At 37.2% G+C, this 72089-nt stretch overlaps 1 protein-coding gene and 1 long non-coding RNA gene across 3 annotated transcripts; one reads left to right on the forward strand and one right to left on the reverse strand.

Moving 5' to 3' along the window:
* The first annotated feature begins 16420 nt into the window (after positions 1-16420).
* CXXC4 (CXXC finger protein 4) lies at positions 16421-45357 on the forward strand. 2 transcript variants are annotated; one of them, XM_051820140.3, is made up of 4 exons: positions 16421-16772; positions 16891-16966; positions 19489-20825; positions 41359-45357. In XM_051820140.3, the coding sequence occupies exons 3-4, from the start codon at positions 19746-19748 to the stop codon at positions 41401-41403; spliced, it is 1125 nt and encodes a 374-aa protein (XP_051676100.2). In that variant the 5' UTR covers positions 16421-16772; positions 16891-16966; positions 19489-19745; the 3' UTR covers positions 41404-45357. The 2 variants fall into 2 exon arrangements, with proteins under 2 accessions (XP_051676100.2, XP_002717249.4); XM_002717203.6 differs by lacking the exon at positions 16891-16966.
* Positions 16776-20648, reverse strand: LOC138843385 (uncharacterized). Its single transcript, XR_011378047.2, has 2 exons — positions 20509-20648; positions 16776-17062 (listed from the first exon to the last, which is right to left on the reverse strand). It is a non-coding gene; the product is annotated as an uncharacterized LOC138843385 (long non-coding RNA).
* Positions 45358-72089: the final 26732 nt, after the last annotated feature.

Genomic DNA, 72089 nt, shown 5'->3' on the forward strand with positions numbered 1-72089 from the left:
CAAAGCTTGGAAGAGCTTCATCCAGATATCCACAACCCGATTTTCAAAATTCTACTCCTTCCCAATCTGGGATCTGATCTTGGCATGGCAACCTCCTGAGCTGAAAATTCCACTTCCTGAAAGCTCTTACTCTTTTTAAATGCTGCCTCTTCAGTTGTTGCTCTCCACAGGCCATGGGAGACCCTCTTTATATCAGTTATTAATCATTCTCAGACTTTCTTTGGCATTATCCAATGAAATACCACCCACACACAGCCATCCAATTTAAAAAGCCTCAAAATTATTATTATTCCTGAAATTCTCAAACTCTTGAGATAGTATCCCTGCCAATGAATTAGTTTTCATGTCTATCTGTTCTCAGTTCCATGCCATTGAAACTTTTAATAGTTTCATGGTGACCAAATACCTGAATACAATTTTCCATCTGCTACCACTGAAGGAGTTGTTTTAATTAGCATATACATAAAACTTGTACATAGTTATGCAGTACCATGTTATGTCTTGACACATGCATAATATCTGTAATGTCCAATCAGCTTAAATATATCTGTTTACTCAAACATTTAACATTTCGCATGGTGAAAATTTTCAAAATTCTATTTTCTAGGTTTTTGAAACAGAGAGATATACCAAAGTCACCCTACTGTGGAGTAGCACCTCAGAACTTATTACTTTCTAACTGTAACTTAGCATCCATTATCAAGTTTTCACAGTCCCTCCTTCCCTAATCCCTTCTCTCCTCAACTTCAACTTCTGTGAGATCAACTTTTTCTTTATGCCACTTATGATGAAATTTTTATTGCTGTTTGGTTGGCAGAAAACCCAGCTTCAAACATTCCATTTTAGATTCTTTTCTAGGATCAATTCCAGTACAATGGCATTGGTCAAGATTCATGAGATTCTGACATTGAGGAATTTGTGCACTGAGCAAATTTTAGGAAGAGGTTTTATTAGTAACTGAAGTATGAGAAGAGATGAGTTGGGCAGAAGGAGGAGATCAAAAAACTTTGCTGGCCCTATAGGAAGTTCTAATGTTTGACCCTTTGCAGTTGTTCCAACATGAGAGAGCAGGCCAGACAGAAGGAACTACACTGAAAAAGTTGTGAGACAGAGGAAACCTGAGCTGCTCTGGTGGACTGCAGGGGTAAGCATGGCAGGGATGAAGAGGAAAGGTTAAAAGAGACTGGGTTGTGATGTTTATGGAAGTAAGGCACCCCTGGTTTTCACACAGGAGAATAAAAAACGCGGCTTTTGCCATAACAGGTCACTGCAGGTCCAGTGTTGATAAGAGACTGTTAGGAAGAAGGCGAGGAAGACAAATCATAAGGTTTTTAAGTAAGAGATGCCAGCATTATGAACCAGGTGTTAGCAATTGAGGTGGCAAGATGGTGGTCTGATACTTGATACATGAGCGCAATTCAAAGAGTTCATAAAAAATGAAATTAAAAGATAAGTCCATTTTTAGCAAAAAAAAAAAAGAAATAAGTTCATTTCCATGCATTTTTTTCATGATATGCATTCTTTATGTACTTTTTGAAGACCTCTTATATACATGGATTTCAAAAATTTTACAGCAAAATACACTTTAAAAATTCTATTTTCCGTGAGCTTTTTGAAGTACACTTGTTTTTTAAATGGGACAAATAGGGTTTTATGATTAATTAGATGTGGAGATTCAGAAATTTATATCAGGGTTCTCCAGAAAGAAATAGAACCAACAGGACACGCACACATACACACACACACACACACACACACCTAGTTATCATCGCTCTATCTAGAGAAGGAAAAGGAAAGAAGGAGGGAAGGAGGGAAGGAGGGAAGGAGGGAAGGAGGGAAGGAGGGAAGGAGGGAAGGAGGGAAGGAAGGAAGGAAGGAAGGAAGGAAGGAAGGAAGGAAGGAAGGAAGGAAGGAAAGAAAGATTGATTATGAGTAGATGGTGGCCAAGGGCATCTGGTAGTATAATTCTCATGCAAGCCAAAAACATCTGAGAACCACGGGTGATAATGGAGTGTGTACCAGTCAGAGTACAACCAACCGAAACCTGTGCAGTCAATACCTAAGGGTAGGAGAAAATGGGAGTGCCAGCTCAAGAAGACACACACACACACACACACACACAAATTTCTATTTAGAACTTCAGTGGATTGGAGGATGTCCATTTGCATTGGTGATAGTGATCTTTACTCAGTTACCTATTAAAATGCTAATCGCTTCCAGAAACAATGTTTTACTAACCCTTCATCACTCAGTATGGACATTCCTTAGCCATGTCAAATTGAAACATCAGACTAATCATAGAAATAAAAAAGAGTTGAGAATAGCACCAATATCTCTGTTCTAAGAAACAGGAATAATGGAGTTTCCATTAATTAAAGGTCAGTTTCGGGGGCATTGGAAGAGACAGGTGTTCAATTTTGATCAATTAAATGAAATTTTGGAGTAGTTTTCTATAAATGTCCAGACAAAGGATTTACATTTTGCATTATTCAAGATGTAAATGAGATTCAAAAACCTGATATTGGATAAGATGAGAGACTAAGTATAGACAGATAAGAAAATGTGATCTAAAGTCTAAACTCCTGGTCACTTCATTGTCATGAGGTTGGAAAGGTAGAAGATATGTCAAGAGAGTATTTTCCTAAAAGTCATAATAAGAAAACATCAAATTCTGCTGATGGACCAAATAAGAGGAAGACTAAAGTTGATCTTTTTTGGTATATAACAAGGGATAGTCATCAAAATCCAAAGGAAGAGGGAAATTATAACATTGCATATATAACATTGTCCCAAGAAATTCTGTTGTCAAAGGAGTGAATTAAGCTTTAGGTAGAGGGAAGGAATGGAGTTAATATAAAAAAAATGTATTTGAATATTGATAGTAATGACACAGTTGAGAGTAATAATTTGATGATGGAGAGGGAAATGATGTTCTTCAGTGAGGCCAGAGTAAGAATAAGTGAAAATATGGAGAGTTTGACTTTAAAAAGAAATATTTTGGGTTTATTCTAATGGGGGGAAAGGAAGAGTGCATGAGTACAGATTCCAAAAGGTGAGTAGATGTGATAATGGGAGCTCTTGGAATTCTTTGTCTAGGAGCATCTATAAACTCAGCAAAGTAGAAACTGGAATGAAGAGCAGGGATATGATACTAGAGGACTGAAGGAGAGAAGATATGAAACAGAAAGTGAAAAAGGGAAAAGAACAACACTAAAATTGCTCTGCAACACCAAAAGCTTACTTGAGTAAATTTCATGATGTTAAAACAAGACAGATTTGTGATTTGTTTTCCAGCCATGTTTGGCTATTCTGCTACAAGAATGAAAGATATATAAACTTGTGTTAATCCAGGGTAAGAGTTGTGCCTGGCAAGTTTAGCCAAGAGAAAATCAAATGAATTGAGATCTATGAAAGAGACCACAAAGGATTGATGACAGAAAATAGAATGCTTGACAGACAGGATTTATAACAATTGACCAAGCTGAGTATGCAGGGAAGCAAAGGCATTGAAGGGATGAGGAAAACTGTGGTCAGATCAATGGATTTTAAGTCCAGTAGGAGAGAGAGTTGAAAGCTATTTGAAAGTCAAAGATTCAAGGAAGTGATCCAGAAAAAAGGAAGGTGATGAGGAGGCAGTGTGTGTGGAATGTGACCATGAAGTTTAGTGACTGAAGTAAGATAAAAGAAACATTCACTGGAGAGAGGTGGTCAAGGAGGAAGAATTCTACACTAAATACTAGCAACACTCAATGTCAAGAAAAGAGCTATGGTGGAAGAGTCAGGAGCTACAATTTCCAAAGATTGGTGAGAACCCTGAATATGATGACTTAAAGCAAGCCATGGAAGTAGGTGATATCTGATGACATTAATGTTAAAGAAAAGGAGGAGGCAGTTTAGGAAGCATGAGGTAGCCTGGAAGTGATGATGAAGAACAAAGATGAACCTTCTCCATTGTCACCACTTGAGAGAGCTACAGGGCATATGGTGCTCCCGAAAGAACTATACTTCAACAAGACAAAGAAAACAAAGGGAACTATCAGAGAAGTTGTTGCAGGCATGGAAAACTTTGATGATGATAGAAAACTGGTCCTATGAGTTAAGAGCATATAGCAGATGACTACTGAAAGGTGTTGTTCTTTCAAGACTCACTGGACCTTTCATCAACACTATTTCTGTGGAATACTCATTAATTTAGTAACACCTTTATTTTGAGGACTTCCTGTCACCATCTCCCTTCCTGATGAATCTTTCTGAATCAATTTCCTTTACTTCCAAAGCTCATCTGTCCCTTAAATAAACTGGACATTCTTAAAATTGTCTACATGTTTTATTTACTGTCCAATTATACAGCTGGGCTGTGAATCTAAGATACCCTTAGGGGATAGAATGTCTCACCCTGTTCCAAATAGTGTTCTCCAGAATAAGTCTAAGGAAGCCTTTCTAAACAAAAAGCACAACTGATGATGGACATCCTGAACAAAACAACATTTAATGGCTTATTTCTTCTAAGTGAATCCTTTCCTTTAGCATAACATTAAAGACTACATGCAACTTAACTCTGTTATTTTTTCTAGGTCTCATGTCTAATCATTTTCTCACTTCTTAAGGTCTTATTACTGCAGCCACATTCAATAACATGGCATTTGTGTTCTACACTTGTGCTGTATTCTTGGGTTCCTTCAGCTTTTGCTTACTACTCCCTTTCCACTGAATAGTCTTCCTCCCTTTTCTATTTCTTACTCATTTCAGCTCTCACATAACTTCTATTGTGAGGTTTTCCTAAGTAGCATCCTAGCCCTCCAAATGGTCCAATCTTTCTTGTTTGCTTTTGTCATATTCTATTTGTAGTTTCAACATGGAAGTTTTCAGAGCCTGATTTTTGTTACACTTTATTTGTATTCATTTAAATTCTCATTTTCACCAAAAAGATGAGATAATTGTCCTTGGATTTGCATGTGGGGTGTGTGTGTGTGTGTGTGTGTGTGTGTGATCCCTGTCTGAGTACTCTCTGTTAGATTATTAGTTTTTCAAGGGCAGTTTCTCATTCTTTCAGTACTTGACACTGTCATACACATAACTACTGTTAAAAAATTTTATTCAATGAAAATGTAAGAGGGATTAACCCAGGCTGGGAAGAAAAGCTGAAGTCCTATCAGCTGAATAAAGAGATGACAGTAGAATGTAAGCCCACAATGATAGGGATTTTAATTTGTTTTGTCTTTCAGAAATGCCATAGAAATTTATTGAATGAAAGAGATTAATATAGATCTCACACTTATATTTTAACACTTAACCTTGAGCAACATACAGGTGTTATGTGAATGGTGGCATTTCTCACATCCCAACTCACATTCACTTTTGAGAAAAACAGTGGATATTTTTCTGACAGTCAATCTTTTAAAAACATCTGCACAGACATAAAGGAGAAAAAATGTGTCCTCAAGTATAATATCACAAAAATAGCCATTTTTCCTTTTACTAACTTTTAATTTTGAAGACTGTGTATGCTCTTAAATTTTACTCAATTTTCAAAATCAATCACTCTCATGCTGAATATTTTTAAATGGATATGACACTTTGCATGGATCCCATAAATAAACAAAACGTGCACAGCTTTGTTTATGTTAGGAACCTTCTGCTAAGTGTTGCTTCTATTTATTTACTTTTAAATTATGCCAGATTTCTGCAAATTTGAGTCCGTTTGGGGACCAACTTGAAATTTTAAAGACTAGCTATTTGCTTTGCTTCTGATGCATTACAAATACATTAAGGTAACAGTGCTGGGGTCAGCAGAAGGCATAAGTAGGAAATACTCAAGATGGGTGGAATTAAGGAGATACAAGCACTGTGCCATAAAAATTCGATCATTTCTCTTAGCTTACTTTTTTTTTTTTTTTTTTTGACAGGAGGAGTGGACAGTAAGGGAGAGAGAGAGACAGAGAAAAAGGTCTTCCTTTACCGTTGGTTCACCCTCCAATGGCCGCTGCGGCCGTCGCACTGCGGCAAGCGCACCACGCTGATCCGAAGCCAGGAACCAGGTGCTTCTCCTGGTCTCTCATGTAAGTGCATGGCTCAAGGACTTGGGCCATCCTCCACTGCACTCCCAGGCCACAGCAGAGAGCTGGACTGGAAGAGGGGCAACAGGGACAGAATCCAACACTCCGACCGGGACTAGAACCCGGTGTGCCGGCCTCACAGGCAGAGGATTAGCCTATTGAGCCGTGGCGCCGGCCTCTCTTAGCTTACTTTTATTTATCTTCCTCACTCTCCTTGCTTTCTTTTCACATCTGTAGTTTTTAGCTCCCAACCATTAGATCTCAAACTCAGATTCTTCCTGATTTGTGAAGCATAGTACAATGGATCTACAATGATAAACATGAGGTAGTTTTCCATAAAGAAAGATACATACATAAAAACCTTGCCCAGAAAGCCATATTGCTAAAAATGAACTCTGCTTATAGACATTACCAATGAAAACTATAGTTCATTAATTCACTCATAATAAAGAGCTGGCACCAGTAACCTGACATTCTCATATCATATACATTGTGGCATGGTTTATGAAACTTAGAGATGGATACTTTTTCTAAGAAAGTAAAAATCTAGTGATAAATAATTAGATCAAGCAACAAATGCTGGTACTTGTCTCATCTTGTCTCACCAGCCACTGGCCAAAACCCCTGCTTTCTTCTTCCTTCTTACTTGAACCATGGTTATATTCAGGTATTTTCCATCCTCCACCCTCCCATGTGTTTCAGGATGATCCCTTCTTTAGAGCTAGGGATGGCAGGCACCAGTCATTCTCATTCTTTTTTGAGCATGTTGGTTTATAGATGAACACATGATCTAATTTGACTAATTGGTTGTTAGAGGAAGTTAGCCGTTCCTCACTTTAAAGAGAAAAAAAACACAAAGGAAATACATCCTTTTCTTTCCCTGAATGCTTCTCCATGCCTCAATATGATGCCTGGAATTGCTACAGCAGTAACTGTGACAGAACCCTGCTTGAGGGAAGGGCCAAGATGATGGCACCAATGGAGTAAAGAAATGGGAAGATTTCATACCTCCTATGACATTTGGAAGCAAAAACTTTTTCCTTGCCAGAAGTCTGCCCCCACTCACTCAGGTGAGTTTGCATAATTTTACCATACATGAATTTAGCAGAATTCTGTCAACCTTCACTCTCTTGGTTAAAGTGTAAAATTATTTCGTGTTTCCTATAATGAAAGTATACATGTGTCTGGATTTCTTTTGCTAGTGGATTCGTGGGTAACACTATATCTACAGGCTAGCTTTCATTGGACCCTTTATATTTGGGATTCTTCAAACTGGATAAAGAATGATGTACAAATCAATTAGTGTTGTCATTGGGTTACAGGGTCATTTCTTTTCACCAATCTAAGGTAGCCAAGAATGATAGGAATAGAACACTTTAAAAATAGAAACATGCCAAAGGAAATACCATTGTATCATCATGCATTTTAAAAGAGCCAAGTTACAAAAATGGAAAAACAACTTCTCTTTCAAGTTGTACTACCATTATAAAATGCTGGCAGTTAATAGAAAAAGACACAAGTAAGAACACTTGTCCTGTCTTTCAGAGAGTAATTGGCCCCAAAGAAAGAAATACAACATTATTATGACCATCTGATATACACTACTCCTTTAGTCATTTTGTTAATTTTCAATTAAATGTAGCCCTTGATTCAACTATAATGTATTAGTACAATTGAAATATTTACATTATTCATAAAGTATTTGAAAATTAATCTGTACTAGAATGTGTTTTAAGTGAAATGAGTCTGAAACAAAGGAGTAAAGTTAAAATTGAATATGATTTTAGTCTTAACTAGATGTGATCTGAGGTATAATTTCAAAGGCACAATGCTAAGTTTTTGGTATTAATAAATGTGGCTGTGATGTTCATTGCTCAGTTTAATTGATTTATAGTTGGAATACTAGCCAGACCATTTCTGGCCCCAAGAATACCTTTTTGGAGATTGGACCTACCAGAACATGGCCTAGTAAGCTGAGCAGTGATCTAGATTCTATCCCCTTCTTGTCCATTATGCCAGTCATTGTCATACAGTGAACTTTTGGCGCAAGCATACTCAAAGGACCTGAGTTGAAAATCCTATGGCTTAGCTGGACAAGTGTCGAATAGAAGAAATGCTGAAAATGATGGCAAACTACAGGCTCTCACACTAATAGTAGCTCCAGTTACTATTTCCAGGATGGAATGTAGACACTATGTTTTCAGATGCCCAAAATTTTGAAAGAACTGGAAGTCTATCTAACACCAAGAATTCACACAAAAGGTGTTTCAGCACAAATTCAAATTCTGGGCTAAGCTAAGAGTTTATGAATCTGTCTTAAAGCAAATGTGTAGCTATAGCCAGTTGTTCAGATTCTACTGTTAATCCCAATCTTATTTGATTCAAGGATGTTGAGCACCTAGGAATGATGGTACAATAAGAAAGAAGTGGGGGAGAGACTGAAGTTTTCATCCAAATAGGAAAGACCATAGATATATAGATATGATGGAAAGAGAAAAAAATATGATATTAACCCTAAAGAAAGAAGAAAGTGAGTGTCTAATATTAGGAAGTATGAGGGACAAAGAGAGTTGTGATTTTCAGGTACTTTGCCTGTTTCAAGAACTGTTCTACTAAATCACTCCATCACTTTGCTAACATTAATTAAACTGCATAAACCCTGTGAGATCGATAATTACTATAATTAAACTGATATTTCAGATCAGTAAAATGAGAATTAAAATGCCCAAGGTCATAGTAAGACTGTATGGCCCAGTTTGGAAGATAAACTACATGTTCTTACATCATTTCACTTCCCTAGAAAGGGCTCACTTTCTATCTCTCACCCTCTCTCTTTTTCTCTCTCTATATGTTGAGAATAAGAAGATATCATGCTAGGATAGGTAAACTTGATCATTAAGAAGTTAAACTACAAGTTGATTATTGAAGCATTGAGACAATATGGCAAAATATATAAATGAACATACCATATTCAATAAATAACATATATATATAAATTCCATTTCAATTAATTGCATTTATTTTTTAATTTTTTCCATTGAAATTGCTGGTTTAGCTAAATGCATCAGTGAATTAAGGAATCAACATACATAAAGCATTCTCAATACTGCAGAACAGCACATAAAAGGCTGTCATTAGTTTGGAAAGAGAACACAACAGACAGACAGAAGGAACTCTTCTTGTTGCTATAACTACAGCACAACAAAGGTCAGCAGAAGAGGGGGAAAAAAAAAAACCTTCCTGGATTGAACATTAGCAACACAGGGATATTAGCTTTTTACTCTCAACAAAGAAAAATTGAAATGATTTCTTAAAGTAAGGTTAATTGAAGATAAACTAAACAATGGAAACACAGATTAGAAAAAGCATAAAGAGTGGTTTTATCTGAAATAAATATCCGGAATCTTACACTATTGCAAATGGGGATATCTAGGTTACATTGGTCATCTAAAATCTAAAGTTTAGGAGAACAAATTTAAATATTTTAAATTCACAAACATATTATGAAAAATTTTTTTATTGTATTTTAAAATGGAAAATTCAAAAATGATTTCATTTAACATCTAATGGAAAATGATTTAAATAAATTTAATGTGAAAGTTTCACAGAACTTAACATGATTTTATAAAACTAATTTTATATCCTTAAAATGTAAATTTTAGAAATAATTCTAATGTCTATTATTAAAAATTCTTGGATTTTTTTTTTTTTTTTTTTTTGCTTGTTGTGCCTGGTAACCTGGAGGTTCAGAGACCTGTTTACAAGATGCACAGTGTCTACATGTAAGCTGAAATAAAGGGTCCACCTCTTCCTGGTGAGCTAAGGAGATCAGCAGTTATTTGTGTTACTGAGTCTGGGGTTTTGACTGAGAATGAGAGAGGAATTGATAGCGAACTCTCTCGATTTCCAGTGTCCTGTAAATCCTGTCAGATAGCTGAAAGCAGAAGGAGCTGACGCTGCCACATTCTAGGCTGCTGTCAGGGGAACACTGACTGCTGTCACACTGACAGCGGGAGGACAGAACAACACAATGCATTTCCTGGTCAGTTCCTAGGCACAAATTTCACCATAGGATTTCCAAACTTTCTATTTCTTTCTCATTGCTTACCTATCTGTAAAGCTACACTTTTTAGGAAGCACAAATTTTTCTGGGACAAAAGGCCAATGTAGATGCCTTGCTGTCACCACCAGACAGAGGAAAACAGAGACCCAAAGAACACCTTGGCAATCCAGTTGCAAATTTGTGTTTAGATCTGTTAGTGTCTGATAGCCACTTACCATGTCATGGTGTTTTGTATCAACGTTCATCCTCTATTTCACTCGCAAGTTGGTACTTTGAAAAATATCTATTACTTCCAATAATCCGATGAATAAAGCATTACAAATATTTATGGGAGATTACAAGAAGACCATATTTAAACAAAAGAAAGTTGAGTTAGGAAGCTTGTAGAAGGAGCATTCTTCTGGAGACTTCTTTGTCCAGCCACTGTACAAAATATAAGGATTTCTGTGTTTGTGGATTACCCCTATTATTATGGATTGCTAATGTTGTATTGGAGTTATACTCTTATTAAAAATGAGAACTTTCCTGACAAGAAGGAATGTCATGAAAAATAAGAATGGGAATGAACTAAATGTGAAGAACAGTTCTGCAAATTAATGCCCAGGATAGTAGCTGGTACATTCATATCTGTCTAGCATTCAAGCTGTATGTACAAATATGTGAGTGTGTGGCACTTGAATAACTTAATTGACTTGACTACCACACTAATGAGAATAAAGTAATGGTGTTAACCCTGTGAATCTAAAATTTTCATCCTTAACGGTAGCCAGCCATTTCATAATTGCATTGTTAATAATTAGAAAGACAAAGCTGGGGCCAGCATTGTGGCTTAGTAGGTTAAGCCACAGCCTGTGATGCCTGCATCCCATATGGGTGCCAATTCAAGACCCACCTACTCCATTTCCAATCCAGCTCCCTGCTAATGCTCCTGGGAAAGCAGTGGGAGATGGTCAAAGGTCTTGGGGCCCTGTACCCATATGGGATACCAAGAAGAAGCTCTGGACTTCTAGCTTCTGCCTGGCCCAGCCCTAGTTGTTGTGGCCATTTGGGGAGTAACCAGTTGGTGGAAGAGCTCTCTCTGTTTCTCCCCCTCCCTTTTAAACTCTGCATTGCAAATTAAAAAAAAAAAAAAAAGAAAGAAAAAGAGAAAGACAAAGTAAGAAAGTAAGATAGTTGGAAAAACTGCTGAAAATATGTGGCCAATTGTGTTGGCAGATTAAAAGCATGATTCCAATATGAAGGTCAAATATTGATTTTAGAAATACTCTCACCAAATCCCTATTGTTGAGCTACCAAGGAAACTGAAAATACTCTTAAAATTTTAAAATATTATTTATAATAATTCATCACATATAAAAGTATTTCATATAAATAACAGTATTTCATCTTAGCTTATGGTTCTTAACTAATCAATGATGTTTTTGTTTCTCTGGTCATGGTAAGGTGAACAGTGTTTTCTAGAATAAGTAGATCTGCTGGAGTAGAGAGAAATTGGAGGGGCTATTAGGAGAGGGAATTCAAACACTAGGGCCAAGTAGAGGACTTTGCACTCCATTTTGTGAAATATGCATTTTTATTGTATGGGCGATGGGAAACTTACCTTCCACATATTTTGTGTCTGCTACTTTCTTTCAGTGTGCAAAGTACAGATTGTTATGAACCTTTCACGTGGCAAGTAAGTATTAAGTGGGACTCAAAGCCAATTAAGACATAGTCCCTGATGTCTAGAACCTTAAACTATGGTAAGCAAATCAGAAAAACAAATATCCCATGTAACAATAGTCAAAGAAGAGCTAAAGAAGTTATTCCCTATTTGCTTTGTTAGTATATTCCTTCTATAAATGGTATAGTTGTTTTACTATTATTTACAGTATGAATTACCATGGAAAGAAGATAGTCCTAAGACCACGACCATGAATTGGGATGTGGGTTCTAGGATGTTAGGCAAAAAAGCTCTACACTCCTTTTTTTTTTTTTTTTTTTTTTTTTTTTTTTTTTTGACAGGCAGAGTGGACAGTGAGAAGAGAGAGAGACAGAAAGGTCTTCCTTTTCTGTTGGTTCACCCTGAAATGGCCGCTGCGGCTGGCGCGTTGCGGCCGGCGCACTGCATTGAGCCGAAGCCAGGAGCCAGGAGCCAGGTGTTTCCTCCTGGTCTCCCATGTAGGTGCAGGGCCCAAGGACCTGGGCCATCCTCCACTGCACTCCTGGGCCACAGAGGAGAGCTGGACTGGAAGAAGAGCAACCAGGACAGAATCCAGCACCCCGACCGGGACAGGACTAGAACTCTGAGGTGCAGGAGCCGCGCCGGCCTACACTCCTTTTCTAAACTGGATGATGAACATGTTTTGTGACTAATACAGAGCACCCCATTAGTGTGTTGTTAAACACTATCACTGGGTTGAAAACACCAGCAGAGAAGCTCCTTCCAGTGCCCAAAATTAACTCTAAATCAGTTTATTTTTAATTTATGATACTTCGTCTGATTGTGTTAGTTCTTTCTTTATACTTTAGCAAATTCTTGTTAGAATATTCTAAATTTGGCTTGGTTGTCTTACAGGTATTTAAGAAAGCATAATTTGTTAATAGAAGCCAAACTTTCCCCCCAAGTCATTAAGACTGCTTCTAGCCTTAATGCCTAAGGGTGACAAAGAACTAAAGAGCTCCCAGGGAGAAGAATCTCAAGGTCAGGGTCAGGGCTGTGTGGTCCACTTAATCTCTCTAGCTAGTGACTTTGTTGCTAGTATTACTGTGTGGTGGAGCCTGCCAGCTGTCTACCAACATTTTTTCTCTTCTCTGCAGCAACAGAGGTGCATCTCTGAAGTGGCTACCCAGCAATATTTGCTGCTGGATATGGCATGTGACTTGTTCTTGACAATTGCACGGGAGCTGCAAAGTTGTGTTCCACTTCAAGAAAAAGGTTTTTAAAAGATGATCATGCATTCTCCAGGCCTTTCTGAGAGCTTGATGGGGTTGATGGCAAAGTCCCAAGATGGAAGGACAAGTGGATCTGTGCATCACTCAGAAAGAGCAGTCTTCCAGCCTGCAATTCTCTCCCTGGACTACTAAAGGAGCAAAAAGTATACTTCTACAAAGGTTTTTGCATTGATATATTTTGGGATATATTTGTTACAGTACAATAGGCAAGCTTCCTTTTTAAGGATTCCGAAATAATGATGATGTTGACAAGCATCATGAAAGATGGTGGCAGTCATTCACAGATATTTCATAGTACAACATAACATCCGTGTGGGCAGGGGGCACCTCTTAAAGGATCCTCAAGTTGGGAGTTTAAATTTCTCTTAAGATATCTATGGAACCCTTGCACTCCTATTTCAGATTATAAGATATATAAAACGGGGTAAAGCAAGGCACAAACCATTCCATGTGATTGGAAGCTGCAGCAGGCATTCCTCTGAGAGAACAAACCGAAAGTGTTAGTGCTTCATAGAATTCTGGACCCTGAATTAGAGTTAGCAGAGAACTATGTTCTCAGAAACTGTTATCAGAACCCAGCCCCAGGTCATGACAGGGGCTAAGATGGCTTTTGTTAAGCCTACATCCCAAGGTCAGAGTGCTGAGGTTTGAGTCTTGGATGTACTCTTGATTCTTGCTTCTTGATAATGCAGGCTCTGGGAGGCAGCTGTGATGGTTCAAGTAGTTGGATCCCTGCCGCCCACGTGAGAGACCTGGATTGAGTGCCTCACTCGTGGGCATTTGAGGAGTGAACTAGAAGATGAGAGGTCTCTCTGTCTCTGTCTCCAAAATAAAGTAAATGAACACAATTTTTGAAGAATTCCGACAACAACAAAAGACCTTTACGTATCATTTTGGAGAAAAAGAACACAGGGCATAGGCTAGTGTGGGACATGTGAATATACAAATGTCTAAACTATTGTAAAGAAAAAAAACTAGATGATGTGAGGTAGATATATATATATAATATGTAATCATTATATACATACAATATATGAATATATATACACATAATCAATTTGGCTTAGGGTGAAATGAAATCTTTAGTGGGCAGGCAATGGATGCTATGACAGAGCCATGGAATTCATTTATTCTATATGTTCAATTAATGTCATATTAATGAAGAAGCTTCATTTATAATTAAATCTAAGGTTCTAGTGCCCAGAAAAAGTTTACTAATGGATGAATTATTGATAGTCAAACTAAGGTAGACGTTATAAGCATAAAGCATGGAGACAGAATCAAGTATAAATTTCAGCCTAACTTTATGACCTAATATAGGTTACTTAATTTCTCTAGGCCTCAGTTTCATTATTTCTAAAATGGAAATAATAATAATGCCTCATAGGGTTATTAACAAGGGCAAAATAAAACATCTGCCAGTTACTTAGGACAATGTCTGATACAGGTGAGTCATTTTAGTGGTAGCTTGCATTATTAACATTCAGTGTTCTGTGTTTTATCAGTGAGAAAATAAAATTCTTGGGAATCTAGAGGTTATTTTTCCTCATTTGTTTAAGATTTCATTTTGAAAGTAAGCTGGAAGAATCCTCAAAAGGGAAGCATGAAAAAAAGAATTTCTAATGAGGAAAATTTCCAGAAAGTAAAACTTGGCATGAGAAAGCATGATGGTTATATTTGAGTTTTTAAAAAATTGCTGATTTACACATTTCAAAAAATTCTACCATTGGACTGATATGTTAAATATCTTGAAAAGAATTTTAAGAAACTATCATCTTCCTGGAAGAGTTTCCCTCATTAAAAGGTGACTACATTTCGTGATAAATCTCCTGTGATGCTTAGCTCAAACAACCTCAAAAAGAAAATATAATTCCTTGCTTTCACAAAGCATTAGCACAATATAAAAAAACCTTATAAGCATAAATAACTATTTGTTAACCATCCAGTTATTTTGCCAAATAACAGTTATCACCAAACTTAGTCTGTTTTAAATATGTCAAAACATGCAAATCAATGAGTCACAAACCCCATCTGTCCTGTACTACAATACTTGCCCTTGAAATAGCACCTTCCTATCTGACAGGGTTCCTGACATCTTATCAACAATCTACCCTCCATCATGGGTAGAATCTTGCTATGTTCAAGGACAATCTTTTGGAAATTCAAATACAAAATGATCTAAAATGTCCTTTCAGCATTTTGTTCTTATAAAAGAACCAACTCATCATGATAGTTTTCTTCCCTCTCTGAAATTATTATTAATTACCACATTGCAGGAATACAGTTTTAATTTTAACACAAACTTTTACTCTCCTCTGTAACAATTTAAACAATCTAAATTTTATATTCTATAATGTCATTAACCACTGTTTTCTCGAATAAAAATTATCTGAAAGGACTCATAATTTATATCATTTAATAACTCTAATAGAAACAGTGTAGGTCAATAGGACAGCATGCACCAAAATATCTCATTTTCTTTGAAACAGCAGTGAAGAGGTTAACTCATAGCTGCATTTAGGCGCGTTTTATTTGACCCTTGTTAAAAAGATTTATCTTTCAATTATTAAACTATTTTTTCCCAAGTGACAGGAAGTAAAATGTTAATCACCTACTAGTAAAAAATAGGTTACTTGAGATTAAAAGTAGTTTTTGCTTAAGAAAAGTTTGGAATGTAAAATAGGGCAGTGAGTTAAAAATCTGATTTAATCCTTGAAACTACCAGAAGGGTAGTTTCTAAAGGGGGGGGGGGGGGATTAATTTTGAGATAAACATCACATCACCGATTTCTTACATTCACACGTATTTGTATTTCAAGGGTTCTGAACAACTAAATACCGATCCCTGGCCCCCTACTTTAAAGATATAAATGATGGTGATTTTTTTCCTGTCTTCCTGGGTACTCCAAGAGAAATATTTAAGGTGGGGAGCAAACCAAGAGCATTCTTCCAAAGAACACGACCTTTTCTCTGTTTCTCAGGTTGCTCTTCTCAGTCCAGCCAGAAATCCCAGACAAGTTTATTTACACACACACACCCGCACACCGCACACGCACACACGCACCCCCGCGCGCAGAGGGAGAGCGGCGGAAACGCCCTCTCTCCATCCCTTCCAAACAATTATCTCCCAGAGCAAAAGAAAATAATCAACAGCCCAGTGCGCCGGGCGGGCTGAGGCGGGGAGGGAGGGCGGGCGGCAGGCGAGCAGGGAAACGTGGCTCCTGTGCTGAGCAGAGGATTTGTGAAAAGGAGCGCCGGCCCGCGTGCGCCTCTTGTTCCCCGTGTAATGTGCAGCCAATCATCAGTAGGTGTCCACGTCCCTGCGTCCTCCTCACCTCGGCGCCAGCCGCCCCCCCGCGCCCCCGCCCCCAGCCTCCACACCTCCTCCCTCGCCTTTCTCTCCCGCTCCCCTCCCCCAGCCACCGCACACACGCACACACACAAACAGAGAGGGAAGGGGGGAGGGTGAGAAAGAGAGAGAGAGGAGAGAGAGAGGGGAGAGAGTCCCCGGCTCCCTCCCTCCCTCGCACACAGCGACTGGAGACGGACGGAGAGCAACGCGCTGGGAGAGGAGAGACCACCGACAGCAGCCCCGCGCTCTCACACATACACTCACACTCGGCTCTTTCCTCCCCCCACCTCCTCCTCCTTCCACCCCCACCACTAACACCATCTCCTCCTCCTTCTCTCTGCAACGAGAAAAAAAAAAGCCATTTACAGGTATTTTTTTTTGATCCGCATATTTATTTCTCCCCCTCCCCAACAGTTTGTTTACAAGTATTAAAGTTGTGATTGGGAGCTGCCAAGACACATCTGGATTTGTGTTTCTTTGTGTTAGGGGGTGATGTGCAACTAATTAAAGGCAGACTAGCAGCGTCTGCAAATTCTAAGGCTCCCCAAATAAAAAGAGACTGGTAAGTGATTGTTCTTTCTCTTCCGCTGGCTTTTTTTTCTCTTAAATGTTTGCTGTCCGTTTGGGATTGTGAAAGTAGATTATTCATGCTGGACTCCTGCAATGAAAACCGTGGCTGTATTAATTTATTAATTAATCTGCACCCGCCCCTCCTCCTGAATGTTAAATATGACCTTTGATCTCTATGTCTCTGGTAGACCAGACAGACAATATTAGGCATGTACAGTCACATTGTTGAAAGGGAAAACAGGCGCGTGAACTATGGATGTCTAATTTAGCTTTGCTGTGGAACTATAGTTATTTGTGTGTGTTTCATTTTGTTTTTTAATAAAATCCAAACAATAGCTGTGGCCTAGGTACCCTTTTCATGCTCCAGAGATGCATTGATTAAACAATAATGACCTGGCTACTGGGCACAATCATTTTCTCTAGTTTCTGGTGGCATTGAACCTGGAGGTAGGAAGCTGGGGAGGTGATGGCAGTCAGGAAAGCCAGGAAACCTTCTGTCTGGAAACATCACTCCAAGACTCTGGCAAAAGGGGACATGAAATTATTTCTTTCTTTGGAATAAGGTCAGAAGACTCAGATGTTTGAAATGTTTCCCTCCACTCAGTGTGACGATATCTAATGCATGGTTGGCATAACTAGTTTTTACTGAGTAGCAGTTATTATGGTCTTGCAGTTACAATGTGATTCGCAGAAACTGAAGCTGTATGCATATTCTTGCTGTGTCTTTCCCCACCCCCTTCCTAGCATCAAGAATATTTAGCCAGGAGCATTTTGGGGGCACCCTTTGTATTGCCTTCAGACCTCAGAAGGGAGCAGTTTTCCCTAATGTGAAACCACAGAGGTGGTTCCTGAGTGATTAGGGACTTGCTGTGATTGAAAGATGCCTGCCAGCTTCTAATCCAGCCTGGGGTGAGGTTCCTTATCTTGATTTACTTTGCCTAATAGGGATTTGTTTACATAAACCCCTCTTTTTAGGGCACCTCATCAGTAGGTCTTGAAGTTTTTATACTTGGAGTTGGGGCATAAATGGTTCATTAATCTAATTATAAGTATAATTACTATAATTGATATGCATTTTGAACTCTGAATATTTGAGACTGCGACCACTGGGCCCTCATTTAGAATTCCCTGAACCCTACATTCTAGACCCATCTGTGGGCTTCAAAAAGATGTCATAAAAATATTTTCTGGCAAAAAAAAAATTCTGAAACAAAGAAACTGGGTTTTTTTAGGTGAATATACACGTTGTCTTTGCTTCCCTTCTTAAAAGGTGATATTGTACTTCTCCCTCTGTTATAAACAACTAACATACCTCTTCCTAAAGCATAATAATGGCCTGTAAGCAAAGAGACAAATGCAAATATTCAGTTAACATTAAACTTTCCTCTTAAAAATAGCAAAAGAGAAAAAATTCATTTTAATGGTCTATTTCTCCGAGTTTAACATCACCACGAGGAAAAAAAATCCCCTTTTTACTCAATGTAAAAATCAGTGATTGTGAGAGACCGAGAGAGAGAGAGAGAGAGAGAGAAAGTCCCATGCTTTCTGTTCCTCTTGTCTGAGGAAGGACAGCAATCTCCATTAGGACTGATTGGGAATATTCTCACAGAGGCTGCAGGCACTTGGTTTAAACCCTGTGACACTGTATTTTTTTTTTTTAATTTATCCAGTCTATCTTTCTTTTCTTCCTTTCTTTTAAACAAGTAGAACACCACCGTGTTACCCCCACCACCAAGCCCCACCACCAAATGGCTTGTACAATTGAGACCTGTCCTTGGTCCATTGAATTAAGACCCTAACAGAGCCAGCTGTGCTGGGATTCAAACTAATGACCGCAGACACAGAAGGACACTGTGGCAGCTGGTAGTTCTTTTTTCCCTGCCTCTTTAGTTCAGATTGTATGTGGGCAGTCTCTCAGCTCTCAGTTGTATTGTGTTTGCTTACAGTTTATACTCGGTTGTATTGTAGACTTTCTCAGTACTTCATTTGCTAATTTCCTGTTCATTTTCCTCATAGGGCCATTGCTGCTTTCCACTTTACAGCATTTGCATGCCCAGGCAGCACTTGTTCACACATTTCATAATGTTTAAATGCCCTCTGCTTATAGGTAGTATCGCCCTCCCACCCCTGATTTGCATGTCTTTAGCACTCCAATTGCCCTTTTCCCTCGGCATTTGTCACCCCGGTCTTCCCTCTTTCCCGGGGTACCCTGGCTATTAATACATTTTCTCAGGAGGGTTATAAGAATAGGGGGGAGGAGCTGTGGTTTCTGTGGGGAGGCGGGGAGGGGGGAGGGAGGGAGCAGGGGTTGGGAGCGCTGTGGTGGTGGTGGGGGGGGGGGACGAGATGTGAATGGGGAGGGGGGGTGTCACATCTTGATGATTGTTATGCAAACGACCTGACCGAAGAATGTGGGAGCTGTCGGTGTCTGCGGTGGGCTAGCGAGGGAGGCTGTTTATTTATTTTTAATCTTTTTCCTCGTGCAGCTGGTTGGAATGACTCTCTTTATTTTAGTTGAAACAGTTGGAGGATAATGCAAAGGAAGACGCTGCCTGGGAATTCGCCGTCTGTGGAAATGCGCCCCAGAGAGGAATAAAGCAGCCCTCACCTTGCTGTCCCCACCCGGACCCACTTTCCCCTCCCGCCTCGGCCCCCGCCCCGACTCCACCATCACCCCCTTCCCGCCCCCCCACCTCTCCCCCTTTCCCACCCCGGTGTCGGACCAGGCGGTCCCCACTTCCACCCTGCACCCCTTCTTCCCCCCCTGCACCATGAACACCAATGTCTGCGTGGAGCCCGGGCCGAGCCCGGAGGCCCCGGGCTTGCCCAAGGAGAGCCACCTGCCCGAGGGGGCCCTGAACAGCCTTGTGGATTACAACTCGGAGATGGAGCGCTACCGCTCCTTCGCCACCTCCTTCTACAAGACCAACGGGGGCGCCTTCCCGCAGGCGGCCAAGATCGCGCGCATCACCACCCCCATCTTCCCCAGCAGCGCCGCCGCCGCCGCGGCCGCCGCGCGCATCGGCATGTCCCCCTGGAACTGTGACAACGCGGCCACCGCCGCCGCCGCCACCGCCATGCTCTGGGGCAGCGGCGGGGGCGGGGGCGGCGGCGGCGGGGGCGGGGGTGGGGGCGGCGGGGGCGGCAGGAAATCCTCCTCCGCCGCCGCCTCCTCCTCCGCCTCCTCCTCGGCGATCCTCCCCGCGGCCGCCGGCGGCGGCGGTGGCGGCGGCGGCGGTGGCGGCGGCGGCGGCGGTGGTGGCGGCGGCGGCGGCGGCGGCGGCGGCAGCAGGACCAGCATGCACCACCGAAACGACTCCCAGCGGCTGGGGAAAGCTGGCTGCCCGCCAGAGCCGTCGTTGCAAATGGCAAATACTAATTTCCTCTCCACCTTATCCCCTGAACACTGCAGACCTTTGGCGGGGGAATGCATGAACAAGCTCAAATGCGGCGCTGCTGAAGCAGAGATAATGAATCTCCCCGAGCGCGTGGGGACTTTTTCCGCTATCCCGGCTTTAGGGGGCATCTCATTACCTCCAGGGGTCATCGTCATGACAGCCCTTCACTCCCCCGCAGCAGCCTCAGCAGCCGTCACAGACAGTGCGTTTCAAATTGCCAATCTGGCAGACTGCCCGCAGAATCATTCCTCCTCCTCCTCGTCCTCCTCAGGGGGAGCTGGCGGAGCCAACCCGGCCAAGAAGAAGAGGAAAAGGTGTGGGGTCTGCGTGCCCTGCAAGAGGCTCATCAACTGTGGCGTCTGCAGCAGTTGCAGGAACCGCAAAACGGGACACCAGATCTGCAAATTTAGAAAATGTGAAGAGCTAAAGAAAAAACCTGGCACTTCGCTAGAGGTCAGAGGAGATGATTTCTTGTTTCCCAGTCTCCCCCCTTCCCTCCTCACGCCCCTCTCTTCTCCCCCTCTTCAGGGCCTCTGGTCTGGCTTCAGGATGCAGTGCCCCCTTGCCGAAGCCTCTCTCAGGTGTAAGACCCAGTTGTAGGTGGCTGGTGGCCTCTGCGCGCGCACACACACCCCACCCGCCCCTGCCGCACTTCTTGGGGGAACCGCCCTCCTCACAGGGATGGTGCCCGTCCTGTTCATCTGGGGGGAGAAGTCTTGCAATTGGTTTGCAGAACCAGAAGTTTCACATTCAGTGTGGTCAGTCCTTTCCCTTGACGGTTTGGAATGTCCCCTCCTCCTCATTGAAAAAAAAAAGGGGGGGGCATTCTGCCCTAAGGGCTGGACACATCACATCCTATATACGTTTACTAGCTGAGAGAGGCTGATTGGTGGCCCAATCGTAGCAGCAAGGACACAGTTTGTGGCACATAAGCCTTATTCTCTCATTTAAAAAAAAAAAAAAAGAAAAGAAAGGAAAAGAAAAAAAAAAACAAAACCTCAAACTAAAATACTGAAACCAAAACAAGAGAAAAAAAAGAAAAAACCCAGAGAGCATTAATCATTGAAGCTGCAATACCTGAATTCCAAAGGGGAATTTCCACCCCCTTCGAGAATAGTTTTTCTTTTCGACATGACACAATGTTTCTGTTTCTTATTTCCTGCGGTTTTTTTTTTTTTTTTTTTGAGAAAGCAGAAATCCTGTAGAAAGCTGATGACCACCTGCAGTTTTCAAGATGTGACACAGAATAAAGGGAGGCAATCATTTAATTTTTTGAGGCAAATCATGGTGATTTTGTTTAAAAATTAATTTACCTCGTTTCAAAAATGAATAATTCCTGTAACAGTTACAACAAAATTCCCCCTCCCCCCTTCATTTGACAAAGTAACGATTCTGTGGTTGCAAAATTGTTCATCTCACCAAGCAGTTTTGGTAGATTCCTCATATAGTCACTATTAGTTTCTTTTTTCCCATATGTCCTTAAAATGCATTGTACAGATGATCACTAAAGGAATCGTTAAATTAGGCTTTGGATTATGTTAAATACAGAGGTTGATGTGTTTGAAATTTCATTTGATATCCTTGTCAGAGAAAAGGGGGCAAAAATCACTAGTAAAGGGGTTTGGTGGTATTAAAGTGAAGAAATGTGGACAAGTAATTAGAGTGAGTCCACTGATAAGCTTTTCAGAGTAGATGGATAGATGCTCATATTTACATGGACAGTAGGTGGTGGATTTAGCATTTGGAAAGATTCTGTGGGCTGGATTGCAGGGCCAGAGTGGCTCCCAAAAGTTTTCCTCAGAGAGGTGCCTGGACTTTTTTTTACATTGTGAATGCTTCATAGAAGAATTTTCTCTGTGAAGAACTGCAAAGTTGTCTCTAAAAGGATATAGCAAAAGATTTAAAGAATTTTGTTGTAGGTTTGAACACAAAGAAGATACTTTTTTTTTTTACGTTTATTAGTACAACTCAACGCACTTTGGGATTCCAAAATAATCAGAACTATATTGGTATCATTATTGATTATGACCAGTTCTATCAAACTATTTCTCTTCTTCCTCTTTAGAAGAGAAGGCATCTCTTTGTTGAAAGTTTAACTTTTCTGCAAGGTGGTTGATTCCATTTCCTTTGAGCAAAGATAATAGCAAATCTAAAACAGATCTATGCATCCTCTTAGGTGGAAAATTAGCTTTTGGATTCTCTTTCCTGGATCAATTTAGTGTAGTCTATCCGAACTTCTAAGGTCCATGAAAAATTAAAATTTCACTCATACTGACATTTCCTGTATTAACCCCTTAGGTCCCAAGTTTTCAATTCTGCAAAAATTTCAATTCATCATATTTATTTCAAAGTTATCATACATGGTAGATTTGTTGCTCATTTTTAGTTGTCCTATATATTGGCTGATGGGACAGAACGGGTTAATGCCCATTTGGTAAGGATTTTGTTTTCCCTCTTGAAATGTTGTATCTACAGTTAAAGATTTGGTGTCATTTAGAGGCCTCATCTTTAGCTGGATGCTTCACACTGCCGGCATCACAATTTAGGATATGTCATGGATAAGATCACGGAATAATTCTGGTTATTTAATAAATAATCAATCCAGAACAGCTTAAAATAACTACAAATAGATGCCATGTAGAAGATGCTGCCTTTTTTAATGAGAGAGACAGAAAGAGAGAGAGCGAGAACACACACTCATCTGCTGGATCACTCTCCCAAATGCCCCCAACAGCTGAGGCTGGTCAGGTCTTCTGTGTGGGTGGGTGGTAGGACCCAAGTACTTGAGCCATTACCACTGCCGCTCAGGGTTTGCACTGGCAAAAAACTGGAGTCAGGAGCTAGAGCCAGATACAGAACCCAGACACTGGTGTAGGACACAGGCATCTTAATCGCTAGGCAAACGCCTACCCTATTTTCTTTATATGCTTTTATACTCATGAATGAGTCCAAATAGATTTCATAAATTTCCAATTTCCCCCCTTATTTGTTTTCCACTGCTGTTGTGATGTTTAAATTCCATAGGCATTTCAATTACAAAATTCATTTGAATTTTTTTTTTTTTGTTCTTCGTAAAAATTTCTGTGTGCAAGTTTTGTTGATCTTCTGAGGTGGGGTGTGAATAGGAAAGGAAGCAAATTTTCTCCTTTTGTGGAACTGTCAAGATGTTCTCAATACAGATCTCTCCCTATCAGAGCATGGGTTGTGTTTCAAGGCTAAGTTTATTAGCGGAATGCTGTTTGGCAGAGTTTTTCAAAATTGCTTAAGATTATATTCAGGTCATTAAAAAAGACAATGGCAGCTTGACTCCTTGAAACCTATGTGAAAACACCAGTTGTGGCTGTAGGAAGCCAGCTGGACGTGTGTCAGACTGATAAGTAGTACATGCCTGAACCAAAGCTGGACTCCTTGGGTGTGGGTCAGTGAAAAGCACCCCTGCTGACCTGGCTTCCATCCTGATTGGGCCCATCATCATTTGAGGGAGTGTTTTATAGAGTGGATGTACTCCTGGCAGAGGGCAGTGATTTGGGGACTCATTATGGGCTTGTGGGTTTCAGGTGTAAACTCAGTAGATCATATTTGTTGGCTTTAAATTATGGACATCAATTAACATCTGGATGACAATTACAACTTACATTCTAATTTATCACTTTAAACCTTCCGTGCCCTTTATCTTCCTCACTTGTTCTCCTCCCTCTAGGCTGGAGGCATAATCAGATATTTTCAGGGTGAATAAATTGAATTTAAGACAGACTCACATGAATATGTTGGGATTCTTGCCTGCATTTTTTAAAAGTTTCCCCTCTAGCATTCCTTTTAAAACCACTTTAGTTATCTCTATGATTGTTTCTGCTTAGTCTCACTTTAAGAGCATCTTCATACTCTAGAAATATGTTTATAAAATCACCCCTTGATGATAAGCAATGTGATAATGCACACAAATTATTTAGGCTTTTTTTTTCTGTAATATTGTGCACCATATACTTGCATATGCCACTGTTCATTTAGTCAATTATTGTATTTAAAATAACTACTAAATATTCCAAGCAGTATTTATCAATGCTTTATGACAGAATTTATTCTAAAAACTTGTATTGTCAATGATCAATAATAATTTCCTTGATACTTTGATAAATATAATAGAGGAGATCCTTTTGATAAGTTATGTAATAACACTGTGTCTCTCGCAAAGGTAATTCTTTGGCTCTTATATTCACAGAAGTTATGTTTCTGATTCTAAGACCTAACTTTTAAAAACATCCCCATCTGATATGGCTCAAGGGATGAAGTTGTCTCGTGGGCAACCCTGGCCTCTTAGTTCCTGAACATTGTTCAGGTGACATGATTGATCTCTGAGGGACCGCATTAGAGACCACACAGATCTGGTTTCTCTCCCATTAGTTGATTTATGGAATTGCATTAGTAAGCAGTGCCTCAGGGGGATTCCCAGCCCCCCACTCAGCCCTCTGCTGCAGGTTTCACACTGCCACCACCCAGGCTTCGCAGAAGTTGGTGGAGGCACTAGGATGAGGCATGTTACAGGGAAGAAACTGAGAAAATGGAAAAATGAGAGGAAAAGATGATTCCAGTTTTTCCTTGTTTTGCTCTTCTCTTTGAAAAATTTATCTGCTGAATGTTCAGATCAACACTCATTTTTCTACAACTCAGGTTGAGCTTCTAACAGATTGGGTGGAAAACATCCAGATACTGCCCCAAACTAGATAACTTGATTTAGAAGACTGTATTAGGGCAGGAGGGCCATGTTTCACACATACATGGTTAAGTTCTAAGAGCCCCAGCCAAACAAATGTCGTTGTAAAATTCTGGGCTCAGCACCGTCTTCAACTTGCATAGAAATGAGTAAGTTCACTGGTACCCTACACATAAAATAAGTATGTTATTCAAACCCACAGACTGTACAATTAAATCATGAAATCAGTCAATAACCGAACATGATGAAGTTTGGCAATTTTTTTAAAAAGCATTTACAAATAAAATATAAGTGGATCATATCTTACAATGAAGCAGTCATCAGCTTCTCACTTTATATCACAGTTTGAAAATAGATATAGAATTTTCAGAATTAAATTATTGTAGAAAATATAAATTTCGAGTTTAATCCAAGAATGCTAATAAAAAATTAGCTATAAAAGGGGAAGGAGAACATTTTCAATCAAATAAAAAAAGCTATATTAACGTTAGACTAAAACATAGAAGTAATGTGAGAAAGAGACTTTGAAATTTATAAATGATAAGAAAAAAGCTCAGAAAGTTTAACTTTGAAACCAAGGCATTAATCTGTAACACAAGTGCAGTGAGGTTCTATTTCTATCACTAAATTAAATACAAAGGAGTTAACTGTTTTTATAGATTTCAAAACATTATACAAGTTTACCTGTTAAATAATAATACAATGCTGTTATTACTGTATTTTATTACTATTAATAATTATTTTTAATGATTCCTAAATGAAAATATCTTCATCTATCCAAACATCATGTAAATTTTCAGAAATCTTTTAAATGTTAATTAGGGATAATAAAATGAGACAATTAAATTCCATTTGTAAATAAGATTTATAGTTTGTTTGAAAGTCAACAATCATCAATCAAAAATCAAGTAAATAATCCTGAAAGCTCATATGAACAAACTTTAGACGTCAGCTCAGATAAAAATATTTGTATAGTTTAAGAAACGAAATAGTATCTAGTGATTAAGGTAATAAACGTTCATTGATTTTTAATTTTTTTCATTAGTTTATTACTGGAACATTGTTGGAATGTTCTTTATTAATACAAAACTAAACACTGAACGATTTGAATGCTTGCTTGGAATGGGTTGAAAGTGTGTTTTTAAGTCACCTAAAGCTGATGCTCCTAGAATTTGTTACTCAACCCTCATTGGTCAGGTTGCCTGACTGTGTAGTTCCCTTTTACCAGAAAACAGGGCACTTTAATTTTGCTTTGGAAAGCTTAACAAAATATGCTAAAAAATAAATTATTGCACTTGCCATACAGACATATTTGTTAAAATAACAGGCTAAATTCAAGATTTATTCAAAGGTGCGTGTGAATACACAAATCAGAGAAATGACTGCTACTCTTTTAGTCTGCCTTATGTTCCTAGATGAGTTTTATAAGAGCAAAAAATAAAACAAAAATACACGTGAAAGTCTGCAATATTTATTAGTGTGATTTTGAGTCACTGATTACAATGTCAGGTGCTTTTGACTAGGAAACTATAACACCGTATAGGTTTATAAAAACTTGTTTCCAAGAAAGTATTTTTGTCATCACTATGAATTTTGATAATTTTGTACATTCATAATTTTGTTCCTTCATTTGTACTTCACCGTTTCTGGCCATTATACTTTTCCATCCGACATATGCTGCTATCCTTCGGAGGTTCAAAATACTGGGGGAGGGGCACAGGAGTGCCTTTATCCTTGAGTCATATCTTGTTCCATCACATGCAAACACCTGTCCTAAAATTGAATTATTCTGCTGGGTAATCAAAAAAACCTCCCTCCATTCAGCATCATGTGTTTTCTGTTGTTTATTGAGTTATGTTGCACCATACTTCAGATGCGACAGCCATTTAATAATGTTGAAGACTTAGCTCTGCAGGGGCTAAAAGTATCCCAGCAGGCTTGTTAACTTCTACTTGAAAACATTATGAGAAATATTTTTTCCTTTGAAACTTGTGAGCTTTCTCTTAATTTGTTTTAACAGCATCAGAATCCATAGCTAGGTATGTGATCAAGCCTGCTGAAATTTTGTTTTTCTATTTCTTAATACTTAAGCTATTTAATGTCACATTATGTTTCTTGCTAAATAGTGACAAAGCAATTACTTTAAAAAAAACTTATGTTCATGATGTATTGCATTAACTGATGTAAGATTGAATACAAATTTACATTCAGGAAATAAGCTACTCAGTCTCCTGGATTATCATTTTTTAAATTAAAAATTATAGTTGGACCATGGGACCACATAGTTAGATAAGAGATTGTTGAAACTGTCAATAGTATGAAGTGACTTATCAGTTGAAACATAATTTCTCTGGGCTTTATTTCTTCATAAATAAGATGGAAATGCCATCAGTATGCTTCACAACACTTTAATATTAGATGTAGATTAATTTTTTTGAAAATTGAAAGATGCTGTGTAATTTCTCATTTCTGTTTTAAATTTATCAATGAAAAGTAGACAACTATGTATAGATAATTCAACATACCAATGGGATATTTATAGTTTTCAGAAATTAAAAGCCGAGTGGACTATTTTGTGTAGTGTGATTTCTGAATACTTATTTTGGTCATAGTTTGGCAGAGATCTGGCTTAAGTTCACTTGACAAAGAGATAAACCTGATAAACAAGTTTCCTTGTTCCTATCCCTGTGTTGTCAAATGCCTGAGGAAACTGAGCAAATTACCCGGTGGAGTGAGTCAATGGAGTGAGCCAATTTAGATCATTTAGTTCTTTTCTTCCTTCCTGACCACAGGCCTACCACTGCCATTAATTTCTATGTCTTTTAATAGGTGTCGAAGTGTGTGCGTTTGTTTCACATTACTAACTTTCATATGGCTGCCATTTTCTTTTTTTTAACAGACAGAGAAAGTTAGTCTAAATATGAGTTCGTTCAAGAGAACCTTTGTAAGAAGTGGTTAAATGTTTTTCATGAATTCTAGTTGGAGAATATATTTTTAAAATATTGTAAATTGAACACATTTAATAAGTGTTGGGACATTGGATAAAGATATATTTGCGTAGATAGGAAAGAAAAGACACAAATACCCATTTTGAGATAATAAGTAAAGTGATGATGCCAAGACTCCTTTTACCATATCAATAAAAAGAGAGTATTGGTGAAATGAAGATAGTTATCAATCAGTGCTAGTAAAACTGGTGTTTTTCTTAGAAAAAATAGTGATAACCCCTAAAAGATGTTGAGTAATAACAAGAAAGATAAAAAAAGAAAAAAAAATATTAAAACAAAGGAAAAATGAATATTCAAGCCAGGAGGCAGTACACATCTAGAGTGTAGGATATGGATGGCTGGTTTCCTTCAGCTGCTATAGAAATTTTACAGTGCATGGAGAAATGTAAAGAGAAGGAAGATAATTTTGTCATGACTTGACCCAGTACATTTTGTTTGAGAGTCAGACCTGAGGCTTATGTGGAGTGGAGTGGCAAATAAATTAGAGCTAAGGAAAGCAGATAGTGACATAGCTGATGTTGTTATTTTTACTCATGCCTTTGAAAGATTTAGTAGAATAATCCCAAAGTGTGACTGAAAGAGAATACTTCTAAGATGGTTGGAAAATGGGATACCATTTGTGTCTCTTCTGCATTTAAATTCCATATTTTAGGGGACATTCCTGAATAAAATATAGTGTTGAAAAATGGGAAAACTGTACTGAAAGTACTGCTTCTTGCTCAGAAATTGAAAAAAAAATTTAAAAACCCACCAAACCACAACTGGATGATTAATGATATCATCCAAAGGGAAAGATCAAGTTGGATGAGAAGAAAAAGGGAATTATGTTTACAGAGCAGGAAGAGTCATGGGCATTTCTGTGTATTTCAGCAAAACCAGCAAATTCCAGAGGAGATATATTTTCTCAAAAACTTTACAGAGGGAAGAGAGATGAAATAAATTTTTCAAAAGTGAGAAGACCATACAAGTTTGATTGTGTGGAAATGGTGTTGATTAGTGATAGTCAATCTGTGCTAGAAAAAGTGAATGTTGGGAGATGACTTCTCTATTGGAAATGGCCTTTTCAATAGTTTATATGAGATAAGTGGTACTTTTATTGTAGCTAATAATAAGGAAAAAAAGATAAAATCTCAGTTTTACGTAGATGGCTGAGAAATGAAGATGAGGACTCTTCTCTTAAATAGTAAATAATTTATGTGCTCCATTTTCAGCCCATGAAAAAAAATGATGATCTTGGCTTGTTTACTACTCTCCCTCCCCCAATTTATTGGCTTTTCTCTGTAAAGCTACTGTATGTAAGTTAAATTCATTATGAAGTGAAGTGGTTTTGGGTTTTCCTCATATGATTCTCTTTACATAATGTGATTTTTCATTTCGTGGAGCTGTGTTAAATTTGTGAGGTGTTAAATGTATTTTTCCAAGCTGCAGGTGATAGGATGGACTTCAGTAGTCCATGAAACAAATGTGTTGGTTTACCACCAGGATTTTTAGAAAGTAGAATAGAATAGAAGGGAAGAGAAAATATGAGTGCATCTCATGTAGTAGCAGTTAGTGCTGTTAATCTTCTGTTCAGTATTTGTGTTTACTTAATTACATATCTATCCACATACAGGGCTGCTCTGTGAAATATAGCTCTTGGTTGCAAATCCAAAAATTTTGAAAACCACTGCTGTAGCAACAGCAATGACAATATTGGACAAGTCTGTAGTGAGGAAAGAATGATTTTTGAACATTGTTATGATAAAGAGTAAAATTTAAATGTGTTTCTGTAAGGTCTGTCTTTACTTCGTCTAGACAGGTGTGCATGTGGACACACACACACACACACAACACAAACATCAGTGCTGTATATTAATGAATACATGGTATATTGGTTAAAAAATGGTAAACTCTTGATATATTCAATTCAGTTTAGTAAACCTTTAGGTAGGAACTGTTACCTTCTAAGACTTGTTGTAAGTTCTATGGACACCTACATATACATGCATACACGTACACACATATATGCACACACTCATACAGGCATCCTGGCTTAAGCAGTTTTCTTTCTACTTAACTATCTTTTTTTGAACGCCCATGTCATTTTCTAACTCCAGGTCTTAGTCTTTTGTTCAAGCTACTTGTTTTCCCTATTTCTATTTTTCATTCTCAGTCCAGAAAAGAGACACATTTAAAATGACATGATTGAAACTTTAGAAACTCTGGAAACAATCCCACACCTGTTAAAAAGCCTTCCTTGATTCATCCTTGGTGAAATTCTCCAGAGCTACATAAGCAACACAGACCCGTGATCTGCACCTTGCCACTTCATGTCGCTTAGTAGTGCATATTAAGTTTTCTGTTTTATTTCAATACCTATTGTGCAGACTACTGGAAACATTTTTTTCACTTGAATAAAAGAAAATGTTATATTGGAAATGTCAAGGGAGATAAGAAAAGAAAGAAGGAAAAAGGAACGAAGAAGGAGAACAGGAATCTTGGGCAGGCTCCTCTCTTTTTACAGACTTGGGGAAAATCAGAAAGGAGCACCTTGGCAAAAGGACTTGTCATGCTCAAGATCATCAAGTGTGGCTTGAAGTTTGTAGTAATAGTTGGGAGCTCAGAATTTAATGGAGAGAGGTCCTGGATCTGGGTATAGGCCCACTAGAAACACTCAGTGTTATTTATTTTCATTTACCATGATGGAAAAACTAGCTTCAAGAACATATCCTTTTTATTAAATTTCTCCTTAAGTAAAATTCTCAGGTCTGCAGTTAGAAACATAGAAAGGCCAAGATGTAAATACGAATACTAAAAATTAATGATGGTGTTTAGGAAGAGAGAGGCCTTCCAGTATTTATAGATAACTTTGGAAATATTACTGTAAATTTTAAGTGATTATAAGGAGAATTTTCCAGAAAATGCAAAGTTACACAAATACATTAGACTCCAGAACAATAGTGATCAAAAGAATATTCATTACTATATCTTTGAAACCCATTTGTCTGGAAAAAAATTAGGCTGATAACTTACTTTGCAAGTGTTAACTATCTGCATGAGACTAGTATCAAGTGCACAAAGATGAAGCAGTTGATACTGACAGAAGATGAGAAAGTCCATGAAAATGTCCTGAAGAGAAATTAGACACTCAGTGAGGATATAGTCTAGCATGAGAAACGCTGGTGTCATGACAGTGGAGAATGTTGTTTAGTTGATGTCTTCTCAGTGAGAGTAGCTGAGGCAAAATGTAACTGTCAAGAGCTAAGAAGCGCTTAAATACATGCCAAAAATTAATGTAACTATATATTTTGATTTTATTACTTAAAAATAAAGAATGTAAAATTTGACAGTAAGTCCAAGTCAGAATGATTGTGAATTTGAGCTTTTGGTGTGATGGAATTGTAGTTTTTAAGAGAGAAAGGAGGACTCTAAAAGCTACATATTACTCTTGGAAGTATAGTTTTAACCAAGTACATTATTTTGATGATAGTGGCTGATTGCTTAACATGTTTGGAATTAATATTCTCTAAACCCTGCATGGTAGTTTATGGATGGGAGACAGTAATTGGATATTTATCATAAGACATTGTTTAAAAAATGAAGCTTAGCGATTATATCCAAAATGTTACTCAATTTTGAAAGAAAAATTTCTATTAAATTTATTTAATAGAATTCTTATACAAGAATTCTTAAATTTTCAGATCTATAATAATCAGAGTGGTGCCATAATTTGAATTGCATAGAGATGTTAGGTGTCACAATTGCATTTTATTTTAATATAATTAGGGACTGTCCCAATCATAGCTTTGGTAGGTTAATCATTAAATATCAATAGTTTGTAAGTGACCTTTCATTTTGATAAATTTTATATGAACTGTTCTTCTCAATACAAGGATGATAGAGTTGATTCAGTATAGTAACTGCTTTAGAATTAACAAAAATTTTCACAAATTGTTGAGCACATTGCTTGCAAAGACTTTGTTGGTTGTTTTGCAATAAATAATCATATATCATCACATTGAAAGGTACCATATTCACTAGGAATTACTAGAGTGACTTCAAAGGGAGATTGAATTATTGAACTTTAATGCACAGATATTCACATATGTATACAAACATATTTTCAAATTCTGTAACCATATATGTTTATGTGAATTACATACATACAAATGTAATATAAATACATGAATGCATATGGATAAAATAATATTTCCTTCTTGATACTATAGTATTGGTTTATTAGCCTATTTTTGCTTGTTAATTAGTTTATATATTTATTTTCATTTTTTTGATCTGAAAAGCAAGGGCACAGAAGAGAGACAGAAAGAGAGAGAAAGAGAGATTGAGATCTTCAATTTACTGGGTCAACCCCAGATATATGCAGCAGCCAGGGCTGGGCTGACCAGGCCAAAGCCAGGAGTCTGGAACTCAGTCTGGACCTCTCACATGGGTGGCAGAGAGCCAAATACTTGAGCCTCCATCTGCTGCCTCCCATGGTATGCATTAGCAGGAAACTGATGAGAAGCTGAGGAGCAAGGGCTCAAAGCGGGCACTATGAGATGGAACGTGGGTGGCCTAAGCAGTGACCTAACCACTGAATTGAATAACTGCCCTATTTTTGCTTTTTTCATCTCAATTTTACTTTTAATTTCCTTTTACACACTCTCTCACCTGTAAAGTTAAAAATAGGATATAAAATCATTTTGGAAAACTTCTTACATTTGTGAAGCATTGAAAAATTTTCCTCTTTCTGCTAACCATAATACCATCATTATAGTTTATTTTTTATGTCCAGACTATTTTAATCACTAACATCCATTTCTACTATAATAAATTTACATGTTACAAATATGTGGTTTGAGGCATTTTACCAAGTTTAATTGAAATATAATTTTACATGACACTCCTCAAGAGATGTTTGTGAATAAAGTCATTTCAATAGATATAAGGACCAAAAGTGGATGCCATTTTGTGTCATTACTCGACCAGTGTGAATCATCATGTTAATCTGTCCTTTCTTTTCCTACTAACTTACTTCCACGCTGTCCACACACACTCTCCCTTGTATAGTTGTTTTCCTGACTGATTCTTTACAACATAATAGAGAAACTCCATCTTTCCAACTAAAGAAGTTAGCTGGGCTTACATTAGAAAGCCACGCTATCACATTCTCACTTTGTGCTGTAACAGAGGTGGAGGTGAGGGGATGGTGGCAGCACAGGAGGGGAGGCAGAGCAAAGATCTTGTCCTCAAGGCAGGAGCTGCAGCCAACAGAGAATCAATAGTAATGAAAAGGCCATCTCTCATTCTTTGCCATTAATCAGAAAAATACTGGCCACAGGTGTCAACTAGGAAACCAAAGAAAGGGAATGCTTCTTATAATCATATTTAAGGCTTCCACAGAATTGAGTCATAAAAATCATCCAGTTATTTATTTGGTGTTTCCCTCCTTCAGAATAGGGGTCTGGGGTTGCAGTTAGTGGTAATATTGAGGTGGTTTTAGGCTTTTATCTGGATAATGGCCATAATAAGGTGTGATTATACCAAAGACATAAAATTATGTGATAAATGAATCTGAATTATGAGAAAAAATAATCTGGTATATGTCACCTTCAAGGGTACCTCAAAAAGTTTGTGGAAAAATGGAATATGAATTCATTTTGGTGCAGATTTTTTTTTGAAATCCATTCATAGCTTTTCTTTTTTTTTTAACTTTTATTTAATGAATATAAATTTCCAAAGTACAGCTTATGGATTACAATGGCTTCCCCCCCCATAACTTCCCTCCCACCCACAACCCTCCCCTTTCCTGCTCCCTCTCCCCTTCCATTCACATCAAGATTCATTTTCAATTCTCTTTATATACAGAAGATCAATTTAGCATATATTAAGTAAAGATTTCAACAGTTTGCACCCACATAGAAACACAAAGTGAAAAATACTGTTTGAGTACTAGTTATAGCATTAAATCACAATGTACAGCACATTAAGGACAGAGATCCTACATGAAGAGTATGTGCACAGTGACTCCTGTTGTTGACTTAACAAATTGACACTCTTGTTTATGGCATCAGGAATCACCCTAGGCTCTTGTCATGAGTTGCCAAGGCTATAGAAGCCTTTTGAGTTCACCGCCTCTGATCATATTTAGACAAGGTTGTAGTCAGAGTGGAAGTTCTCTCCTCCCTTCAGAGAAAGGTACCTCCTTCTTTGATGGCCTGTTCTTTCCATGGTGATCTCACTCGCGGAGATCTTTCATTTAGTGGTTTTTTTTTTTTTTTTTGCCAGGGTGTCTTGGCTTTCCATGCCTGAAATACTCTCATGGGCATTTCAGCCGGATCTGCATGCCTTAAGGGATGATTCTGAGGCCAGAGTGCTGCATAGCTTTTCATAATATGCAATTACTGGGTACTATGAAAAAACATTTGGCTCCTCAAATTATTTTTGCACTACAGTAAATTAATACATTTAATTCTATTTTTGCACAAAATTTTTAAGTACCATTGATATGAACCAGATCTACAACTGGACAGAAGAAAGAAGTATATGAAGTGTAATTTTAAAAAGTGCAAACCGGATGGCGCCGCGGCTCACTTGGTTAATTCCCTGCCTGTGGCACCGGCACCCCGGTTTCTAGTCCTGGTTGGGGCACCGGATTCTGTCCCAGTTGCTCCTCTTCCAGTCCAGCTCTCTGCTGTGACCTGGGAAGGCAGTGGAGGATGGCCCAAGTGCTTGGGCCCTGCACCTGCATGGGAGACCAGGAGGAAGCACCTGGCTCCTGGCTTTGGATCAGCACAGTGCGCCAACCATAGTGCACTGGCTGTAGCAGTCATTTGGGGGATGAACCAATGGAAAATGAAGACCTTTCTCTCTGTCTCTCTCTCTCCCAGTGTCTAACTCTGCCTGTCAAAAAGAAAAGTGCAAACCATATGCACTTACATTAAGCCACATATTTTAAAACTAATTAGCATTATTAATATAAAGTCTAATAAATTATTGCATTTCATTTATTGTAAGTTGTCAGTTCTCACATACTTACCAACCTGTGCTACACCAGTGATTACTTTCTTTTAAGGTTTATTTTTTATTTATTTGAAAGTCAGAGTTATGAGAGAGAGAGAGAGAGAGAGCGAGCAAGTGGGAGAAAGACTGACTCCATTTACTGGTTCAATCCCCAAATGGCCGCAATGGCTAGGGAAGGGCCAGGCAGAAGTCAGGATCTGAAACTCCATCCATGTCTCCCAGGTGGGTGGCAAGGACCTGAATAATTGGGCCATCTTCTGATGCTTTTCCAGGCTCTTTAGCAAGAAGCTGGATCAGAAGTGGAGCAGCCAGCAATCAAACTAGCATTCATTTGGGGTTTCTGGTGTTACTGGCAGCAGCTTAACCCACTATGCCACACCACCAGCTCCATATCAGTGCTTTCTAATTATTCTATTATAGTTACTAGGCAGTGATCTTCATAATATATTATTTCAAAATAGGATATAGAAAATATTCCTGCTAAAAAATTGAGAGGAGATACCTTACCAGATATTATTTTATATCATAATTATGAACTATTCAAATATTTATATTAACATGTAATACTTTTCTTTAATGTTTGTGTTCACATTCACAGAATCATGCATGCAATACAATATCCCATTTCCCCAAGTAGGTTTTACATTCTTTCTCTAGAATCTAGATTATTCGATGTTTTAGCATTCTTTCTGAATCAAATCGAAAAATGTAAATTTCAGCGTCAGAAATATTTTTTCATTTACTCATCCTAAAAATCTCAGTATTTTCAAGTTTCTTATGAAGCCAAAAATATGTATGATTGAGTGACTAAAGGCAAAATGTAGGGAATATTATTACATTTTGTCCTATTTATTTATACACTTTTTGTTTCTTGCTTCAGAAATGGAAGTTATCCATTAAGGTCTTCAAACTACAGTGTTAGAGGTAGACTCAAATACAGTCCGGGTTTCCAGTTTCAAGATCTTAGATGCGCAGGATTCTAGGAAACTTGCAGTGTGATTCTTCACAGTGAAAATGGTATTTCAAAAAGTTTTACCAAGGAAACTGTACTGAATAACTCCAGCTGGAAATTGCTTTGATTTTGGTTGTAAAAAAAGCATACTTCACAATCTTAGATAGACATCTGTAAATGATTTAATAACTTGCATTTTTTAATAATGAGTGGGAAAATAAGAAATTAATTTTATACAGGAATAAAAATATTCTAAAACACTGACTTCCACTTGGAAATCATTGTATTAGAGTCATCCTGTCTCACAGCAGAATTCTGAAGGGTTGGTTAGTAACTGGAAGGTTTGGATTAGAAATGTGTGAGTAAATTATGTAAAGATGCATTTAACCTTAGTTATAGGAATTTTTAGTGTCATAATCATTATCTTAAAGTTTTATGCATTATGAAGTATAATTTTAGCATCAAAGGTTATTTTTAATTTGCTCTTGAAATCTCAGTCTAGCTTTGTTAAAAGCTGAATATTTTTAAGTATAGTGTAGTGCACACTGCTGCATTTTGTAAGCTTTATCTCCCTAAGAATGGCTAATTCACATGTCCTTATATGAACAGATTTACATGCCTCATTTCCAGATTTTAGGAGCTGAATTTCTATTAGACTTGACATATTTCCAAGAAGAATATGTAGATGCATCCTCGACCTGAAGATTGTACAGTCCGCATGACTACTGAAGCTGGTGCCAAAACAGAGAAACATGCCCAGGTTCTTAAAGTGGCAGCTTTTGGGATTCCTAATTATTTTCAGTTGATTAATTCTTTCTTCATGCTCGTTCAATGAAAACCAAACTCAAATATATTTCTATCAGAGACATCAATAATTTTTTAATTTACTTTTTTTTAAGAAAAAAATAAATGTAAAATGTACTTGGCTTTGATTGTTCATTCTTCTATTTAGGGAAGTTCCCTTGCTTTTAAAAGTTATTTAGGGGAAAAGCAGAAAACTTTCCTTGAAGCTTGAAGGTCATTGTGTATCTGTGTGTGAAGGGATGAATTCAGTGGAGCACATGTTTTACAGCACTGGAGAAAAGAGAATGGGACTACAGGTTTCTCCAGGTCTCCTGGGAGCAAGGCTGCTGTTTGTCAGTGTCTGCACCTGCATGAGCACTGAAGGCTGCCTTACACAATGCTGATCAGCTCAACCAGATTCTTTACCTCCCCGCCCCCTTCTCTTCCAGTGGAATCTGGCTTTCATGCCTTTCAGGACAAGAATCCTTTGCCATCAACACTGAGATCCAGAAAGTCACATTAATCTCAACAAGAGTGTTGATTCCCCAACTGGGACTTAGAATTTATATATCCAAAGGTGTCTGGTCAGAGTCCTTAATCCCTGGTGCTGGTGTGCTGAACTCTTACCCCACTTAAAATAGAAGTCCTCTTACAAGATGACCCTCAGTTTACAAAATTAAGGAAGATTCGTTTCCGAATTAGTACAGACTTAATCAGAAAGCTATAATTTAACCCAGTATTTTCCCTATTAAAACAATGTTGCTTTACCCAGTTTAACCAAAAGTGAATTTCCAATGAATCTACTGAAAATTTCACAGGCGGTTGGATATACGTGTTCTAAAGAATTTTGTTACTTTTTATATTCTGAAATAATATAGACCTGTTAGAGAAACCTTTACTGAAAATTTCTGGTGAATGCCTTATTTATTTGTTTTATTTAATAAACCAGTGGTTTTCCTAATTTTCCTACATATTTTACTCTAATCGATTTACCAACTAATCATTTATAGGTTTTATGATCCCAAGAATTTGAATATAAAGAAGAAATAATTTTTAAAAGATGGGTTCTTGCTTATTTTTTCACTTCCTCTACAATAAATTGTCCATATCTTTGTATCTAGAGATACAGGTTGGTCTACAATATTGTATGCACAGTAATATCACAAAATAGTATCTCAGTGCTGTTTTGTGAACAGATGATGTTAGTACAGAAAACCTGTACCAGGAGGATTGCTCATGTACTTGGGTCCCTGCTACCCCCATGAGATATCAGTTTGGAATTCTAGGTTCCTGCCTTCAGCTGGTTCCAGCCCAAGCTGTTGTGGGAGTGAATAAATATATAGAAGAACTCTCTTTTCATGCCTGTCTCTGTCTCTATGCTTTTCATATAAATAAAAATAAATTAATAAAAATTTTAAGAAAAGAAAAGCTGTGCTCTGCTTTTCTTCTGTTTACATTAGTGCTAACACACCTTGGGAAGCCATCAGCTTTTTCCTCATCGCAATGATCCTTCATTCTACGTAGCATTATCTAGGCTTGCCTTTTCTAAATCTTTCAAATAAAATTGAGTACTGTAAAACAGTACAGGAGGAGCAAAAAGTTGGAAAAGAGATTTAAATGTGTACCTAAGATGCGTTGAGGATTTCATTTCATTTTAAAAATGTACTTCATGTACTTTTTCTGTTTTCATAAACATGTTTATCAAGATACAATATTACATAAGTGTATATTTATAATCTTGTTTCCAGTTGGCATCTGAGAGTAAGTTGGCAGCTCTGTGTCATACATATACACATAAATGTGAATATATGGATATATATGCACATGTTTGTTTTTCATATGTATATATGTAACCATAGATCTATAATTGCATAGATATGCTTGGATCTAACTTATCTCGTTAAAATGACTACATTTATATAAGTTTGCATACTTATATAAAATTTGTTCTTAATTGGCATAAGTCAGCAAGTTAGCATCTGGTGCAAACTTTTAAGTTTTCATTTACTCTGTGTGTGTATGTAAAACATGACTATTAGAATGGGTATGTCTTGTTTCTTATTACTTCATTTAGTTATTTTAATAAGAACTAAATAATCAGTAATCAGTATATGTAGTAATTATGTTTATCATTGAGAAGTTAGTGTTAGAAAATAGTAAAAGGGTTTTCTTCACTAACATTATCAAATAGTGGGGATCCAGGTATGTATGGTGGGCTGAAAAGGAAAATACCAATTAAACCATAAGGGGTAAGGAGTTAAAAAATAGTATCAGTACTACATTTATTAGAAGAGTGGAATTGTGATTTTAGAAAATACTTTTACAAGTTATATGTATGTAGTTATATATATGTATATATATATATATGCACACACCAAAGAAGATAAAGAAGAAAAGAAAGATACAAACTTAGATAAGTTATAGTATATCATTTATTTGTTCTAAATGTGCTCATATTGAAATTTATTGTGTTGGTTGTGAAGACAGTTTTCAAAAATTCTTTTTAATAGTGAAAGGTAGGTTTGCTTTCCAAAATACTTATTTTATTTACTTAAATTTCTAATTAACATATTATTAAATTAATATACTTATTTTAAATGATATTACGGTAGGATAATGTGGACCAAGTAAATGAGGTATAAATAAATAAAAGCTAGTTTCAATTATTATTTATAGTAGAATTTTTCCTGTATTTTCTGAAATACAAAATTCAAGTGCTATTAACATTGTTTTAAGAAGTATTTATAAGAATTGTGTGTGGGGATGTGTTTGTGTTTGTGTGTGTGTGTATGTTTTTGTATATATACTCAATATTCTGGCAATATTCATTTTTGTACAAGGGGGTATACTTATTTATCCTTACCAGCCATTTTATAATTTATGTATCTTGTTGGACTGGTTTAAGGAATAAAGTCAACACTCTTTCTTTTACACCTATAGGAAAATTTATTCTTAGCTTGTTTTATGAGCTTGTTTTATGTGATTGCTTTGTGTGAACCATCAGAATATATGCAATAGAACAAATGAAGCATGTTACAGAAGGACCTGGCATGATGAGTTACTGTAACTGTCACACACAGAGGAAAATTCAAGCTTATCTACCATTTATCTAACAGAAACTTCATAGTCACATTAAGTTTTTTTTTTTGACAGGCAGAGTGGACAGTGAGAGAGAGAGACAGAGAGAGAAAGGTCTTCCTTTGCCGTTGGTTCACCCTCCAATGGCCGCCGCTGCAGCCGGCGCACCGCGCTGATCCTGGCAGGAGCCAGGAGCCAGGTGCTTTTCCTGGTCTCCCATGGGGTGCAGGGCCCAAGCACCTGGGCCATCCTCCACTGCACTCCCTGGCCATAGCAGAGAGCTGGCCTGGAAGAGGGGCAACCGGGACAGAATCCGGCGCCCCAACCGGGACTAGAACCCGGTGTGCCGGCGCCGCAAGGTGGAGGATTAGCCTATTGAGCCACGGCGCCGGCTACATTAAGTTTTTTGGTTAAAGGTTTGTTCATTTTTTTGTGATAGTGTAATACTCCTTTGGAAAACCACTTTCAGTGTTTTTGAGGTACAAGAGATAGTTACATTTCACTGAGTGTCACTGGTTAGTAGAGTTTGCTTCAAGCATATTATTTTGTTGAAAATACAGACTCACTCCGCTTAAAATAGTGATATCTTTTGTGAGAAGATTTCTTTAGATTATATATAAGTGTATGCTTTATAGCTAAAAATTGATGACTGATAAAGGTAATACTTATGTGATCTTTATTGTTGTCCTTTCATAAAAAAGCTCTCCAAAATACAGAAATTACTTCAATGAATTTTAAGCATCAGCCTTACATAGGTTGCATATGTATTCATATGCTGTGATTTTGTACATAAAAGCAGTGGTGTACATTTTATTTTTTGATTGCAGTTTTGTTAGTGTGATTGGAGGCAGAGTAATTGAATCATAGTCATTTTAATTGTATACAATGCTTATATATCTCACATCGAAAATGTGCATGGATTATTATACCTTTTGGAATAGGAAGATAAATAAATGAGGATATATTGTGAAAATTGATTAATGTAGAAAATTAGCTGGCAAAAATGAATCCTTTCCTTTTCCATGATGTGATTGTACCACCTATGTGAATCTTATCTTTACACTAAGATGATCCACTCAAAATCATAGAATTATCCTGCAAACTAGATACAGATTTCAAGTGCATGTGCTAGTCAGTCTTCCTGTTATTGGTTCATAGCTTGAACCTTTCTTTTATTATGATTGCAGTAAATGTCCCAAACTGTTCTTCCTATATTTTCAAGACCAATACGTTCTAATCATTATAATCAGTTAAATTGAAATTAAATTTGCTATTCCAATTTTTATAATGTTCTATGATTAAATATTTTTCTTTATTAGATGTTGCAACATACAAGTCATTATGTTATATATTGGTGACTAAAAATATTGCTGAAGTGTAAAGGAGAAAAATCTAATTTTATATTGGCATAGAAAGAAAGCTTAACTTGTTTTCTTGCTCTTTTTTTTATAGAGAACACCTGTTCCCAGCGCTGAAGCATTCCGATGGTTCTTTTAAAGCAGTAGTAAATCTTATTTTCAAGGCATTTGGAAATGAAGGGCAAATTAATGTCTTGTTTTAAGAAACTGCTTAGTCCACCACTGAAGAAAATATCCAGATATTATTTTCATTTTATGTATAGGGGTTTCTTCAAAAAAAAAAAAAGGAAAAGAAAAGAAAAAAGATACATAAAAATAATGTGGGAGCTTGGGGAATTGGCCAGTCTATTTACTTTCAATACACTGATTCTTTCTTTGATGTAACTTAGCGATACTAGTGAAGTTGTTGTCTATTTTGAACGTGGCTGTAAAAAATAAGTTTGGGTAAACCCCTGCTGTAAAATCATGTATCTTTGCAAAGTACATATCTATACTTCATTTTCAAATATATGTGTTTCAGTACTGTAAACTGTACAGATAGCAGCTTGTATTTTGTGTGTTTAGACACAAAGAGACAATCATGTCTGAGCATCTATGGAGATTAACAGTTTGTACACAACAGTATGGTTTTGCGAGTTAAATCTGGAGCAATAAATTTTAGCTTTAAATATTTTTTGCCAGTTGTTTCTAGAAGCAGCAACAGCACTGGCACTGTTTTGCCATGCATCTTTCCATAGAGACTTGATGCCAAGTTTTACAAGACTCAAAGATTGTGATGCATCCAGCAATTACCTTCAGTTGTATTGTTATAAGAGGGGAAGATGTTATGAAAGTTTCAATTAATCTTTTGAGCACTATATTAGAGTAGTGGTTATGCACTTGCATTGCTTACAAACGAGCTGTACAGAAGGGTATACCTCCCAAATACTTAGTGTAGTTGACTTGTCTTGGGTTGCACTGTAAGGCGGAGTACTCAGAGTAGTTGGAAAATGCAGAATCAGTTGTATAATTTTTTTAAAGCAGTATTTTATAGGCTAATGAATAAAGTACCAGATTTTAGGGGGAGAAATCTGTGTCTGACATTTTGCCCAGCCAAACAGTGGCTGTATAATTTTTTTGTTTCTTGTTTTATTTTTTGCTTTTATTTTTGGTAGGACAAATAAAAATAAAGAATAACCAAATGTTTTAATTATCAAATGGGTAGTTTTAACACTTGAATACATTGAAGGCCTCCTGACTTGAGGCATAGCTGGGTATATTTTTCAGTCAAAATGAGTTAAACACATTCATAAAAGTGAAGCGTTTTCTCTCTTTTTGTCTTCCTTTCTTCCAGCTGGACTAGTGGCCTTCCTTTGGTCTCTCAATGGAATGCTCCATTGCTCCCATTCCTGTCCTTGTTTCTCCATGCTTTCACTTCCAAAAAGACCAGGGCCACAGTCTCTGGAATCCACAAATACAAACAACCCTCTCCCCACCCCCACCACATACACACACAAAAGAACTAATGCTTCATAGGATGTGTGCTACTTTTTCATGCAGGATTTGGTTTTCTTATGCTAGTAAGTCTTCTTAAGACTGTCTAATTAGGACAAATATTACTTGTTTTTTTTTTTTTCCCTTTTTTGCCAGATTACAAAGTTTTTTTTTTTAAGTTTCAGTAATAAAACATAGTTTGCCAAAAATACACAGAATATCAAAGTTGCCATGTTTTGGCAATATTTTATTCTTTATCCACTAGCTAGTTATTTTAGCCTACTACATCCATTAGTGTCCTGAAACATGTTAGCAAAATGGATCGTGAGAAGAAAAATAACTTAAGAAAGAATGATAGAGCAGTGTAAAGTTTAAAGTGTAAAGTTTTGGAAAGACTAGCAGGTGAATATTTTTGAAAATCTAATTGTAGTTTTGACTGGGAAATAATATGACAGAAAAGATGATTAAAAACACAGAAGGGGCACTTCATCATTAGAGTATTAGGGGAAGGGGTGAATAAGGCACTTACAAATGCCAGTGTGAAAAATAAATGAGACTTGACTTGCCTGGAGTATGAACACGTGGTCTTTAGTTATGGTCAAAAAGCTTTTCTTCAGGAAAAATCATGATATATTATATCTGTCAATGTTTGGAGACAAGAATTAAGTGATTACAGGCCAAAACATGCTGTATATTAATTTTGAGATAGCCTTTTACTTGTTATATGTTCCTGTGAGGCTTTCCAGTTAGAATTTCTATTTCTGCTGTGGGACCAATGAGAGCTAGATGAGTTCGTTCTTGTTCATTTTTATTTTATTATATTTTATGTTAACTTTTTGTTCGCCAATTTGCTAATCACTTACAACTTATTTTCACACTTGAATGGTAAACTTGCCTTGCTTTTTGTAAAAAGATAATTACTCCAGAAGTGAAACAAACTCTTGTTCAGGCTATATTAGATATACAGTAACAAAGATCTCGTAACAATTCACTCAGAGTCTAAAATACATTCTCGTGTTACATGTTTTGATATGTTTTGTTTGCTTTCTTATAGAACTGATGAATCTGTATATTGTAAGATGTGGTGTTTTACACGTCAATTCATTTTTTAATGAAAGAAAATATGTTAATTACTGAAATGGAAAGGAGTAGCTTTTCTTTAATTACCTTATGCTTTTATTCTTGATAGTGTTCTTTTACACCATCCACTTTTGTGTTTTGGTTCAAACTCTAATTATGTAATGTAGGGTGCATATACAGTTCTCATTGGTGATGCTGAAGAAAGACACTGCTCCTCTGGCCTCCCTCTAGTTTTCTTCTCCATGTGTTTATGTACCAAGATCTTGCAAAACAGATCATGGTAACCTGTAGGCAATGATTTGAAGATTCACATTTTTCATGACTCTAAAATGCCAATGAAATGTAGCTTCTAAAAATTTCTCACTGTGTTTTTCATATTCAGTGTCAAGAATACCCAGAATATAGCAGTTGTAACATGGATTGTGTGTACTGTCTGTACAACTTACTTAAGTGTCATATAAACTGGGTAAGAGCTTTTGTAAGAGGAGTCCACTGTAGACAGTGTCTTGTCTTCTCCAGGTGTGACCCTGCTAGTGTTTGGGGAGAGCTTGGAAAACACTGAGGCCTTGGAACATTGTACAGTGAACCAATGTTCTTCCCAGTTGTCATTCAATACCCTAACAATATAGGGACATCATAAGGCTAACCTCTCTCCAGCCCTTCAGACCAAGGGTCTTTCTGATGGACTCTGTTCATCTGGTACAATCAGAGGCCATCTTGTAAAGAAACAATGGATTGATCCTTGGGAGAGAATATAGTCACCAATAATTAAGAGTGTAAAAAATGTGTCCTGGTTGCTTAACCTCAAACACTCAACATCCTTATTCTAAACACATTGAAAGCAAGCAATGGTAGGCTCACTATGAATTAGTATTAAGCAATTATAAGAAAAGAATATTCTCTTCCTTTCACTCAGACCCCTGGCATGTAAGTTGTGCAATTAATGCTAAAGCATATAAAGTCTTTAAGCTGATAGTATCTGTAATCAAATAATGAGAAAAGGAAGGCAGTTAAATGAACACACTATTGAGGGTCAAATATGTTCAGCAAAAAGCTGCAGTGGGTCTTTGATCATAGTTAGATTCACAGTGATATCAAACAGTTGGTTCTCATGTAACAGCTAAATGTTTCAGAATTTGTTTTTATTAAATTTGGCATTTCACACTGAGATCTGTATTCCTAGTGAATAAAAGACAGCTACCATGTTAGTAGGGATTCCACTTTCACAATTGCAAAATAGTCAGAGGTATTTCAGGAACATGGGCCACAAAATGTACTCCTTTCACAGTGTTCTCCTATTCTGAACTGTGCAGTTATCTATTAAATTTTCTAATAGATATTTGTGTAAGGTGTATGTATGCTTGTGCAATTATTTAAAAAAGCAGTTTTGGAAAACAGTGTATTTATTAAAGGAAATCACTTATGGGGCATGTACAAAACTGTAAAAAAAAAAACTTAAAAAAATCACATTCAATTTGCCCAGTAAAGTTGTTTTTGTGAAATTTCTGTGTTGTTGAATAAAGGACTTTAGTATTCAAAATATCTCTATTTTTCCATGGACAAATTTTTATTTGTGGGATTTTAAGTAATAAACATATGATCCAGAAAATATAATTTTATATGTGATGAAAGAAGTTTAGAAATCTACACTTACCCTTATGTCAGTTGAATGAATGCTGTGTATAAATCTCATAAAATATACCAGTGATGTTCATTTTTGTTTTTCTTATAAGTTTTTTTTTATAAAGGTAGAAAAAAAGAACATGATTCCTTGTATGTTTCTAATCAATATATATTTTACTGCAAAAGTAGAAGGCTTCCTAAGCAGAGGAAGAACTGAATACACCCAAACATTTCTTCTTTTTTCTCCATTTTAAGTGCATCAGGAGATAACATCCTATGCATTCCTTGTTCCATGAATGAAATAACTGGTGATGACACTTGAGATCATTAATGTGCATGAAGGGAGTTTTTCTTAAGCTACTCTAAGCAGTAGCCTGAGATGAAATTTTTATTGTGTTGCTTTTCTAAATTATGGAATATTGTGGTCCACATTGTGTTTCCTATTAGTTGGTGGTGAATGTGCTTAACTCTTATTTCACTACTTCATAGTACAAAGTCTTTTTCTTGGTTTATAAAGTATAAGAAAAATGTAGGAATTTTTTTTTATATTTTAGAGATTCTTAATATAGTTATGATCATAGAACCTCATATAGTTGGAAGAGTTCACGTCCATACAGCAGCATATTAGAAGATTTTTACACATTTATAAAATATTGGCTTGTATTCTGTTGGTAGAATATCATAGTCTTAAAGTATCTGGGTTAGGGCAGCAGAATTGGATTATTATAGGCTGAAAAGAAAGAGTTAGGCTACTTGAATTATGGGAGCTCTTGAATACTCATCAATTTTTCAGGTAAGTTGCTATATTTCTTTAATATAACTGCATGATAATATACTAAATTGGATTATCATAGGTAATACTCTTACTGAAACCATCAAGGATAAAAATACTTGAAGATTCATATGTAATGATAAGGGGACAATTCCTTAACAGAGTTTGAGTTAACCAAAAAGGTGGGGTGGGGTATTTCCATAATGTGTTTAGACATTGAGCCACAAAATCATTTCATGTGGTTTCTGCACAAGAATGTGTTTTCTTGCATTTTTATTGGTGAAAGTTGTTCATTTGTGTCTGTTTTATGGTGATACTGCTTTGCACTTTTTCATCCATCTTTATTTTGTGTCTTTTTATGAAGAAAAAGTTATTGAAGTATACACAATGAGCATAAACTTAAGGTTTTATTTACTAAATACAGCACATAAATAACATGGTTATAGATGAAAGTTTTGCTTATTTGCATTTTTTCTAATATTTTATTCTAATATCTTGGCATAAAATCTATCATTCTGAACTTTACAATTCATATTTTTATCCAGTTTTCAAGTCAATTTTTCTTAATTTCAAATCTTTGTATTATTTACCAGATAGTACTTGTGACAAAACTAATTCTGGCTAAAAGTTTTATAATTTTACAAACTAGAAGCAGAATACACATCTCCTTCCAAGATCCCAACAATTTTGTTTGTTTACTTATTTATTTATTTGAAAAGCAAAGAGAGAAGGGAGTTACCATTTGCTGATTAACTCTCCAGATGCCTTCAATGACCGCTTGCCAGGTCTCCCATGTGGGTGGCAGGAATTTAATCACTTGAAGCACCTAAGTTCTGCCTTAGGAGGAAACTGGAGTCAAGAGCCAGAGCCAGCCATTGAACTCAGGCACTTTTTATTTATTTATTTATTTCTGAAAGTCAGAGTTAGAGAGAGAGAGAGAGAGAGAGAGAGAGAGAGAGAGACCCTCCATCTGCTGGTTCACTCCCCAGATGGCTGCAATGACCTATGGTGGGCCAGGCCAAAACCAGGAGTTTCATCCAGGTCTCTCACCTGGGTGGCAGCATCCCAAACACTTGGGCCACCTTCCACTGCTTTTCCCAGGCCATTAGCAGGGAACTGGACCAGAAGTGGAGCAGCTGGGATTTGAACCAATGCCCATTTGGGACTCCAACATAACAGACTGTGGCTTTACCAGCTTCACCACTATGCTGGCCTCTGGATACAGGCTTCTTAATTGCCAGGCCAACTGCCTACCCCTCCCCCCATCATGAACACTATTTTCAAGAGCTACTCTTACCCAAGTATCTAACCCAAGTTTAAAACATTTCTAATATAGAACTGAGTTATATGATATCTTTAACAGATAGTAGGAAGTCTTGTTGCCTGGCTTGAATCATACTTTTCTGTTTGCAATTTTTCTGAATAGTATTCTATATAATGGAAACCTGTACAATCAGAGGGGAAGTTTGAAAAGAACATCATTTAAATTGTACCAGTTAACCTTTAATTTATCATAAAATATGCAGCTGAAAATTCTTACTCATTGTATCTCTTAGGAAATTTTTTCATCTTTCTGTGACTTGCCTTATAATTTTATTTAATTACATTAGTTTGAATTAAGGTATGTGTATCTAATTATATCCACAAACATACACAAGTGTGTGTTGTGTGTAGATAAGTCAGTCTGTGTGTGTGTGTGTGTGTGTGTATTTTATTCAACAGAGTTTAGGACATGCCCCAGAATAGCAAAGGATCAGCATAGGTTATTAGAAATCTTTATTGTAAAGTATTCTATCACTATTATATGGTTGCAATTAAATTTGATGATTCAGTATCTATAATGTTTACCTTATTCTCTGAAATCAGAGAATTTTGGGAAGCTACCTAGACTCTTTAGGCTTTAAAGGTGCTCTTTAGTGAATTATTACTTTAGTTCACTGTGTCCTACTTTCAATCACTTAAAGAACTGTGCTGAAAATTATGTGTACAATTTGCTCCCCAAATGAGTTATTTATATTTATATAATTTGAACATGTGAGATATATTCTTATTCTGTTGAGCTATTTGAATGTCGAGTGCACATCCAACTATTAATATATAATAATCTGTAGCTTCTATACTTTGACTATATAAAAAAGGTTTTTATGGGATAGGCAGTTAGCCTAGTGGTTAAAATGTCAAGATGCCTGTATAACATTTCAAAGTGTCTGATTTCAGTACCTGACCCTGACTACTGATTCCATATTTCTGCTAATGCAGACCCTGAGAGGTAACAGTGATAGCTCAAGTAGTTGTGTTTCTACTATCCATATGGATGACCTGGATTGAGTTCCCGGTTCCCACCTTCAACCTAGCCCTGCCATAGCCATTGTAGGCAGCCATTTGGACAATGAAAGTGTGGATGGAACTTTCCCTCAATAAATAAAAATGAGAAAAAAAAATCTTTACCTCAAAGGAATTCCTGGCATTTACAGAGCAGCAATGAGAGAATATTGTCATTTTCTTTTTGTGTTTTCTGACCAGAAATCGATTTAGTTTCTCATTTATTCAATAGATATTATTGTGTATCATCAGTGTGTCAGCTACTGGGTATATAAGGTGAACAAACGTGACTCTTGACACATTTTCTAACACCCTGATAATCAAATGACTGAAATAAGCGTACAAATAAATAAAACTCATAGAAAACATTTGTTGTGAATGGAGCAGGCATTTTGTGGAGGAATGGCTGGAAATGGTAGAGTGAAGCTCTTTCATTTCAAATTCTCCCCAGATGAGAGGAGGGGGCAAGGCCTGTGTGCTCTTGTTATAGGAAACCCGAGGATGAATTAATAAGCGCAAAGACATTGGAGTGGAATGGAAGAAAAAGAAGATGGGCTCAAAGACCTGATATGTCACCATCTTAGCCACAAATGGTTTCATTTAGCATGGAGATTACTTTAGTAGCTATCACAATATTCTTTTTCCATTGATTCTTCTCTATCCTGAATATATTTTCTAAACTACAGTCTGAATAGATCTTTTAAAACACACACACACACACACACATTTATGTGATTCTATTCTAATCATTGATAACTTCCCATTGCTCTTCAAATAAATCCTGAAATGTGGTCTACAAAGTCCTTTGTGGTTTGGCTCTTGTCATCTCATTACCTGTCATATCACCAGTTTAATTCTCTAAGTCAAGCCACTTTGAATTTATTCTAGTCTTTACCCTTGCAAGATGGGTTTTCCTTCCCACCGCAAGACACTCTGTTCATGCTGTCCTTAATACCTAGAATCTTATTTTCTTCTCTGGTCTGCCAGATGATGCCTCTATTATTCAAAATATAGCTAAAGATTCATTTTTTTAAATGTTCTCTTCTACTTTTGTAACTATGCCAAGTTCACCCATTATAAGCTTCTGAAGTAGCCTGTTCTTAATCATAAAAACTGTTGATGAATTGATTAATTCAGTAACTATTACCATCTGATAGGCAAATAGAATATATTCCTATGCCCCAAAACAGTAACATCATGTGGTAATACTGTATATGCTATAAATATCAATAAGGAGGGAAAATGAGATTGCAAATGTCTGTGAAATGAGGAAGAGTATTGGAATTTAAATAGGTACTTAGGAAACTCTGAGGAGGTGATATCTGAGCGAACAACTGAAGGTGGCAAGAAAGTAAGGAAGTTAGATATCTTGGAGAGAGCTTACCTGGCAAAGGGGACATCAAGTAATGAAGACAAGAATGTGCCTAGGGTTCAGAAGAACTAGCAAGAAGCTCATTGTGTCTGGCATGCAGTAAGAAAAAGAATGAAAAAGGTGAGGGTATTTCAAAAATGTGTGTGGGAAAATAGAATTAAAGATGTTTATTTTGGTGCAAAATTTTTTTTAAATCCATGCAGTTTTTCAGAGCATACATTTCCAAGAACTTTTTTGACCACTCATGTGGTTAGAGAGATAAGTTTGTATAGTGTCATGTTAAGGACTTTGGCTTTTCCTTTATGTGAGAAAGGAAATATTTCCAGGGTTTCTTCCGCAGAAGACATTATTCAGCATGTAAAAAGACAATTTGGGATACTGTGTTGGGGACTGATTATGGAAGGTCAGGGTGGAGGAAGGGAGAAAAATTTCTGTTGTTGTAATCCAAGGGAAAGAAGATGGTGGAACCAGGGTGAGTGTAATGCAGAATTTAGCCTTTAGAGTGAAATGAAACGAATAGAATTTGTACACAGGTGTGGATTTAAGTATGTATTTCAAATAGATAAAATAAAATTTTTAAAAAAGAATTAATAATGGCATCAGAGTATTTGATGTAAATAATTAGCAAAATGAAGTTGCAATTTACTGAGATAGGGAAGACTAATTTTTTTGACCATATGAAATTTTAGCTGCTTATCAGATATCCAAGTAAAAATATTAAGAGTGCAATTGGATGAAGGGACTTGGAATTCCTACTATGAGTCTAAATGAGATTATTAAAGGAGTTTTGGTAGATACAGGAGGAATGAGACTGGGGACTCATCCATAACAAAATTCTACTTTCACCTTCATTATAATCATTATTTGATTAATGTCCATCTCTTACACTGACCAAGAAAGATAATAGATTAAAAACCCCAATAAAAATTCTGCAAGGGATTTCTTCCAGTTCCACCTCTTCTCCATGATCTATTTTCATTTGACCTTTAATTAACCCAATCCTTATTCTTCATCAACAGGTGACCAAATACTCATTGCCTACATGAATATATCCCCTCTTTATTGCATGCAAAAATGTACAATTATTATTTATTTGTATCCATATATAACATTCCAATGAAATTATTCCATACACTCATATGTATCTTTTTTTCTTAACACATATATAAATAAATTGTGTTAGTTAAAAGTTTAATGCTGATCATGACTAGTGTATTAAAAAATAATATGTACAACTCTACTGAACTTGGTATAACAATTTATATTTCTCTTATATTATTTATTGGCAATCCATTAAAGGAGATGAAATTACTATTACTTATTTAACATCTCTGGGGACAGAAATGTTTGAGCAGAAATTGGGTCAATGTTAAAAACTATGAATTGTGAATTGATATTAATTTTGGTTGACTTCCAGTCACAAGAAAGGGGTAATAAGATTTTCAGATTGGTCTAAACTTTCTTTTGCAAGTAAAGAAATTGGCTCAGGACTACAAAAATATTAGAGTGTAAAATTTCAGTTTATTATCACTCTTGTTCCTCTATGCTTAATTCTTTGTAGAGGTAATTGCAAATATTTTCTATAATAGCCAAATTGCATTCCTTGAAGCATGGCAAGAAATGTGTTTCTTTATATTTTATATGCAAAGATAAAGCATTTTGTACCAGAATTTCCTTAGATGTGTGTTTCAGTTTCCACCTCACCCTGTGACAGGATCTCTACATATCACAAGGTCCTAGTTCATCCCTTGCCACCATGGCCTGAAGAACGAAGGATGTCTAGCTCAAAATCTGGTGGTACTGGTTTCAGTGCATTAAAATCCTAAGGACCACAGTGTCTCTGAAATGAGAAATCAAATCAGCAATGTCCAACACACACAAAAAAATGGAGATGCTTGATTTCACAATTTTATACAAAATAAGAATTTTATGAGAATATCCAAGAATAAAAAAATCTTGAGTTGGAAAGGATTTAACAATAAAATTACAATGTATATATACTTCCTTTAAGACATGGGCAAGCTTGTTACCATGGATGGCTATATGAACTGAGGCCTATCAACAGATTCCATTACTAAGAAAAACACTGCATAAATATTCACAGCAGTAGATCAGTTGCATCAAACAGCAATTAATCAAAAAGCTGAATTATTAAAACATTCCCACATTGACACAGTAAAAAAAATCATGAACCTGATAAAAAGTAGTATTTTCTACTTTGTAAAGGCTATCAGAGACTAAATTCTTAAATGGCTGACTTAAAGGAAGCTGGCACACAATTTAAAGAATTTAAAGATGTATTTTGAGTCACGGATGATGATATGCTTTTGCTTGTTTAGCCTTTATGCAGCTTGTTTGCATTACTTGAACATATTTGCTGTTTCTATTCTAACTACATTGTGTATGGTATGAGGAATGCTGATTAATTCTTGTTGGTAATTATCATACACACTGGCAATATTGTACTTTCATATCCACCATTTCATAATCTATGTATACATTCCTTATATTATTAGTGGAAATAACATTTAATAGGTAAATAAACCTCTTGATTTAGAAAAAAATAACCATTGCTCCTCTTCTGTCTTTTAACGATAGACATTTCTTTAGATAAGAGATCTGCTATAGCTGTCATCTGTTCCAAGTAACTTTAATTAGAATTTTTTAATTGTCCCTACAGCTCCCATCCATAGTAAATTCTAGAATATCAATTGTAATTGGAAGATAAATTTGCATTTTATTCATAAAATACCATTAATATGTCTTACTTTATCAACTTTAAAATAGTGAATCTGAGGTCAGTGTAGTGGTGTAGTAGGTAAAGCCACCATCTGTGGCACCAGCATCCCATATGGGTACCAGTTCAAGTTGCTCCACTTCCAATCCAGCTACCTGCTAATAGCCTGGGAGAAGCACTAGAAGATGGTTCAAGTGTCTGGGCCTCAGCCAGACACATAGGAGACCCAGATGATGCTCATGGCTTTGGCCTGGACCAATGCTGGGTGTTGTGGCCATCTGAGGAATTAACCAGCAGATGAAAGATATCTCTCCCCTCTTCTCTCTCTCTCTCTCTCTCTCTCTCTCTCTCTGTGTCCCTCTCTCTTTGTAACTCTTTCAAATAAATAAAACTTAAAAAAAAAAGACAATGAAACTATTAAATGCTACTGGAATGTCCCTTGAATAGCCTTTTTTGATCACTTTATTTTATTTTTAAAATATTTATCTATTTCTTTGTCTGAAAGGCAGAATTATAGAGCGAGAGAGGGACAGAGATCTTACGTTGATGTTTATAGTCACAATTTACAACAGATGGGTTTTGAAAGAATGAAAAATAAATACAGACAATATAAAATAAATGTATCCTTATCTTCACAACATTATTCCCAACTTTGACAATCTTTTCTTTTTCAGTGTATTTATTTCAAAGGTAGGGAGACATGGAGAGAGGAGAAGAGAGAGAAAAAGAAAGAGAGATTGAAAGTCCCCATGTGCTGCTTCACTCCCAAATGTCTGGAACATACAGCGCTGGACCAGGTCAAAGCCATTAGTCAGCAATCTTGCCCTTCACATTGGTGGCAAGAATCCTGCTACTTGAGTCACCATCACCGCTGCCTCCCAGGATGCATGCACACTAGCAGGAAGCTAGAACTAGCAGCAGAGCTGGGACTTGCACTCAGATACTTCTATATGAGATCTATATGATCTCATATATGAGATCACTCACTTCTATATGAGATCTATATTAAGATGTCAAGAGACATCTTAACTGCTGCACCACATACCTACCCCCAATCCCTACCCCAATCTTTAGTTGCTAGAATGGAATTACCAAATCAGATGATTAGATTCAATATACTTATCCTGTTTTTCCTAGAAGCTTAAATGGTTTCTATGAGAATAGAACTTTCAAAATCTTGTATTTCATAGTTGATTACTCTGTAAAGAAGGTAGAAAATGCAACTACTCACCATGGATTAAATGATAAAAGGGCAATATATTGTCTCAGATGACTGAAAAGTCCTGACTGATGGCTAAAGCAAGGATCCCACTATTTTGTTTTGTTTTCCTTGTCTTTACAGAACTCATAGCTAACTTTATTTTGAAGCCTTATCTGTTTATGTTGTGGTCCTTGCATCTCAAATATTTATTTTCCATTGCTAGACATTCCTGAAGAGTAAACCATTTTTTTCCTGAAAATTTCCACCAAAAAGCCAGAATTACCACTAAAAGGTAGATCCAATGAGCCCAAATTGGACCACATGCTAAGCATTGAATTAACTGTAAACTGGCTAAACAAACTTTTGGTTAACCTCAGTCCACCCCTAAAATCAGAGTGGAGATGTGCCTCTCCTCACCACAGTTACAGAGAATGAGAGAACAATGGTTCCTTAGGCAAAATAAGAGCATGATTACCAGAAACAGAAACAAAAATTGAGTGGGCAGAAAAAAACTAAAGGAGGGAGGGAGGGAGGGAGGGAGGAAGGAAGGAAGGAAGGAAGGAAGGAAGGAAGGAAGGAAGGATGGGTGAAGGGAAGGACGAAGAAGAGAAGAGGGAGGTGGGAAGGGAGGGAAGGAGTCAGAGAGAATGAGACTAAATGGCTCCCACATCATGTTTTATTAAAGGATTAATGGACGAGGAAGCAGCAGGAGGGAGAAAGCAGAGAGACTGAGATCTTAGCTGGAATTCTAATAGGATCATTAATTTCTGTATAATTTGTGATAACTCTATTTGGTCAACTTGAAAGATTTATTTTTATTAATTAGTTATGTATATGCATAAACACATACAACACATAGGCATACACAATATTGTTAGGCCTATGATCGTGTCTACATGAGCATAGCAGTATTTATGGGATGTAAAAGATAATTTACAAATAGTTTGGTGGATTCTTTAGCAAAATTCTCTCCTTTATGCTGATACTACTGCTTTATTGAAATTTGTGTAAATTTTGACGGTGTAGAAGATGGATGTTATATACATAGATGGGTTTGTTTCCAAGGAAGTAAAATAAGATCATTAAATCCATAATTGGAGGTATAGGTGCTATGGCATGGTGGAGTGCTGCTTTGAATCTAGTTCCTCCACTTCTGATACAACTTCCTGCTAATGCATCACGGGAGGCAGCAGATGATGGCTCAAGTGCTTGGGCCCCTGCCACCCACATGGGAAACCTGGAAGGATTCCTGGGTACCTGGCTTCAGCCTGACCTAGTCTTCGCTGTTTCAGGCATTTGAGGAGTGAACAAGCAGATGGGAGACTCTCTGTCTCTCTCCAAGTTGATGAAAATAAATATTTAAAAATAAACTCCACACTACAAATCAGACTTTAACCACTAACTTTAACATGAATTTCATATGGACTTTTGCATTGTATTTTTTCATCATAAACTATGTTTCACTTGATTTGGCTCAATCAGTATGACAGACACTAAAGCTGACAAGTTTCAGCACACTGTCTTTTATGCTTATGAAGAAAATTTCACTTACCTTGGGGTAGCAAAGTAATTTTTCCCATTCTACATGATTTTATCAAATAAAGAAACCATATATAATATAATATGTAAATGATTATAGCAATATTGCTAAGAAGACAAAATGACAAAACTAAAGAAGCTGAAGCATGGCTGGTAGTGCTGGCCAGCTTAAGATGTTTCTTCTTGGTTGAAACCATCCAAGTCTAAATCCTGCATGTGAGATTTCTGGCTCCAGTAAAAAATATGGAGGACTAGAAAGAGTATCAATTCTTACTTTACCATGAAAAGTACTTGTACAAACAGCAAAATCATAAATTTTCTTGAGCTAAGTAGAAATATCTCCTGGCAACTGACTAACTCCAAGTCTAGGGAGAGGTACCTACTGAGAGAAGAGACCTAAGCTTTAGCTTAGATGCAGCTGGACATTGATTCTAATTGAAAAGGTAGGCAAAATGCAAGACCTGATTGATGATTTTCAGCAGAGAAATGAAAATAATGAGAAAAAAACCACATGGAAATACTAGAAACAGAACACACAGTGTTAGAGTGGGAATGCCTTCAGTGTCTCATCAGCAGATTTGATGTAATTGTGGAAAGAGAATCAATGCCCATGAACATGAGTCTGTAGAAATTACCTAAGCTGAAACAGGAAGGGGGAATCCTGGATACAAAAGATATCTTGAGAGGTCAGAATTAGACCACGAATTCCTGATCCACCAGCTGTGCTGCTATTCCGGCTTCCTACTGTTGTACCTGGAAAGGCACCAGAAGATGCCTCAAATACCTGGTCTCCTGCCACCCATGTGAAATAATGACAGTGCCAGTATTGCGGCACAGCGGGTTAAAGCCCAGGCCTGCATCACCGGCATCCCATCCATATGGCTGCTGGTGCTAGTCCTGGCTGCCCCACTACTGATCCAGCTCTCTGCTGTGTCCTGGGAAAGCAGTGGAAGATGGCCCAAGTCCTTGGGCCCCTGCACCCACCTGGAAGACTCAGAGGAGGCTTCTGGCTCCTGGCTTTGGATCAGCTCAGCTCTTGCTCTTGTGGCCACTTGGGGAGTGAACCAGTGGATGGAAGACCTCTCTCTCTTTCTGGCTCTACGTTTCTCTATAACTGTCTTTCAAATAAATAAAATAAATCTAAAAAGAAGAAAAAAGGAAAAAGAAAAATAATGGCATACACATTTCCTTAGCAGTTTAGTTCCTTTTTTACTTAATATATGGTCACTCAGGCCTGGGTGACTTCTCTGACAGTTGTCAGTTTCCGCTGATACATAAAAGCTGCAAGAACAGCATCTGACTTCATGCTAACTTACAATGTGAGAAAGCCTTAAACTTGAGTTTTAACAGAGATACCTGTGGTTCCACTGAAGTTTTTTTTAGGTACTGTTTTTCTTATCTTTTTCCTCCTTATTGTCTATAGGTGAGCCATATTACAATTAGCTCTTTAATGGAAATTGACAAGCCCTAATTTTTTTTTTTTTTTTTTTTGGACAGGCAGAGTTACACAGTGAGAGAAACAGAGAGAAAGGTCTTCCCTCCATTGCTTCACCCCCAAAATGGCCACTATGGCTGGCGCGCTGCGCTGATCCAAAGCCAGGAGCCAGGTGCTTCCTCCTGGTCTCCCATGCGGGTGCAGGGCCCAAGCACTTGGGCCATCCTCCACTGCCTTCCCAGGCCACAGCAGAGAGCTGGACTGAAGAGGAGCAACTGGGACAGAATCCGGCGCCCCAACCGGGACTAGAACCCAGTGTGCTGGCGCCGCAGGCAGAGGATTAGCCTAGTGAGCCGCGGCGCTGGCCAACAAGCCCTAACTTAAACTCACTTAATTAATAATAAGAATTTCTTGACTTGTGTATGCGAAAAGCCCAACAAGTCATGACTGAATGTGAATGTTTAGGATGTGTTGCCAGATATCTTTCACCCTGTGTCTTACCTGGGTTTCACTTTGCTTAATTTTATTTTCAGGGAGGTTCTCAGTCTTGGGGGCAACATGGTCATTAGCAATTCTAGTTATACTGTATTTCCTTTTGACAACTCAACAGAAAGAGTTCTTCCCTTCTTCTAGTGGTTGTCAAGAGATAGAAAAAATCTTGAGTTTGCTTTAGCATGCATCCTGTATGTGGCCCTGAAAGATCTGATTTAAGGAGATGAAATACAAATTGAATGTGCTCATTCCTTTTCCCTACAGCTAGGGTTGTGAAGTCAGCCCACCTGAACCCAGGGGCCTGAGAGGAGTGTCAGTGTCTGCAGGGAGAAAGAAAAGTCATTACTACAGTAGGTGGGGATAAGCACAGGGCAGGCAAACATAGAACCGTCTGCTACATGGGGAATTTCAATCTCTTAACTAGAGAGGGAGGAAGAACACAGTAAGTGGGGTCTGCGATATTATCAGAGGGAAAAAACAATATTCTCAGGTGATTGAATTCATACTTTATTTGTTGCTCAACATGCAAATATCCTTGAAGAAGCTAGAAGTGTATATTTGTTTTATGAAGCTTTAGCTTATATTTCAATCTTGTATACTGATAAACAGTCTTTCTTCTTGCTCTTTAATATGAGACAGAACAAAAGAACTGTAAAAGTTTTGATAATTTGTCCATCTATATTAATATAGACATGTAGAGAGATTAAGATTTGTATACATAAAATACCTAAAGTAGAAAATGCTTAGAAACAATAATTTGTAAAATCCTGGATTAGGCTTCTCTTTATATTGAACCATATGAGACAATTTTAGGATTAAAATATATAGGCTCTTATTATAGATGTCAACACAAAGTTTGATTCAGAGGATTTTGCCATGACATCTAAGAAATATGATATTTAAATATGCTTGTGGGAAATTCATGGTTTCTTATTTATGACAATGCATTAAGTCTAAATGGAACATATTATTTCAAATAAATGTAAGACTCAATAAAGTGTCTTCATCCTTACTTATGAATTTTCAAATTAAAATTCCTGAGTCAACAGAATACATATGTATGCACATATGCACATGCATGTATATAAACACCAAGTTTTAAAAACAAGTATTTTTTAATTCATGATATTTAAGTTTATAACATTGATAAAATGGATAACATTAATAAGTTCATGTATTACAAAGCTTAACTGATCGGTTAATAGAATTCTTTTAACATCCGATGTTGCATAATTTCCATATAACTACTGCTATTTTTATTAGCCTATGATATTGAGCATAATTTAATGGTCAACTACTTGTCAGGCTGTTCTTTAGCACAAAGAATTTAATTAAGTGGTGGACTGCTGTATTTATTCCTAAAAATGCAATCCCGTAGACTTATTGTCACAAATAGCTTGAAAACTTATATAATTACACAAAATACTAAAGAGATTCCATTGGAAAACTAGACTCCAGACAAACATATATTTGAATAAGCCTCATCTATATGATATTCTTAGTATCAGCGTGATCTAATTTCAGTTCATCTTCATTTTTAAAAGCAAAAGTTTGATATCCTTATTAATTTCTATTTGATGAGCAAGGACTATTTCAAGAAATGGAAAGTATGGGAAGGAAATCAAATTCAACTAACCTAATTTAGCTGGCTTAGTGTCTTTAAAAAGACTATCCATCCTCTTGAGATTGCTCTTCCATCTGGACTTCAGCTTGAGAAACATTCTTGCATCCAGTGGCAAATAGTATCTCCTGAATTATCAGTTAGTGGTATTTCATTGGACATCAACAGATTTCTGGAGACAGGATGTTCATTTTTGAATATATTAAGCTCTCATATATAATCAGGTAATAATTCCTTAAATTGAATGGACTCTTGTTCAGTTTCTTTTATTTCACCAGAGCACTGATGTTGGAATAAATGGCAGAGCTTCCTAACTGAACTTCAGTTTCCTTGGACTTATCCAGGGCAAAATGAAGCATCTTGCTGAGTTCCTTTATCTGCCATTGCTTTGTTCAACGTTTTAATATAATTATCCCATACATCTACACTAAAGGTATATGCCTTATCATCTCAAATTTTTAAAATTTTTAACAGCTTTCAGAGGTTTGATTCATAATCCTCTTCCCCTACCCTCTATTAGAAATTTGTATACTGATTACAAACTTTGTTTATGTTAAGTACTAACTACTGTTGGAAATAAGTAGGCTCTGTAAAAGGGTTAATAGAAGATTTATTCCAGGCACAATATGTGTGACCTAGACTTGGCAGACATAAGCCCAAAGACTTTTAATGAGTCTTGGGAAGTTCCAAATGGTCAAATTCTAGTCAGAGTTTATGTATTCCATGATGTTAAATTTTCTTTTTATTTTTTTAATAAAGATTTATTTTATTTATTTGAAAGAGTTACAGAGAGAGGTAGAGACAGAGAGGTCTTCCATCCACTGGTTCACTCCCCAGATGGATGCAATGGCCGGAGCTGCGCCATTCCGAAGCCAGGAGCCAGGAGTTTCTTCTAGGTCTCCCATGTGGGTGCAGGGGCCCAAGGAGTTGGGCCATCTTCTACTGCTCTCCCAGACCATAGCACAAAGCTGTATCGGAAGTGGAGCAGCCAGGACTCAAATTGGCGCCCATATGGGATGCCAGTGCTTCAGGCCAGGGTGTTAACCCACTGTGCCACAGTTCTGGCCCCATGTTAAATTTTCTTTTATCCTTAAACAGTGAACATATATTGGATTGGATCCAAAAGGAAGGCTTTAGGTATATAGGAGTGAATGTCTCCCACTTTGGAGATTACTGATTTTGGTGCATGATTGGTTACACACATCTCTAGAAGGACAGTATTCCAAAAAGAAGCCTGCAGATCAATTTTAAGAAGGACAAAAGATTGCATGAGGTTGCTCCATATGGCTAAGATGAAGCAAACTCAATCTTCATATTACCCAACTCAAATTGACCTAGTGGGATATGATTTATAGCTCTGTCCAGATATTCCTCAGACAGATCTCAGTAGGTGTTTCTCTTGAATGCTTTGCAGGCTTTTTAGGGGCAATTTGTTTTCACTATAAATCTTCATCTTCATCTTCGTCGCTTTTCTCACTGGCTTAAGATTTTTTCAGCCTGACTTTTAAAGTACTTGATCTGATCCAGACCTTAGTTTCAACCTTTTTTCCTGTTCTTTGCTCCTATAACACCCATGACTGTGTTTACTTTTTATGTTAGTATAGGTCTACTTAGAAGTAGACAATAACAGGATTAGGGATGCAAGAGGTTTTTTTTGTTTGTTTGTTTTTGTTTTTGTTTTTGTTTTCCAGGAAGGAGCAGAAGAAGGTTGGGGAGAACTTCAGCACAAGGCAGATGTCTGGTATCTGTTTAAAAAAGAAAGTTCAGGGCAGAAGATTTGGTAGGATGAGAGTTGGATTGCAATACAGTTCTAAGAAAGGGATGCCCAGTCCGATCCATGCATGTAGCAAGTTCACCTAGTTCCTGGTGACATTTTTAAATATGGAGACAATTTTAAGTCTGGAGAAAGTGTCCCCAAGTCACTGATTTTTTTCCTTCTTTAGTCTTACTTTCTGGTCTTTTTGATTACATATTTTATGCACTAATTATAGGACATTCCCTAGGCTCTTTCTGGTGCATGCTAGCTAATTCTTGCAGGGACATTGGAATATTATATTTTATTCCCTTTTGAAGGCCAGGAACATCTATCTGAGTAATATGGTATTTAACTTAGTTATCATCCTGAAAGTCAGGAGACAAGTATGGGTAGGAATTAAAGTAGGGGGTGACTCTTGCCTTGCAGAACAGTGGCTTCTTCAGTGTCTTCTACCATAAGAGAATACTGTAAACTTCCTCTGAAAGCTCTAAGGGAATAGGGGATAATGCAGAATTAGCATCTTCAGGGATACATACCTGCATTTCCCCATTCCAAATATCAGAATCCTAACTTTATCAAAGTAAAGCTTTAAGTTTAGCATACAAAACCTACCTTTGCTGAGTATTCTAAGATCCCTGGAGCTCTGAGTTTTTGGCATATCTTTTGCCTTCTACTTAGCTGTGCTGCTTTTTCATTCCAAGAGATAAGGGTTTTTTTAGGCTGCCAAGGGTCCCTCTGGCTGTCACACTTATTAACTGCTTGTTGCTAGTTCTGTTTCTTACCTTCTGCAAAGTGTTTATTTTTTAATAAATATTTATTTTATCTATTTGAAAGGCAGAGTTACAAAGAGAAAGAGAGAGAGGTCCATCCACTGGTTCACTCCCGAAATGGCTACAACAACCAGGGCTGGGTCAGGCTGATGCCAGATGCCAAGAGCTACTTCTGGGTCTCCCACATAGGTGGCAGGTGTCCAAGCACTTGGATCATTGGCTGCTGCTCTCCTAGGCACATTAGCAGGGAGCTGGATTGGAAGTGGAGCAACCTAGCAGCATCCATATGGGAACCTGCACCACATGCAGCAGCTTTACCTGCTATACCACAGCACCAGCTTCAAATAATCAACACAATTTAGCATTAACCAGGCAAGTCCATTGTCAAGGAGAGCATCACCCAGTAAAATCTTTGGCAAATCGGCCAAGTCCTTGTGCCAGGGGCTTTTGTGACTCACATTTCATTCAGAATGAGTGGCTGTTGAACTAAACCCAAATCTCCACCTACCAATTTGTTTTCTCAGACTACCCTCTTCTATTGGTTGGTGTCTACTGAGAAGCAGATGCCAAAAAAAACAGTTTGACATGAGAGAGATTTATTGTAGAGAGAGGCAGAAGATATGGAAGACTCAGATCATAGGTGTTAGCATTTTGTCACTAATAAAATAGTTGAGACAAGCTACTTATGAAGTAAAGAGATTTATATAGCTCAAAGTTCTGGATATTTAAAGTCCAAATATCATGGCACAGGCTTTGACCCTGATAAGGAGCCCATGGTGGTGGCAGATGGTGGTGGATGGTGCAGCATACACAGAGGAAGGGTCATATGTTGAGCCAGAAGGCAAAATTGTTGGACTTAAATTTAGGGTTTTATTATAAGCTTCTCATGATAACGTCTTTCTTTTAGTACTTTTTTAAAGGCTTTATTTAAAGTATTCAAGTCTCATGTATTTCAGGTATACAGATTTAGGAACACAGTGATACTTCCAACCCTACCCTCCCTCCTGCCCACATTCAGGCCCTTCCTCCTCCCTCTCTCCTAATCCCTCTCTTAATTTTTACTATGATCTACTTTCAGTTTACTTTACACTCATAAGATTAACCTGATACTAAGAGTTCAGCAAATAGAAGAAGAAGGAGGAGGAGGAGAGAGGAAAAGGAGGAGGAGAAAGAAAGAAGAAGAAGAGAAAGAAGAAGACACTGTCCAGGACTGCAAGCAATCATGGGCTTTTGGGAGATATTTAACATTGAAACCATAACATCATGGTATGTGTTTGGCAGCTGTGGTGCGAGTGAGAGATGGAAGAGAAACTGTGTACAGAGTCTAAGACTGTAGTACAATCCAATAAAGATTTAGTTAGGTCAATGGGGAGCCTCCTTGAGCCAAATTCCACACCAGAGGAGTCCCGTGTGTCACTTTGCCATGCTCAGTCAAGTGACCAGTAGCAAATGTAGTGTTAGAATGAATGCAGAAGTGGGCATAGTGGGATAATAGTTGGGACCATCGGTCAATCATGATTCTCATAGCAGGAGATTTAAGCAGTTTGTTTTCATGGATACCATAGTTGCCATTTTCTAAACACATGCATAGCATAATGACTCAGAACATGGGTTTGGGAGCCAAATTGCTGAATTTCAAATACTGCTGGGACACAACTACTATGACATTTTGGACAAGTCAATATAAATGATCTTCCTTTATGAACTTTTTCATATTTAAATTAATATTAAGAGTTATACTTAAACTATAACTTAGAATAATTAAAAGAAATAATTCATGTGAAAGCTATTGCTATTATGATTATAACTACAGCTAAGCTATTCAAAAATATATAACTTATTTTCTGGGGACAGAGTTGTGGCATAGCAAATTAGCTGCCACTTAAACACTGGCATCTCATATCAGAGTGTTGGTTGGAGTCTCAGATGCTTTGCTTCCAGTCCAGCTTCTGCTAACACAGCTGAAAAAGCAGAAGAAGATGGCCCAAGTGCTCACGCCGTGTCATCCATGTGGGAGGCTGAGTGGAGTTCTTGTCTCCTGGCTTTGACCTGGGCTAGACCTGGCTATTGTGGCTATTTTGGGAGTTTATCAGTGGTTGGGAGATTCTCTCTGTCTCTCTCCCTTTGTCTTTTATTCTACCTTTCAGATAAATAAATAAATATTTTTTAAAACTTGTTTTCTTTTTAAATAACTAGGATTGTTTTCTTATTGATTCTTACTTCTACCTGGTGTTAGACATAAATCTTAGATAATTTTGTATCTTCCTCAAACAGCACAATGCTTATGAACACAGACAATTGGATTTCAAATATAAATTCTACTTTTTTTCACTGAATGATTTTTGATAAATTGCTCAACTTCTCTGTGACCTAGTTTCATTAACTATACAATGATGCTAATATTATGATTTCTCATGAATTGGCTATTATTTAAATAAAGTTTTATAAGAATAATGCCTGTCCCTATTAAGTGCTTGATCCAGGCTAGCTTTTATTGTTCTTATTCTTGGGTATGAATAGGTCACATCCTGTTTCTTATATCTCAATCCTAACTAAGGGTTTAATTATACCTTCCAAAGTTAGGGTAAGACAGAATACAGGGTCCTATTCAAGAACCCATGAGTATCTAAGCCCTAGCTTCCTTCTGGGTTGTTTTCCATTTTTCTTAGTGGAATCTTAATATAGTCTGAATAGGGAGGTCTGGTCCTTTATTCCTTGTTTATGGTATAAACTTTATGACTTGAATGACTGAGGGCTTAGCTTCTTTCACTGTGAAAGCTTGTCTTTTGAAATTTGAAATCCTTAGTTTTTGAAAATCAAAAGGTTTTTCTTTGCATTTTGTGGTATTTTATCTCTCTCCTAATGTGTGTGTGGGGTGATGAGGGATAGAGAAGGGGACAAGATTAAAAGAAAATATTTTACAGGAGGCAAATTTTAGTTATTTCAAAATATCATTCCTCTCCAATGTTCCTGTTTAGACTCTTCTCTGTTCCTGAAATCCCTTTTGCCACCAATTAGTCTCTTGCATATCCAAGCTGCAATTCAGACACTTCCTCTTCATCAAAGTATTCTTTAATCACTTCGGTCTCTTCTGACTTCATTATGGTAGTCCTTATCACATTCATTTTAAATGGCCTTGTACATGCTTTGTTTTTCTGCTCCTGGTGGGCTGAAGATAAACCTTGTTCATTTTTGGAACCCATATTCTTTTCAGGGCCTAACACAGGGTTTGACACATAGAAGTACTTTAAAATGTCAGGCAAGTTAATTAAACAACACACAGGAAGCTGGGCAAAGCAGACGTTTACAGTTTTGTCTGAAAGCCTACCTACATTTTCTTGGTCCTATGAATAGAACCTATCTATTATCATTATCACTGATATTGCTGAAAGTAGATACAAAGTCTCAATTTTTATTTCAGCCAAAAATGTAAATATACCATGTGCCAGACATTTGGCCAGACTAAAGAGTTGCAGAACTGAGTAAAGGTCTGCCATTAAATACAGAGATCCTTAAAACAGGAAATTTAAGTGATATATGTGCCTGGCACTGAGTCTGTGGTTTCTTTGTTGGATAAGTGAACATAAAATTTTGATAGAGATATGCTTGGTTTGCTTGGAAACACAGAGCAGATGCCTTTTGTTTATCACATGAACATCTTGAAGGAACCTGTGATTAAGGTGAGTTTTGAAGGCTGGATGACAGTTGAGCAAGGAAAGAAAGAGTACAACAGACTTGGCAGACTGAGCAAGAAAACAGTGGTAGAAAGTAACAACATTATGTATTTTACATAAAAACATACATTTATATTTCAACTAAAATGCATTTTCTGTATTACATAGAATCATGTTTTAGAATGTAGCCTCCAGAGCCAGACTTCTTAAGTCTACACCTCAGTTCTGACTTTAACCAACTCCATAATCTTAGTCTTTTATTATCTCTGTGCCTAGACCTTCACCTGTAAAGATGGAAATCATAACAACTCCTTGGTGTTGTTGTGCACCTCAAATGAGGTAATCATTTAAGATGTTCAAGAATGTCTAAAAGAGTAAGTGCTCAGTACATTTTAGTTTATGATTACATATTATTTCTTTTCTTTTCTTTCTTTTTTTTTTTTTTTTAGCTACTTCTCATTACAAATATCTCTCATTTAACATCATTGAGATCTTTGTTTTCCATTTGGAAAATATCAGTAAGGGAGAGTAGAAAGAAGAATATATTGTTTTAGGAAAATGCAATAGAGTCACTTGTGAGTCTTCTTAAATCAAATATCCATTTGACTTTCCTTCTACACTGCAATTTCAGAAGTGCTGTCACTGCTATAGTGAATCACTGTTAGTGAAGGGGAAGTGTTGTGTGCCATCTTACTCAGGGTCACTGGAACAGAAGAATGGCTTTGAATCTAATTTTATAGATGTTTTAAATATAGGAAAAATACAATTCAGTTCTAGATTCAAGGAGAACAGATCTCAGATCTCTTCATGTTTTAGAACTTGGTATTGTTTCAAGGACTAGGGAGAATCACCATGGAAGAGGATCACCAAGTTTTCTGAGTACAGTGTAACCTCAAAGGCAGGTTAGGTGCTCTGCAATTCATTCATTCCTTTGCTTTTTTTAAAATTCCTAATGAAAAAGGGAACATTTCTCTAGAAAAATATATTGTTTTTACTCAAAAATCACCCATTTTAAATTTATGGCAAAAAGATTTCATAGTGATAAATACTACTTTATGCAAGAACAGTGTTTAATTTAGCATTAATTGTCATTTGCTAGAAGATTAGTTAGGGAATAGTAAGGGGATGTGGAAGGATTTAATTTTTTCCTTCTTCAAATTCATTAATTCAATATTTGAAACCTGTTTATTTTTCAGCTCAGTGTATCAGTAATATTTACAAAATTTCTTTTCATTGAAAATGATCAGTCTTAATATATTATTTCCTTGTATTTGACTCATAATTTAAAGCATAATTTTGATTAAAACAAGACTCACCTGTATAGTCAGAACATTTCAATATTTATTAAGCATCCACTATATGTTTATGACTTTAAAATGATTTATTTATTTGAAAGGCAGAAAAATAGAGGAAGAGAGAAAAATAGAGAGATGAGAGAGAGAGAGAGAGAGAGAGAAAGAGAGAGATAGATTTCCATCTATTGGTTCATTCTTCAAATGACCAGGATTGATCTGGGGACAAAACCAAGAGCTAGGAGTTAGGAAATACATCCCACATGGTGGCAGGGACTAAAGTATTTAGGACATCTTCTATTGACTTCCAGGGTCATTAGCAGGAAGATGAAGCAGAAGTAGAGTGGCCACGAATTGAACCAGCACCAATATGGGATGCTGGTGTCACAAATGACTGTTTAACATGCTGTCCCATAATGCTGGCCCCTGTGTTTAAGACTTTAAAGCCATTTTGTTTATGAAGTGGAATAGGTATTGCAACTAAGACTTGGATTACACAAATATGTATGCACTCCTATATTTTATCTTCCAAACCATATAACCTGAGAAAAATATGATTACAAAACTAGAAAAAGTAGACACTGAAACATTATAGCTTCTTGACTAGTATATAGTTAATTGATAAAATAGCATGTGTTTACCTATCACTGTAATATGATGCTGTGTGATGATTTAGCAATCCAGTACAGATAGACACCTTGATGTGCTAAAAAAATACTGTATTAAACTACTTTGAATATCAATCCCCCTAAATCATGAGTTATTATGTTGACAGTGGTATCTTACACTTACATATTATTTGGTATATCACTTTCACATTTCCTTCCAACCTCATGTAAATCAGGGAAAAAAATAGGCTTCATTAGAAACAATAACCCTTCAGAATCTAAGCATGTCATGTGTGCCAGACTCTGTGTTTACATCAAGTAACTAAGTGTAATTTAAAACATCTTAACTCATCTACTGTTATTGAAACCCCAGAAGGGGTTTGTTATTTTTATTTAACAAAAGAAGAAACTAAGACTGATACCAAGTTACTATAGCTTCTAGTTGCTAGAGCAAGAATTGACATAAAGGTATGTCTGTTATTGAAGTCAACATCTTGAATACTATGTCACACTGCCTCACATAATTTTAATTTGGTAACATTTATTAATCCATGCATTTCTTCCATAGACAATATATGGCTAGGATATCTTGACACCCTATGATTAGAAGCTTAATTGACTATTTGATTTATTTGAAACTAGTTCTGTATACACAGAATGTTAAAATGATAATCAGTTTAGCAAAGAATTAATTTGTACATGTACAGTTAATGAAAGACATCTCTAACTAATTGTTAGGAATTCATTAATCTAGATTTGGGTGGTGTGAGTCCTGAGCCATGTCTTTTTATCTTTTGGTCTTATTCCCTGTTTCCTTTAAAAGCCTACATTGTCCTTGCACATCCTGCTGGCTGAGCAGGCTGTCATTTCTTGGACAATCTTTCCAGGCTGGCAGACATGCTATTCCAAGGCTCTCACAGTTGTTATGAGTTTTGTGGGAGATTTACAGATTCCTTCTGCAGATATCTCATTTTCCTGCTGATACTACCGCCTGCTTTCCTTGCAGTAAATCCTTATTATCTCACTTTATTTCTCCATTTTCTCCTTTCTTTCTAGTCATGCTGCTGCTGCTTCTCTCCACCTATCACTAAAACTCAATTCTCTTTATCCTGTGTGGTTGGCACACTCAACCAAACATCACTCTTGTTCTGTCTTCTTGTTTATTTGTGGTTGTAAGCAGGCCTGCCTAATTTTTTTGCATCTACCCCCAATAAGCACACCATTTTGTCAGAAAAGACCACCTTCTGGTTAACACCACCAGGAAGACATTTCTCCCCCAGGAAATATGACAAAACCTTTCTCTCCAGAGCTTCCTGCTCTTTCCCTTTAAAGCATTTCTCTGCTGAAGCAGCTAAGTGGCTGCACGACATAATCCTGTATAAAGCTGGCAGAAATGCTATTTCAGAGCATTTGTGTTTAACTCTTTACTGACCATTTTCTACAGGTTTCAAAGGCACATGAATCATCATTCAGTGAATTTTCACTCAACCTACGCCTTTTAAGCAATTGTGACCTGTCAGCTCCTTTAGATTCTGCACCATCCATTTTTCCTTTGTTGTACCAGTGTGCTCTGGGCCCCCGAATTGCTTACTGTATGGGCTGTGTGCATTTCCGTTTGGCCTCTGGGTTCTTTCAGGGTATGAAAGACACTGGCAAGGAGGGAGAGCACTAAAGCAGGACTGTTTAATGCCTTAGATTTCTCTCTCTTGGGTTTGCTGTCTGCTGTAAGAATCCCTGCAGAAATGCCATCACTCATACTTAGGCCACAAGGAAGCTTCTATTCTACATTTACCCTCTGGGGGCTTTGTAATTTCTCCCTCCTCTCACCCTTTGATAAAACTTTTTTCTTTGTTAGCTTCCAAGTTCCGATCTCTTATTGGTTTTCAAAATTACTTCCTGTGTTCCTTGAAATAAGTCATTATTTTACACTCCTCGAATTGCAAAGTTTGATTGTGGTATCTGTTTTCTGAAAGGACTGATGCCGACTCTGAGTACCCCATGAGGAGTTAGATATACTTGTTGCCTTCAAGGAGTTTCAACTGTCAAAACAGAGTCAACCTTATAAACAAGGTCATGTGATAGAAGCAAATCTAAGGTGCACAGAGGTCCCACAAATAAAGATAATCAGTTCTGAGAGGAGGACAAAAGAGAAGGCTTCTTTGAGTAGTGCTTGAGTGATGCCAAAAAATGATGACTTGGTTATCAGTGAGTTGATAAAAGAGCAGATTTGGGGACAGGGCAGAATAGCCTTTCTAGAACAGATGATAGAATTGATAAAATAATTATCATAACATAATATGATAAAAACATTATCATGTGTGTAGATAATTGCAAGCTCATGATATCCAGAGCTTATCATGGGAGTAAGAGCATGCCAGTCCAGAAAGTGCTGAAGATCTGAGGAGACCTAGTATACCAAACAAAAGAATTTGGGTCTTATTCTGTATGACATGGGGTGCTCAGAGATTGATCCCTAAAAAGATAAGAAAATAAATTTTGTCTTTAGACAAATTCCTTTGGTGACAATGAGGCTCATATGATGGAGACCAAGACTGGATATATGAATATCATAAAGGGAAAAGGAGTAAAGGATAAAAATGATTAAAGCAATAATGGTATAAGGAGATATTAAGAAGTGTACCTGGGGGCCGGTGCCATGGCGCACTAGGTTAATCCTCCGCCTGCGGTGCTGACAATCCCATATGGGCGCCAGTTCTAGTCCCAGCTGCTCTTCTTCCAGTCCAGCTCTCTGCTGTGGCCTGGGATAGCAGTGGAAGATGGCCCAGGTGCTTGGGCCTTTGCACCCACATAGGAGACCAGGAAGAAGCACCTGGCTCCTGGCTTCGGGTTGGCACAGCTCCAGCCTTTGCGGCCATTTGGAGAGTGAACCAATACCAATGGAAGGAAGAGCTTCCTCTCTGTCTCTCTCTCTCTCACTGTCTATAACTCTACATGTCAAAAAATAAATAAAATCTTTTAAAAAAAGAAGTATAACTGATTAAATATGTCCATGTACTGGGAATGGAGGTAAAGTAAAAAGAGAGCATTAGGGCGATTCCTGGGTGTCTGCTTGGTGGTTGGTGGTACCCTTTCATGAACCTCAAAGTACAACCAAAGGGAAAGTTTTGAGGTAATCAGAAAAGACAGTGAGTTCCATGTGGGGTTGATTTTTTCATGGGATCCTTACAGTAAAAGTTGTGAAGAAAGCTCTGGACAAATGATGTATATTTGAACATCACCAAAGAATGCATATCACTACTTATGTTTTTTTAACAACTTTTTTTTTAAAAAGATTCATTTACTTATTTACTTGAGAGGTAAATAATACAGACAGAGAGAGGGAGAGACAGAGAGATAGATCTTCCATCCATTGGTTCACTTCCCAAATGGCTGCAGTGGCTGGAGCTGGGCCAATCTGAAGCCAGGAGCCAGGAGCTTCTTCCGGGTCCCCCATGAGGCACTTGGGCCATTGTCTACTGCTTTCCCAGGCTATAGAGGGAACTAGATCAGAAGTGGAGCATCTGGGACTCAAACTAGTGTTCATATGGGATGCCAGCCGTGTAGGTGGCAGCTTTACCCTCTATGCCACAGTTCTGGCCCCTGTAGCTACTTCTGTGGAAATGGTTGTGATTGCTCAGGAAGGGTGTTTCACTTAATGAGGACAAAAAATACCGACAATATCTAATGAGTGATTAAAAATAAACAGTGTTTAATATTCAGAGGGTGCTAGGCATTTTGATAGTTATTTTCTTATCTATCTTATTAGATCTTTACCAAATCCCTAGGTTATAAGCGTCTTATTTTCCTCATTTGACTAATGAAGAAACTCTGACCTAGAGAATTAAGCCAAGGTCATAACATTAGATAGCAGTAAAAATGGGACTAGAATTCAAATATCTAAACTTTTTTTTCAGTATATCACACTGCTTCCTTATTGAGTTGTTATAACAATCCTTATGAACATAGGTCAAGGAATAAAGAATCAGAAAAAATATAGAAAAAACACCCTTGGGATCCATAAAAATGACTGTAGTAATAAAAATGCTGGTCTATACTTCATAATGTGCCATGGTCTAAAATATTTTATTTTGAGAAATACAACCTGACTTATTTTACATGTGTGGAAACTGTGCTTCAAATTCCTTTGTTTAAATTTTTGTACTTTTCTTTTCCCTACCCTCCCCACTCAGATCCAGATTGAAATGTTTTCATTTTTAAAGATTTTAGGAATTTTGGTTTTATTTTGTTTTTAATGACAAACAATAATTTTGTATATTTATAGTTTCCAAAGTGATTTTTCAACTAATCCACTTTATCCTTTCTCAACCTATCCTGGTTACTATTGTAACATTTTCTTAATATCAGTTGATGTCTCACATGTATAGCACATTACAGAAGAATTAAGAGAACCAAGGCTTAAAAGACTGGCATATCCTTCTTTCGTAACTGCCACCATTTTTACTTGCAGTTCAATATTACGGAGATATATATCTTAAAATTAATTTGGAAACAGAAAAGGGTATTTGTGTGAGGTTCCTGCTTCTGACTTGAATAGCACATTCTTGAATCATAACCTAAGGTTATGAATTTAAAATGCTTTGTGAAAGAAAATACTAAGATGAGATGCTATATATCATGCAACATGACCCATATACTGGAATATTCCTATTGGATGGATGATACCACCATATAATAATTTATGACTTTTTTTTTTTTTTGACAGGCAGAGTGGACAGTGAGAGAGAGAGACAGAGAGAAAGGTCTTCCTTTTGCCGTTGGTTCACCCTCCAATGGCCGCTGCCGTTGTCTTGCTGCGGCCAGCGCACCTGTGCTGATCCTAAGCCAGGAGCCAGGTACTTATCCTGGTCTCCCGTGGGGTGCAGGGCCCAAACACTTGGGCCATCCTCCACTGCCTTTCCAGGCCACAGCAGAGAGCTGGCCTGGAAAAGGGGCAACCGGGGCAGAATCCGGCACCCCGACCGGGACTAGAACCCAGTGTGCCGGCACCACAGGTGGAGGATTAGCCTAATGAGCCGCGCTGCCGGCCTTTATGACTGA

The sequence above is a fragment of the Oryctolagus cuniculus genome, chromosome 8 (assembly GCF_051225735.1).
Source record: "Oryctolagus cuniculus isolate XC-2025 breed Fujian yellow rabbit chromosome 8, ASM5122573v1, whole genome shotgun sequence".
In the NCBI taxonomy this organism is placed as follows: domain Eukaryota; kingdom Metazoa; phylum Chordata; class Mammalia; order Lagomorpha; family Leporidae; genus Oryctolagus; species Oryctolagus cuniculus.

Coding starts and splice junctions, on each gene's coding strand:
- CXXC4 (XM_051820140.3), top strand. CDS start 19,746: ATGAACACCAATGTCTGCGTGGAGCCCGGGCCGAGCCCGGAGGCCCCG. Junction 20,826..41,358: donor AACCTGGCACTTCGCTAGAG/GTCAGAGGAGAT, acceptor TTTTTTTTATAG/AGAACACCTGTTCCCAGCGC.